We start from the raw sequence: 67,597 nt of genomic DNA on the forward strand, positions 1-67,597 counted from the left end.
AACTCACAGAGATCCGCCCGCCTCTGCCTCCCGAGTGCTGGGATTAAATGTGTGCGCCACCACCGCCCGGCATTTTTTGATCCCGGGACATCTATTTTCAAGAGAAGGAAAAGTGGATCCACATGGGGTCTCTCAGCACCAAACAGAACGGCCCACAGTTCTCGAGCCTCCATTAAGGAGCTGACATGCCCTCCCGACTTCGATACACCCGCTCGCAACGTGTAAGACCCAGGGCCGACCCTAGAAACACAAATAGAACCCACTCGACGTGGCGGCGCCGGCGGGCATAACAACCAGAAAATAAAACCCCAACCTCCGCCCTTCCACCGCTTTCCCGTCCAGAGAGCTTCTCGCGGCCTCTCGCTCTGAGAATCCCGCCTCTGCTGTGGGGGTGGGGAATGCAGACGGTGCTTCATAGTGAATGGTTGAAGCTGCTGTCAATCAAAGCGTCCCGTCTTTCCATTGGCTATCTCTGGTGGGCCTTATCTTTCAATCTCCTGGTCCTTCCCGCTTGCGTCACGGACGCTTTGCTCAGTGCGTGTATTCCGCCGCGTAGGAAGATAGTCCCTGAGGCTTTACCGCGGTTTGATTGATAGATAATATCTCCGCCGGAAGCACTTTAGTATTAGATACTGGTTGATTCTGGGTGTCATGGTAATATTTGTGGGTGTTTTGGCAGTGGACCGTTGTGAGGCGGCGTGTGTTAGTGTCGCCTCAAGAGGTGGTGGAGGGATCCGTGGAGTGCATCCGGTCGGGGCGCGGCTGCGGCGACTTAGGGGAGGTGGCTTTCGGCGGGTGGGGGCGTGGCTTCCCGGGGGCGTGGCTTCCGCGGGCGGCGCGGGGCGGGGTGGGGGGGCGGAACATGTCTCCCGCCGCAGGAAGATGAGGCAGCGCCGGCGGCTGCGGGCGTAGCGGGCCACCGCGGGCCACCGCCGCGCGCCGCCGCCTCTGCTACAGTCCCTTCCCGCGGGGCCTGCTCTGCGAGAAGCTCGAGAGGGGCCAGGCGACGCGAACGCGAGTGGGGAGGAGAGGAGGAAGGACGCGCGCCCCCGGGCCCTGCGCGTTCCCGCCGCCCACGCGCGACCCTCGGGGACGCGCCCGCCACCCTTTTGTCCCCGGGGTCCCCGAGGGCGGTGGGCAGCAGGGAGCCCCGGTGCACCCGGTGCATGCCCCCGCCCAGCAGGTGAGCGCACGCGGAGGGGCCCCCGGGCGCGCGCGTGGAGCGTACGGGGACGCGCGCACGGTGGGGACCCCCCCCCTTCCCTTAGTGCATGGAAAAAAAAAAAGTTGCCTCCGGGTCTCTCTCGGGTCCGCGGCGTGGCTGGGGATGGGGCGAGCCCCCAGGGGAGGGTTGCACGCGTCCCCCTTGCACAGGGCCCCGGGCCCGGCGGCGCATTGTTCTCTGCCTTCAACTTTGCGCGCCTGGAGAGGGGGGCGACGTGGAGGGGACGCGCGCACTTGGGAGCAAACTTTGCCCAGGCCTCTTTTGTGATGGTTCTCTTTGGACGGTCACCCAACTTCATCAGATAGGGGTACTCTAACTCCTGGAGACCTTGGGGAGGTGTTCCCTTACCGCCTACCCTCAATCCTCAGCCTCAGGGAGGGGGCTCCCCATGATCGGAACTGGAGTTTGGAGGGAAGAGAGAGGACCATCTACTCATTTCATCAGCTAAGGGGGCCCCAACTCGTGGGTGTCTTAGGGGAGGTGTCCCCTTACCGCCGACCTCCACCCCTTCACTCGAGGAGGTATCTCCTTGATCCTGGCTGGAGTTTGGAGGGGTGAGGGTCATCCCCGCACTCCACGACCTGGGGTTCCCTAACTCTTGGGGGTTTTGAGGGAGGTGTCCCTTTCCCACCCACCCTCAGCCAGGGAGGCCCCTCCAGCCCTCCGTCCGAGTTGGAGTTTGGAAGGAAGAGTGAGGACAATCTCTTCACTTCATTAGCTAGGGGATCCCCAACTCCTGGGGGTCGGGGGAGACACATCCCCCCCACACACTCAGGAATGGGCCCCCTAATTCAAGCTAGAGTTCGGAGGAAAAAAAGAACAGGTTCTTTTGTCTGTTACAAGAAAGGGACCCCTGGGTACAGGGAAGGTGCGGAGACGTGGGGACCCCAAGATGGGAACATCTGCTCTGTGTTAATGTGGGGCGCGGCACAGCCCTGGGTTTGGGACACGGTGGTGGCCTGCCTTCGAGCCTCAGAGAGCTTCCAGCCTCCCTCCCTCCCTCCCGCACTCGCTGCCGGAGTGGGGGAGGGAGGGAGGGAGGGAGGGTTGTCCCCAATTCTGCTTCCCTCCCAACAATCCAAGAAGTCTCAGGTTGTCCCCCTCCTCCTCCCCCTCCCCAAAGTGGTTGTGGCACCGCTGACCTGCAGTGTTTCGCCTGTCCCCCTGGGGGGGTACCTAGAAAAGTCGGTTTCAAGTACCCCACAAAAAAAGTGTGGTTTTTTACAACTTAGAAGAGAAAAAAAAAAAGTCAGTTTCACACGTCCTCCGAAAAGGATAAAAAGAAAAGAAACCGCGGGGGAGGGGTGCTCTAGGCGGTCTGAGTTGGGGAACAAAAGAGTTGGGGTCCTTGAGCTTCTGGACGTGGGTCCTCCCTCAACCCCAGAACCTCCTTCCCCACCCTGTGGTTTCTCAGGCCTGGCTACCCTTCTCTTCTTTCTGGGGAACCCTGGAAAAAAGTTAAGTTTTTAGTGTCTGGTGGCCGGCTAGGCTTTCCTCTCTTCCCCGGGGTGGGGGGCTGCGGCCTGGCAGGTGGATCCCCTCCCCCGCTGGTGGAGCAGAGCCCCTGGGACCTGAAGGGGAATCCCAGGTCTTGGGGACCCCCCCCAGGGTGATGTTGGTAAAAGGATGTTTTCAAACTTCGCTCCGAATAATTCCCGGATGTATCCTGACAATAAGACAGCCTGCTGGGTTTGGTTTGGTTTTTTAACTTTTCTGCATGAGGTTAGGTTTCGGGGGTGAGAGGGAGACTTTGTGGGTCCAGGCAAAGCTCCAGGCAAAGTTCCACCCGTGAAGTCTTGAAGTTACGAGTTTGTATTGCTTTGAATTTGGGGGTGACCAGGGTTTTGAGTGTTCCGTGACAGATGCTGAGTGGGAAGGTTCCATTAATTTCATTCGGAGGAGGCAGAGCCTGGGCCATGGCTCTCCTGGAAAGGACCCATGGACAGGCCACCCCAGGGGGTTGATAGCGAGTATCCCTAGCCCTCGCCCCCCCAACCCCCAACACCGGTTTAAAATGTGCAACTTGATGCTCTGGTGGTCCTTTGGGAATGGAGAGAGTTCATATGTGTACCCCCTCTCTATTGTTGAAGCTGTTTGCTCTGGAAGGGTCTACCGGGGATCCCCCAAACCCCAGGTTCCCTGCCTCCTCCCTCCAGGGCCCCATGGACCCCAGACCCTTGCCTGTGATATCCGCTTGTTCGTGCACTCAGACCTCTCTGTGTCTCCCCTGTCCCACCACACAGGGCTGTCTCTAGGCCTGGGGACCCCACCCCAGTTCCTACGCCTGCTGCCCTGGCCGGACGATGAACCAGTCTCAGAGGATGGCACCCGTGGGCTCCGACAAAGAGCTGAGTGATCTCCTGGACTTCAGCATGGTGAGCCACCACCCCGGCGCCTGCCCCCCCAGCGCCGCCCCCCCCCCCCCCCCCCCCCCCGGCGCCTGCCCCCTGCTCCCAGGCTGGTGGGTCCTGCCCAAGTGGAGCCCCCAGCTCCCCGGCAGAAGTGGACAAGTCTCAGGAGGGAATGGAGGAATGGAATCCCCCATGGGTATGGTGACACCCGCCAAAGAAGTGGGCCCACCTACTGCTTCCCAGAGAGAGGGAAGGGCTCTTCAGGGCTCCAGCCCCCCTGCTCCGGTGCTCACCGCACAAGCCCCATGTGGCTGTGGGGGGCTGGTGGCCTTGGCTGTCTAGTCAGGAAAGTCATCATCAAAGTTACAGGTGGTGAGAATGAGGTCCCAGGCTGTGCTGACCCATGCTGGGGACCTCAGAGAGGAAAGCCACCACCTCTGGAGCGCCCGTGACTTACCCTCCTCTGTCTGTCACTCCTCCGACTGCTCCCCGTCCACCCCCCACCCCCCTAAGGCTTCCAGCAACCCTGCTCCATTAGCATATCATCCGCCCTGGGTGGGGAGAGGTGGTCAGTTTCCTGCCTGTTCTTCAGCTCTGTAAGTGCCCGAGAGGTTGCTGCGGGACAGGTGAGGGTCTCCTGGTGGGCATCGCCACAGCCTAGGACCCTCAGCTCACCCATCTGTGCAGTGGGCACCCTTGTGGCTATTGGGGGTACCCTGGACCTGTGCTTCAAGAACCAGCATGGTTTTCTAAGCTCTGTGGATTCTTGAAATCTCAGCCCCACCCCCAGAAGTACTACTGAGCCCTGAAACCTCCTAGGGCGACTTCCGGTCTGAATTCCCCTGCTCCGACCCACAAGGCACCCAGGCCACAGAATTCTGCCAAAAACAAGGGTGCCCACACCAAAACAGCACCAGCTCGCCAGCCTGCGGAAATGCAGCCCTGGGGATGGAGCCCCCAAGGCTCCGGAAGGCCCTGTCGGTATTTTTAAGGTCCATCTTATTTTTGCCTCCCTGGCTGAGTAGACAGAGGCCCCAGCCCGCTTGTTTTTTTTTTTTTTGATTTTTTTTTTTTTTTTTGTTATTGTTAAACTGACAGGTCACGGCCTAGTGGCCCGGAACACACAGCTTGGGGGTGCAGCTCAGCCCTCTTGGACCCATGGGAACACCCCAAGCCTCTGGGCCGCCTCCTCTACAGTCCAGAGGCCCAGGATTTCCCCTGATTTAGGCCAGAGAGCATCCCGGGGTACCGAGGGGAGACTGAGGTGGAAGCAGGTAGGGACTCACCTCCCCCGGCGGGACCTTGTGTGGCCAAGTTGGGAGGTGAGTCCTTGGTTAGAGGGTTTTGTTTCTGAGCTAGGGTCTCATGTAGCCCAGGCTGGTCTTGAATTCTTAATCCTCCTGCATCCGAGTGTTGGGAAGACAGGGCCTCCTGTGCCACCTTGTCCAGCGTCCATTCTTCACTTTTTTTGGGGGTGGGGTGGGGGGTGTGTGTGCTCGCGTGTGCACATGCATGTACCATGTTTATGCCCAGTGCCCTAGGAGGTCAGAAAAGGGCATCAGATCCCTTGGAACTAGAGTTCTGGATAATTATGAGCCGCCATGTGGGTGCTGGGAACCGAACCCGGGTTCTCTGGAAGAGCAGCCAGTGTGCTAACCACTGAGCCGTCTCTCCGGCCCTGTGCCTCTTTTCAATTTTTTGAGACGGAGTCTCACTCTGCAGCTTGTGCTGGCCCCAGATGGAGCCATGTGCCCACAGGGGGCAGGGACGGTGGCCCTGCACGCGTCCTGCTGTGGGGCTACACTACCACTGCCTGGTTGTCTGCGGGAGGGTTCAGAGGACAGTGTGGGTGGCGTGGGGCCTTCCACTGCTCTTGTCACTTGGGCCACACAGGTGAAAGCTGGCAGTCTGGTTGGGAGTTGGCTGTGTCTCTGAGCCCTTTAATATGCAGAGACTTAGCACTGTGGACAAGGGAGAGCTGGGAGGGGGTGTGGGTGTGGCAGGGGTCACCCTGTGCGGAAGAGGTTCCCTCTAGGGCCCTCACACACATGCCCAGCTCTGCCACCCAGCACCTCAGTCCCTTCTCCTTTTTGGTTTGAGACAAGGTCTCACGTGGTCTCCCTATGTAGCCAAGGAGGACCTTAGATGACATTATCCTGCCTCCGCTTCCCAAGTGCCAGGATGACAGCCTCAGTTTCCGCTTAGTTGCGGCTGGGCCACACTTGGCAGTGTGTGTCTTCTGGTCCTCCTGTGGTGCCCGTAAATGAGTCACCCAGACAAGGGGGGCCCTCCATGGGGTGGGAATGTTCGGACACACGGGGATGGCCCTCCATGGGGTGGGAATGTTCAGACACACGGGGATGGCCCTCCGTGGGGTGGGAATGTTCAGACACACGGGGATGGCCCTCCGTGGGGTGGGAATGTTCGGACACACGGGGATGGCCTGGCCACCATTGAACAGAAGCGTGTGATAGTCAGGCTGGGGTGGAGGAAACGTCACCTCCAGAGCAGATGGTTTCGGGCACTGTGGCATAGCCCTGTCATCCAGTGCTCCTGAAGCTGAGGCAGGAGGATCATAAATTCAGGGCCAGCCTGGGCAACAGAGAGCCTGTCTCAGAAACAAAACCAAGTGTGGCTCCTGAGAAGTGACCCCTGAGGTTGTTGACACACAAAACAAATTGTGAAGTCATACCCTCTAGCGAGTGGGTCACTGTGTGTGTGTGTGTGTGTGTGTGTGTGTGTGTGTGTATGTGTGTGTGTCCCGTTAACCCAGAGTTCTTTCAGCTGCTGCCGAGTTGAGTGTGCGGTCTCCTTCCGAGCATGTCCTCCGCGGGGTCGCCCTGACCATAGCTCTGTGGTGCACCCAGCCTCAGCAGAGCAAGCCCGCCTCTTGGGGCTTTCTTTAGCGGACGCCCCTTCTACCCCAGCTCTACTGCGACACTCACCGCTCTCCTCTGTCCCCACAGATGTTCCCACTCCCTGTGGCCAACGGGAAGGGCCGGCCTGCCTCCCTGGCTGGGACCCAGTTTGCAGGCTCAGGTAGGGTTGAGGGGCACGGGGGGTGTCTGTGAGGGCCTATTGGAGAGCTCTCTGGTGGCGGTCCCTGTGGACAGTGGCATTGGGAGCCCCACCAGAGTGTGGTCGCTCTAGAGCCCGTTGAGTTGGGCTGACTGGAACCCAGGCCTCTGTGTCTTGTCTGTTCCAACGATGAGGCCCACGGTGTGGCCCGGCCTCCCCCACTGATTACATTTTGAACAGGTGTCAGGTGCTTGGTATATACATGGTCTAGCCTGGTGACAGGGACCGCAGGGGCAGGGGCCTTCCTAGGACCCAGGACTTCCGAGGTCTCGAAGGAGAAAGGTGATCCGAGATGACGTGGATGGGGTTGAAGTTCGCTGGCGTTTGTTAAACAAGGGTCTTTCTGGGCTATGTGGAGGGAACATTTGGGAAGCTGGTGTGGGTGGCTCTTACTTACCCCACCCAAAAGCAAGGCCATCAGTCCCTGTCCTGCTGGTCTTCCCCTCGGCCTGAGGAAGTGGATGGAGGGCCATCTGGGCACTCCTGAGGGCCTGGAAATCCCCACAGGCTCCCATCACCCCGGAAGCAGCCCCCAACCCCCAGTGCGCAGGCTTCCGGCCACGACAGAGGGGTAAGGTCAGGTTGGCAGGCACTGTGAGGGTGGGTGGAGAGGGCTGTCCTGTGGGCAGCACGGCTCTTCAGACCCTCTGCCCCTCATCGACAAGGCCTTGGGGATGGCCCAGCCTCATGGGCTCTTCCTGCAAGCCTGGCCTGGATGGGGCCCTGAGAACATCCCCCACTGGTTTTTACGGTTTCTGTCCGGCTCATCTCACTCTCCAGACCTGCCCTCATTCATGCCCTTGGACCCTCGGGTACCAGGCTCATGTGCGGTCCCTAAGAAGCCTAGTATGTGGCCTTGGAGCTCTGGGACTGTCCTGGAGACACTCTTGGCTGGTCCTCACGGTGGTGTACGTCTAGAGCCCAAAGACCGCAGGGGATAGAGACCACATGGGCCATGTCACCTTTGAGGGGACAGCACTTCTGTCAATCTGGGTTGCAGAGAGGATGTTCATCCTATCTTTGGAGGTCAAGGTGCATGCGGGGTGGGTGTGTGTGTGCATACGGCAGGTCCTCTTAGCGATGCCAGTCCAGGGAGGCTGGGTCTGCCACTCCGGGGCAGTGCCGTGAGAACACAGGACCGAGGAGGGCTGGCACAGTGCTCCGCCATGGGTGGGAGCTAGGGGTCAGAGGTCTGTGAGTCTCACGGTGAGGAGCCTGCTGTGGTTTGAGCCCTCCTGCATTTGATGAAGGTTTTTCTCGATAGTGTTTCATTTTGAAGTTACTCTTCAAGTCTCAGGAACGGGGTGAGAACTCATAAGAGTAGATCCTGAGTGCCAGCCCCCAGTGTGGTGCCCCACATGGCTGTCTACGTAGATCCTGAGTGCCAGCCCCCAGTGTGGTGCCCCACATGGCCGTCTACGTAGATCCTGAGTGCCAGCCCCCAGTGTGGTGCCCCGCATGGCCGTCTACGTAGATCCTGAGTGCCAGCCCCCAGTGTGGTGCCCCACATGGCTGTCTATGTAGATCCTGAGTGCCAGCCCCCAGTGTGGTGCCCCACATGGCTGTCTACGTAGATCCTGAGTGCCAGCCCCCAGTGTGGCGTCCCGCATGGCTGTCTATGTAGATCCTGAGTGCCAGCCCCCAGTGTGGTGCCCCGCATGGCCGTCTACGTAGATCCCGAGTGCCAGCCCCCAGTGTGGCGTCCCGCATGGCCGTCTGTGTTGTGAAACCAGCCCCTACCTCGCACCTTGTGTTGACTGCACTCTCTCTTCACAAAGGAACCTGTGTGATACGTGTTGACTTGCGCTATACATGGGCACTCTATACGTAGGACGGGGCTCTGGTTCTGATCTCTTTCTCGGTCACATCCCTGACCCCCGCTGCTGCTGCATAGATGGAATCCTTGTAGTCTGCCATCTGGTGAGACCTGTGCCTCCAGGAGCCCAGGATGGTCCCTCCGAGACCTGTCCGAGCTGTCTGTCCTGCCGGTGTCTCCTTCCCTTTATCACTGCTGGAACAACTTTCAAATGACATCTCTGGCCAGATGTGGAGGTGCACACTTTTAATCCCAGCACTCAGGAGGCAGAAGCCAGCCTGGTCTACACAGGGAACTCCAGGTTTCCAGGGCAACATAGTAAGGCCCTATCTTAAAAACAAAAACCCACCATGTCTTAAGAACAATTACGACCTCCATTTCTAAAGCCCTGTGTGTTACATGATAACTTTGGGTGACGTTCTTGGAGTTCCAGGTCCTCACAGGAACAGAATGTGGATGCATTGTTTACTCCTGTGGAAATGATCAGGATGCTGAAACTTGGGGTTTCCTTCTAACTGAACAGGGCTGCCCCGTACCCCACCCTACACAGCCCGTGTTGGTTTGTGGTCACACTTTACATAGGAAGGCTTCTCCGGCCTTCCCATCACCGGAGCAGGGGAGGTTGAGTCAGACAACAGAAACAGCGCAGGGGAGTTTCTTGGGTTGTTTGAAACGTCTCCGAGAGATTTCCTTCTCTGAGTGGCTTTCTGGGTTTGTCGGTTTATTTTGCGTGTGTGGGTGTTTTGGCTGCATGTGTATCTGTACCTCACGTGCATGCCCGGTGCCTATGGTGGCCAGAAGAGGGTGTGTCAGATCCCCTGGAGCTGGAGTCACAGGTGGCTGCATGTGGGTGCTGGGAACTGAGCCTGGCGACTCTGCAGGGTCAGCCCGTGCTGGGAACTGCTGAGTCAGCTGTCTGGCAGAGGGGGTCGATTTTATGTTTGTTTTATTTGCCGACTGGGGACTGGATCAGGAGCCTCCAGAATGGAAGGCAAGAATTCAGTTGCTGCCACACAGCAGCTGAGGCAGAGGCCATGGAGGGACGCTGCTTCCTGGCTGGCTGGTTGCTCTCCATGGCTATTCAACCTGCTTTAATCCTAGCACTGGGGAGACAGAGGCAGGGGGATCTCCGAGTTCCAGGTTAGCCAGGGCTACAGAGTGAGACCTTGTCTCAAAACAAACAAAAGCGTTCTCTGCTGAGTCACATACACAGCCTTTACTAGTTTTTAAAATAAGCTCTGAACATAGAAGTATGAGATCGCTGGGACCAGGGTTGTGGCTGAAGGGTGTAGCGGCCACCTTGCACACACAAGGCCCTAGGTTTCATCCCAGGAGCACGTGAACACAGTGGTACCCCGTCACCCCAGCACTGGGTGATGGAGGAGGGGATACTCAGTTCAGGTCATTCTCAGATAGATAACAAATTGGAGGTCAGCATGGGCTTCTGTGTTACATTTTGGGGGGTCCCCGCCTGCCAGCTCCCAAATAATGGCATGGAGACTTCTTACCGCGACAGCTCGGCTGCTGGGTTAGGCTTGTTCCCAAGGAGCCCTTACAACTTAAATTAACCAGTTTCTACCGATGTATGTTCCATCACGTGGCATTACCTCCCTTCCATCTCGTACCTCCTTCTCCTCTGGCCTACAATCCTCATCCTGTCCCGGGAAGTCCCGCCTCTACCTCCTGCCTAGCTATGGACTGGTCGGCTTTTTATGACACCAATCACAGCAGTACATCTTCACACGGTGCACAACTAACCCACCACAGCCTGCCTTCCCAGCTCCTCCCAACTGTGGGGTTGGCTGGTGTTTCCAGAGCCTGCACCCAGGGCAGGTGCCACGGCCTGTGGACAGCGTGGGTTCTGTCCCATGCTGTGTCAGTCCTACGGAAGCCTTTGGATCTGTCTGGATCAAGCTCAGAACTCTTTCAAGCCAGAGTGGGTGACCACGCCTGAATCCCAGCACTCGGGAGGCAGAGGCGGGCAGGTCTCAGTTCAGGCCAGCCTGGGCTACAGAGCGAGATCCAGGACAGCCAGGGCTACACAGAGAAACCCTGTCCGGAACTACAGTGGCTGACCAGTGTCATAGTGAATCTTCTTAGAGAATCCTAGTGTGCTTTCTGTCACTGGGACAGACATGGTCACCAGAACCAGCTTGGAGAGGACAGAGTCTGTCTGGCTTACACAGTCCATCATGAGGGACACTGGGGCAGGAACCTGGAACAGGAGCTGAGGCAGAGGCCATGGAGGGACGCTGCTTCCTGGCTGGCTGGTTGCTCTCCATGGCTATTCAACCTGCTTGCTTTGTTGTTGTTGTTGTTGTTTGTTTTCTTCTTCTTTGAGACTGAGTTTTTCTGTGTAGCTCTGGCTATCCTGGAACTCAGAGATCCTCCTGCCTCTGCCTTGGATTGCTGGGATTAAAGGCGTGCGCTGTCACTGCCCGGCGCCACTGTGTTTTTGAAACAGTGCCTCAACACCTGGTGCTCCCTATCCAGCTAAGCTGGCCGGCCACTGGGTCTCGGGGATCTTCCTGTCCCTGCCTCGCCAGTGCCGGGGTCCCAAGTGTGTGTAGCACTGTGCCTGGCTTTTTAGGTGAGTTCTGGGGCTCAAACTCAGGTCCTCGTGCTTATGTGGTGAGGACGTCCCAGTAAGGCCGTCTCCCTGGCATCTACTGGTAGTTCTGCTTACCCCTGCGCCCCTCAGTTTTTGGCATCCCCTGATCTGATTGGCCAGCCAGACCTACCCTGAGTGTCCTCTCACCCAGACACAGCCCGGTCAGTGTAGCCAGCCAGTCCTTCCAGATCAGCCATTCCCACTCAAAGGCTGTGCCCTGGCCCCCCACTGTGTCATCCCAGCACTCAGAAGAAGTCAGGGAGGGCTATGTGAGCCCCACTCCTCAGAACAGCCGTCTGTGAGGCTGCCTTCCCACCTCCGTCCCTTTGTCCTTGACTCTCCTGGGTCTGTTGTATTGATCTTACCGTGGGATCTTCTTGGAGAAGAATCGATATTTGCCATCAACTCCTTTCCACTTTTATCTTAATTCCTCTTTTAAAAGTTCTTATCTTTCTTTGCTTGAGTTTAGGAGTTTAGAATCCATGTGTTCACTAATACTTTTGATTATTAGTGGGCGTGTGAAGATGGAGTCTAGGGCCTCAAGCATGCTAACCACCTAGTCTGCCCTCAGCCCAAGGCTTGACTGGAGAGTGGGGGCGTGGTCAGGGTGGAGCCCCGCCCAGAATCCGCCAGTGAGGGGCTGGGGGCGTGGTCAGGGCGGGGCTCCGCCCAGAATCCGCCGGTGAGGGGGCTGGGGGCGTGGTCAGGGCGGGGCTCCGCCCAGAATCCGCCGGTGAGGGGCTGGGGGCGTGGTCAGGGTGGGGCTCCGCCCAGAATTCTCAGATATGCTGTTCTGTGCTGAGTTTTCTTCTGTCTTTTTATCGTGACCATCTTAGTCATGCAGCCATATTTGTTTTCTTTTTTGTTTGTTTTGTTTTGTTTACTTTTACTCTTTCAATTATGTGTGATGTGTGTTATCTGTGTGGGAGTATGCATATGGATATGTGAGTGCAATTGCAGTGTTGAGGTACCACGTGGACGCTGGGAATCGAACTCAGGACCTCTGGAAGAGCAGCCAGTGCTCTTAACCTCTGAGCCGTCTCTCCAGCCCTCGTTTTGGTTCTTTTGCTCTCATGCCTTTGTCTTCCGTGTCATCCTGGGTGGAGTTGGTAGTGGGAGGAAGGCAGGTTCTGTTTGAGAGCTTTGTCGGGCTTGCTTGGGACAGTGTCAGCTGACCTTGGGTGGATGTGACCCGGCACTGGCTGGGTTGGCTGATGTTGTCTGTGGACGTGAGGAGAGATGGTTGAGGTTGGTGAGTTGGTCCATGTACCTGATTAGAAGGCTCACGTGGAGCTGGTGCTGTGAGCTGATGTCCCCTGTGGAGATGGTGCTGTGAGCTGATGTCCCCTGTGGAGATGGTGCTGTGAGCTGATGTCCCCCAGCCCCTGTGGAGCTGGTGCTGTGAGCTGATGTCCCCTGTGGAGATGGTGCTGTGAGCTGATGTCCCCCAGCCCCTGTGGAGATGGTGCTGTGAGCTGATGTCCCCTGTGGAGATGGTGCTGTGAGCTGATGTCCCCCAGCCCCTGTGGAGCTGGTGCTGTGAGCTGATGTCCCCTGTGGAGCTGGTGCTGTGAGCTGATGTCCCCCAGCCCCTGTGGAGATGGTGCTGTGAGCTGATGTCCCCTGTGGAGATGGTGCTGTGAGCTGATGTCCCCCAGCCCCTGTGGAGATGGTGCTGTGAGCTGATGTCCCCCAGCCCCTGTGGAGATGGTGCTGTGAGCTGATGTCCCCCAGCCCCTGTGGAGATGGTGCTGTGAGCTGATGTCCCCTGTGGAGATGGTGCTGTGAGCTGATGTCCCCTGTGGAGCTGGTGCTGTGAGCTGATGTCCCCCAGCCCCTGTGGAGATGGTGCTGTGAGCTGATGTCCCCCAGCCCCTGTGGAGATGGTGCTGTGAGCTGATGTCCCCCAGCCCCTGTGGAGATGGTGCTGTGAGCTGATGTCCCCCAGCCCCTGTGGAGATGGTGCTGTGAGCTGATGTCCCCCAGCCCCTGTGGAGATGGTGCTGTGAGCTGATGTCCCCCAGCCCTTGTGGAGATGGTGCTGTGAGCTGATGTCCCCCAGCCCCTGTGGAGATGGTGCTGTGAGCTGATGTCCCCCAGCCCCTGTGGAGATGGTGCTGTGAGCTGATGTCCCCCAGCCCCTGTGGAGATGGTGCTGTGAGCTGATGTCCCCCAGCCCCTGTGGAGCTGGTGCTGTGAGCTGATGTCCCCCAGCCCCTGTGGAGCTGGTGCTGTGAGCTGATGTCTCCCAGCCCCTGTGGAGCTGGTGCTGTGAACTGATGTCCCCCAGCCCCTGTGGAGCTCGTGGGGGCCACGCTGAGTTCCACCATACTGTGGGCTGCTCCTGGTGAGCTGCGCTTCCAAGTTGTCCTCCACACTAGGCCAGGGGATCGTCTCCATGATGGGCCTAAGAATGAATATGTGAACCCTGTCGTGAATACAGCTGTAGACAGCACGTGAACAGGAGAGCCCTGTACCAGTAAAACTTTATTTATAAAAGCAAGTCAGGGGCCAAAGCGCCAACAATGCTCACAGAAGAATAGAACTCTATGGGCCTTCTCCTAAGTTGTCTGGGCTTGATTGAGCCAAGCTCTGGGTGGAGGTGCCTGTTTCCTGGTGCTTCACCTTGAGGGGCATGAGGAAAGATTGTGAAGAGAGAGAGTGAGAGAGAGCGCCTGACACCAACATCTTCTATTAGACCGTTTTAATTAGTATGCAAGTGAAACTGCTGTGAATATTCATGTTGAGGTTATTAAGATGCATAATTTATCAGTGGGGTGATTTTAATAACTGTATTAATGGGGTGGGGGAGGGGCCTCCTGAGTTTTGTCGTTTATAGAATGGAACGAGATAGGGTTTGTGCTGGAAAGTCTTGGGGCATCCTCAACAGTGCCAGGCTCTGGGGGATGGGACACTCTTTGCTGAGTTCAGGGGTCACCCAGGCTGCTCTGGGCTTCCAAGGCGTTCTGTATACCCCTGGGGTTTATGCTGAATGAGGGTTAGTGGGACCACAACAGTAAGGGTGTTGCCTGCCTGCCACACACAGCTAAAAATTTTGGGGTGTAGACACCCACAGACTGCACCTGATGCTGGGGGGGTTCCTGGAGCCCCCAGGGCTTCGTCCCAGCCCCCCACTGCCAACACACTGGAAACAGGAAGGAGTAATCGAGGGGTGAATATTCATGAGGCTGGGAGATTAATATGCATAATTATGTAAATTAGACCACAATTAAACACGATTCTCCAGGGAGCAGTTGATGAACACAAAGGCTCGTAATAAAGTCTCTAGGGTTTGAAAGTTTCTGGTGCGGAGCTGGGTGGCACGGGGTACATGGGGTGCAGAGGGGAGGGTGAGCACAGGAGCCTGCCGTCTGCCCCCGCCCCCCCGTCTAGAAAGTGGACGTGGACGCTTCAGTCCTGCTCCTGCTTGTTGGTGCAGTTTTACAATAGGGAAACTGAGGCACACAGCATGGCCATGTAGCCAGTTTGGGGGAGGAATCAAGGTTGGACCCTGGGGTCCCTGTGTGTAGGGACGGCCCGGGGTGCCAGGAAGGAGCGAATTTGCTGCAGGTGGAGACTGCTCTCAGGGCAGAGGCCGTTAGCTGCCGTGAGGAGTGTTGGGGGAGATAAGGACCCAGCCCTGCTTTACCCCGCCCCTCAGGACAAGGTCCTCTGGTCTCCAGGCTGGTTAACCCCTGTCTTACCATATAAACTGTTGACCTTCCTCTGAGGCTGCAGGAGCCCCAGCCAGGTGTACCTCGGCCCCATCCAACAGTCTGCCTACCCTCTGAGCTGGTCAGCCTCCCCAGTGGAGGCCCCCTTCCAGGGAGACCCTACTTCTGAAGACCCTTCTGAAGTCACCATATCTGACTCAGATGCCCAGTCCTGCAGGATCCGACATAGGCTTAACAAGAGGCCTGGCCATGGGACAGAGCGGGCACAGCAGCAGGGGTTTTGACGGATGAGTAGAAGTCTGCCCTAGACAGCTGGTAGCCACATGACTGAGCTGCAGCGGCCTTTGTAGGAAGAGTCCCGGGCTGTCGATGGAGATGCCTAGCCTTATTGCTGTGGGGCATATCTGGGTGAAGGAGGGATCCTGAAACCTTCTGGGTCCCCTGAAAACTGGGCTAGGCTTCCCTTTGCCTCCTACAGGACTTGAGGACCGACCCAGCTCAGGTTCCTGGGGCAACAGTGATCAGAACAGCTCTTCCTTCGATCCCAGCCGGGTGAGACACCTAGGTCCCTGGGCCTCCTTTCCTGGGCAGGGGGTGAGGAAACGGCCTCGGGGACAGTTCGGCTCAGCCCCTGGTGTCTCCCCCTGCCTGTCTCCCCCAGACGTACAGCGAAGGCGCCCACTTCAGTGAGTCCCACAGCAGTCTGACTTCTTCCGCCTTCCTAGGACCGGGGCTGGGAGGTGAGTGTGGCCAGCAGGGAGCCCAAGAGGGCCTCGGGGCCCAGCGGCGTAGTGGAACCCCAGACAGCACCTCAGTAGCCCTGGCCTCTGCCCCAGAGGCCTGGGAGTCGAGGCAGGCCGTGTGCCGGATGCCACTTCCCACATGTTTGGTGTGAACCTGCTTTGGTGGGGAATGCGGGGACTGACAGGCAGGGTCAGAAGGCCCGAAAAACCGTGAAGGTTGCTATGTTCTAGAGTCCGGAACTGGTCAGCGCTGACCCCGGCTCCTGCCAGCGTGGCCCAGAGTGGCCTCTGCCGTTGTGAGGTGCATGTTCCCTTTTGGGCTTCCTGCTCCGGCACTTTCCCGGGTGTCCTGCCTGACAGGGCCACAGGGCAGTTCCCACAGAGGCCAGCTGTGTCCGGTCCAGCCTCTCCTCTCCCCCCAGCCCAACGCCCTGCTCCTGTTCCCCAGGTGGACCCTGTGAGCTCTGAGGGCTGAAGCAGGACAATTCGGAAGTTAGGGCTAGCCTGGGCTACGTGAGCCCCCGTCTCAAAACAAATCAGGGCTAGAGAGACAACTCAGCAGTTAAGAGCGCTTGTTGCTCTTGCAGAGAATCGGGGTTCAGTCCAGGTAGCCCCGTGGTGGCTCACAGCATCCATAACCCCCATCCCAAAGAATCTGATGCCCGCTTCCAGGCACACACGTGCGCAGGCGTACGTGCAGGCAAAACACTCATGCACATAAAATAACAATTCAGACAAAGAAAAAGTAACAGAAGAGCATGCAGATCATTTGGTCCCACTGTTGGTAGGCTGCCCTTGTCCCCTGTCCTGTATCCAGGGGGCTGAGCAGCTGGGCCTGGCCAGGCAGGACCCTGGCCAGAGGCCTCTGTGACCCCCACCATCTGAGGGGCCCTCCTGGGGTCTCTGGTGACTCCCTTCTGTCCCTTGCAGGCAAGGGCAGTGAGCGGAGCACCTATGCCGCCTTCGGGAGAGACACCAGTGTTGGTACACTGAGTCAGGTAAACTGAGGCAGAAGGGCGGAGGTGGCCCGACCTCCAAGATGACCCTTGGGGCTGAGACTGTACCAGCGGAGCTGCAGTTGTTAAGCCCCAGCTGGGAGCAGGCTGTGCACCAAAGATTGTCACGTTCATGTCACCTCTCAAGTCCCAAGCCGCTCAGTAGCCCCACCCCACGTGAGGAGCAGATCTGGGCAGCATACAGGATATGGTGCTCAAAGCCCTGTCTCTGCTGCTTCCATGGGGCAGGCCCCAGTATGGGCCTCTGGGCCCCAGGGTGAGAGGGTGCATCTTGGGCACTGTGCAACAGTGAGGCTTGGGGGCCTGGCCCAGCCCTGGCGTGCTCTTGTGGCATTGATCTCCACAGCTGGTAGGGTCTCCAGACAGGGATCGGCCTGGATCTAGACATCAGCCCCAGCTTCCTGGTGTCCTCATCCCCCAGGCTGGCTTCCTGCCAGGAGAGCTGGGCCTCAGCAGCCCCGGGCCACTGTCCCCATCGGGTGTCAAGAGCAGCTCCCAGTATTACCCCTCATACTCCGGCAACCCTCGGCGGAGAGCTGCGGATGGTGGCCTGGGTGAGTTGGGGCTGAGGGCGTGGGTGTGGTGAGGGGCAGTTGTGGCAGAGACTGACGCCTGGCCTGGGTGCTGCTGAGCCTCAGTGGCCACAGGGGCACCAGCCCCTGGCATGTGATGAGCTGGGGGCACACCTCACGCTAGGTGCCTAGATCTGCACCTCCAGGGTGTGCCGGCCCTGGGGCTGCTGCACCGGCATTGCTGGGTGTGGTGGCCTGGGAGAGGTCTGCTGGGCTTTCCTGACCCCTGGGTTCCCCTGTGTAGGGGGTTCCCCTGTGTTTTCTTGCATCGCGATCTTGGAGTCCCAGTGGGTGGGACCCTGGGTCTTTAGATTTGTTTTCTGAGACAGGTTTCTCTGTGCAGCCCTGGCTGTCCTGGATCTCACTCTGTAGCCCAGGCTGGCCTCGAGGTCAGAAATTCACCTGCCTCTGCCTCCCGAGTGCCGGGATTAATGGTGTGCGTCACCTCAACCAGGCTGGGAGCCAGGTTTTCGTGGGCGCGTTAATGAGGCCCCTGACTTCAGTAGGGTCCCCATGAGGGTATGTGGAGAGGGCGGTGGGCAGACGACCTTCCTCCCGCTATTGTTCCCAGCAGATACGCAGCCCAAGAAAGTCCGGAAGGTCCCGCCTGGTCTTCCCTCCTCCGTGAGTATGGGTCAGGCCGGAGCCTGCAGTCTCTGGCTTGGTGGGTTTTCCATGCCAGGAGCTGTGGCCACATCCCGTGGGTGACCAGGCTTTGAGGGAACGTGTGTGAACTGAGCATGCCCCTCTTGGTCAGGGAAGTCCTTCCTCAGGTCTGCCTCACTCCCTCTTGCTTTAGGAGTGGGTTTTTGTAGCTGTAACCTCTTAACAGTGGTGGTGGTGGTGGGGTGATGGGCACCCTGGGAGCTGGGGCAGCCAGGTCCCGCCTATTCCCCAGCCACACCCACCTGCCAAGGCTGGAAGTGTCCCCGCCCCGCCCACCGGCTTGGTGTTTGGCTGGTTGCCCACCCTGGCAGATGGTGGCTGGCCCTCGGAGGTTCACGGCGCCATGCGCCTGTGATTTAATCACATTAGGAAAGGCAGTGTGCTGGATTCTCCGGCCTGGCTGCCTCCCCCAGCACTGGGGAGGTAAGGTCACGAGTTCTAGGGTGGCCTGACTACACGGTGCACCTTGCTTCCTCTGTGTCCCCGGAACCCTGCAGTCCTCATTGATGTCAACACTGGTGTGGGCCGTGGTGGAGGGGCATAGACCAAGGCTCCCTAGAAACACACGTACTGGGGAGCAGAGCTGGGATCCGAGACTATGACCAACAAAACCCAGTTAAGCTTAGTGGAAGTTAACCCAGCAGCCAGCTTAGACTTGCTGCCTGCTCCCCTACCAGGGCAGGCCTGAGCAGCCGATCCCCTCCCGAGCCCTGTGCCGGGGCAGGCCTGAGCAGCCGATCCCCTCCCGAGCCCTGTGCCGGGGCAGGCCTGAGCAGCCGATCCCCTCCCGAGCCCTGTGCCGGGGCAGGCCTGAGCAGCCGATCCCCTCCCGAGCCCTGTGCCGGGGCAGGCCTGAGCAGCCGATCCCCTCCCGAGCCCTGTGCCGGGGCAGGCCTGAGCAGCCGATCCCCTCCCGAGCCCTGTGCCGGGGCAGGCCTGAGCAGCCGATCCCCGCCCGAGTCCTGTGCCGGGGCAGGCCTGAGCAGCCGATCCCCTCCCGAGCCCTGTGCCGGGGCAGGCCTGAGCAGCCGATCCCCTCCCGAGCCCTGTGCCGGGGCAGGCATTGGTGGTAGACCCCAACTCTGTTTCTCTAAGCTGTCAGAGTTCCAGCCGGTGCCAGCCGGTCAGGGTCGATGCCGTGGGTGCTCCCTCTGCACCTTCTATGCTGTGGGGGAGCCCGGCCCAGATGCTTGGCTGGGACCCTGCCTCTGTGGCCTAGGATCCTGTCTACCCAGAGGGACAGGGAGATTCCAGCACGCGCAAATGCTAGACAAGGGAAAATCGAGAGCTGAGCATTGGAGATGGGGCTTTGCGCATTCACTAGGAGTTTGCTATATGGAGGCAGGCCACGGTGTTCCCGAGAGGCAGAAGCGGTCTGTAAGAGGCGGTGAAGGGAAGTGAGGTCACCAGTGCCTCAGATTCTCAGGCCTGGGTCGGGCCCACCTGAACACGGGCAGGGAGGCGTTTAGGAGGGTGGGGCTGGGAGGACATGCCCCCACCCTCCTGACTGCTCTCCGGCAGGTGTATCCGCCCAGCTCAGGTGACAGCTACGTCAGGGATGCCGTAGCCTACCCCTCCGCCAAGACCCCCAGCAGCGCCTACCCCTCCCCCTTCTACGTGGCAGGTGCGTGGGGCTCCCTGGACGGGAGGGGGGGCCTCTGCAGAGCCAGATCCCTAGGCTCACCATCCTCCTCCTCACAGACGGCAGCCTGCACCCCTCGGCGGAGCTTTGGAGTCCCCCCGGCCAGGCAGGCTTTGGTCCCATGCTGGGTGACGGCTCGTCCCCTCTGCCCCTTGCACCGGGCAGCAGCTCTGTGGGCAGCGGTGCCTTTGGGGGCCTCCAGCAGCAGGAACGTATGGTAGGTGCTGTGGTGGTGTGGGCGGACCGGGGTGGTGCCAACACCTGCCTGGTCCTGCCTACCCCTCACCCATCGCCCTGGTCCCCTCAGAGCTACCAGCTGCATGGATCCGAGGTCAACGGCACGCTCCCAGCTGTGTCCAGCTTCTCCGCCGCCTCTGGCACTTACGGTGGAACTTCTGGCCACACGCCACCTGTGAGCGGGGCCGACAGCCTCATGGGTGAGCTCACACTCAGGATTCCTGGGTGGGAGCCAAGGGGAGGGCATCGGGGCTCCGTGGAGATGGGACACTTGCTGGGCTGCAGAGCTGGAGGGCGTGGGCTACTCTTGGCCACCCCAGGTTGGCCCTGGAATGTTAGAACAGGCCCCATGAAAAGTGGATCTTCCACTTTACTCTGGGGGAAACTGAGGCAGAGGGAGCCTTGTTCGTCTGGTGAGCAGGTGTCAGTGTTAGGCAAGACTTGGACACTGGTCACTGCTGCCTGTGCTGACCCTGGGGAGGTGGGTGTCATAACGGGGAAGGTCCCATCCAGTTCGCGGGATGGAGGCTCCCAGCGCGGGGCTCACCTGTCTCCCCCAGCAGGTGCCCGAGGGACTACAGCCAGCAGCTCAGGGGATGCTCTTGGGAAGGCACTGGCCTCGGTGAGCAGGGGCCTGGGCTGGTGGCGGCAGAGCGGGGCTCCTGGTAGCCTCGCGGTGGCCCTGACCCCGGCCCTCTGTCCCACACCGCAGATCTACTCCCCAGATCACTCCAGCAATAATTTCTCGCCCAGCCCCTCGACGCCTGTGGGTTCACCCCAGGGCCTGCCAGGTGTGTATGGGACGGGCATGGGAACTGTGAGTGACCTCAGGGCTGTCCCCAGTCGGTAGCCCTGGCCAGGTAGTGCCGTGAGGGTGAGATGGGCTTGAACCTGTCAGACAAACGTTAGACCCCGATGGTTGACCGGGGGCTCGGTGATGGTGAGGCACACCACCCCAGGGTGGGTGGTGGCGGGGCGTCAGCTAGGGCCGGGGGAAGTGGGAGCCGGAAGCCTCTACAAGTCTGGGGAGACGGGGGTCAAGAACAACCTGCTCTGCCGGGTGTGGCACACACCTTGATCCCGTGCTCGGGAGGCAGAGGCAGGGGGATCTCTGAGAGTTCGAGGCCCACCCTTCGCTTGGGTTTGGAGCTGCGGTCCTAGGTGTGGAAGGATGGAGAGGAACTGCCCCTGGGGCCCCTGCTGGCACCCGGAAACTGTTGTGTCAAGGCTGGCTCCTCGGGGAGGTGGGGTTTGAAAATGGAGCAGGACCTGGTGTCTGTGTGGCTGTCGGGCATCTCTGAGGGCATCCAGCTGTGGGTCTCGCTCCTTCCCTGTCCCCACCGCCCATCCTTCCTTCATGCCTTTCCTTCCCCTCCAGGGACATCACAGTGGCCCCGGGCAGGAGCGCCCAGTGCCTTATCTCCCAGCTACGATGGGGGTCTCCATGGCCTGGTGAGTGTCCCTTCCCTGCTGGCCAGGCACCAAGTGCCGGTCAATGGTGGTACCACAGAATCGGAGTACGGAGCCCTTCAGGGAGAGAGGTCGTCTCAGTGTCGGGGGCAGCTTCGAGAGGCGTGGCTGAGCCTTGGGAAGCCCGGGTCTTAAGGAGGGGCGGGGACAGAGGGACCTGCTGCAGGGCCGGGGCACACCGGGCATGTGTGCTCACCGGGCATGTGTGCAGCCCTCGCTGGCACCTCAGATCTTGGATGTGGTATGTCCACCTGTCACCTCTGTACTCAGGAAGTGGAGGCGAGAGGGTTAGGAGGAGTTAAAGCGTCTTCAGGAGTGAGGCAGGGGGATTACAAGTTTGACTTCAGCCTGGGCCACAGAGGGAGACCCTGTGTGCAGTGTGTGTGCGTGCACGTGCACATGTGCACGCTCCCCTCAGCGCCGTCTCTGCCCACACTCACAGCAGAGCAAGATGGAGGATCGCTTGGATGAGGCCATCCATGTCCTTCGCAGCCATGCCGTGGGCACCGCGAGCGATCTCCACGGACTTTTGCCTGGCCACGGGGCACTGGCCACGAGCTTCGCAGGCCCCATGCCACTGGGCGGGCGGCATGCGGGCCTGGTGAGTGTCAGCCTGGGGCAGGGGTGGGTGGCACGCGGCGGCTCTAGCCACCCTGACATGCCTGTCCTCCATAGGTCAGTGGAAGCCACCCTGAGGATGGGCTCCCCAGTGGTGCCAGCCTTTTGCATAACCATGCCAGCCTCCCCAGCCAGCCCAGCTCCCTCCCTGACCTCTCACAGAGGCCGTCCGACTCTTACAGTGGTAAGTCCAGCGGGAGGGGAAGGAAGGACAGGATTACTGTTCCGAGGCCTGAGGAGTGACGCAGCCCGGGTTTAAGCTGCTGAAGCGCGCACACCTGAACTGGATGCACAGTGGTGTGTGTCTGGGCCTCCTGCGCCCGGGAGCTGAACTGGATGCACAGTGGTGTGTGTCTGGGCCTCCTGCGCCCGGGAGCTGAACTGGATGCACAGTGGTGTGTGTCTGGGCCTCCTGTGCCCGGGAGCTGAACTGGATGCACAGTGGTGTGTGTCTGGGCCTCCTGTGCCCGGGAGCTGAACTGGATGCACAGTGGTGTGTGTCTGGGCCTCCTGTGCCCGGGAGCTGCCGTTGGCAAGTCCCGGGTTCCTAAGAACTTGGGCCTCAGAACTAAAAGCCACAGTGTTGGGGACAGACGTTGTTCGGTTGGTGCTTTTCACGTGAGAGCCTGAGTGTGCACCTCGTAAGCCGTCACTGAGGAGCTGGAGGTGGGGGTGGGGGGACACCCAGCTTAGCGGTAAAACAGCGAGCTCTGGGGGCCGGGTTAAGTGACAAGAACAGGGCACTTGGTGGACGTCTTTCTTTGCTCTCTGTACTTACACATGCCCACACGTGCAGACACGCGTACACGCGCGCGCACACACACGGACTGTCACTTGCCACCAAGGGGCCAAGAGCAGTCAGCGGTCTATTATCAAACCCTCACTGTAGCCCGAAAGCTTGGGACCGTTGTGTTCTGATTCAGTCTGGAACACTGAGTCCCACCAGGGCCTGGTGCGGTTCCCACGGTGGCTGTCAGCAGGGTGGTGGGGACAGTTCCCTACAGCAGGTTTAGGGGACATTAGGGACAGTGAGCGGGGTGTAGTTTAGGGCGAGTGTGGAAAGGAAATGGGACGGTGTCTCGGGGTGCCAGTGATGCTGAGTCTGGGAGGTGACAGGAGGAGGCTCCCTCCGGCAGGAAGGTGCAGCCTGTGCAAGGCCCCGGGCCGGCGGAGCCTGAGAGAGCAAGGGGCATGGGGGGGGGGGCTGTGGCAGGCCAGCATGCAGGGACCTGTGGCCTGTGGGAGCATGCGGCCAGTGGAAGACTGAAGTGTCCCACGTGGAATTCACAGGCGCCTTCTGGTAGCCTTAGGGATGTCGTTGGCGGTGTTAAGGGCTGTGTGGACATGGGGTGGGAGACCAGGGGTGCCGTTCCGCAGGAGAGGCCCGGTCCCAAGTGTCAGCTGTGAATGGTCTTTTCCAAGTTCCCCCGGGCGCCCCCCAGCTGGCCCGTTGATCCCCAGGTTGCTTCCGCACCCAGTGTTGTGTGTAGCTGAGATGACCTTCAACTTCCGGTCTCTTTCTGAGGCCTCCCAAGTGCTGGGATGATGGCATGTGCCACCACATCAGCATTAGGGTTTTAGTGAAGACACCCTCTCCATGTAACACAGGGGGTTTGAACTTGTGATCCTTCTGCCCCCACCTCCGCGTGCTGGGGCGATGGGTACACGTTCTCTGGCTCCTCCTGTAGCATTCCACAAACTCATTCCCTGCCCCAGAATTGACAGCAGGGTTTGTCTCCCGGCCTGTCAGAGCCGTGAACTTGCAGTCTTCAAACAGTGCGTGTGTCTGTCTGCAGCCGCCCTGTGCGGAGGCCGGATCCTAGGCCGGCTCGGTGTCGGGCAGGGCAGAGTGCGGAGGCCGGATCCGAGGCCGGCTCGGTGTCGGGCAGGGCAGAGTGCGGAGGCCGGATCCGAGGCCGGCTCGGTGTTGGGCAGGGCAGAGTGCGGAGGCCGGATCCGAGTCCGGCTCGGTGTCCCGCAGGGCAGAGTGCGGAGGCCGGATCCGAGTCCGGCTCGGTGTCCCGCAGGGCAGAGTGCGGAGGCCGGATCCGAGTCCGGCTCGGTGTCCGGCAGGGCAGAGTGTGGAGGCCGGATCCGAGTCCGGCTCGGTGTCTGGCAGGGCAGAGTGCGGAGGCCGGATCCGAGTCCGGCTCGGTGTCGGGCAGGGCAGAGTGCGGAGGCCGGATCCTAGGCCGGAACGCCTCCAGTCGTGGCCTGGGGCGCGGTCCTGGTGGCCTCGTTTCACTTTTCATCTTTGCTTCTCTCCCCCACGGCTGAGGCTGCACCCCGGCCAGGGGCCCCCGGGGCAGCCTGGTGGCCGCTGCCCCCCTCATCCCAGGCTTCTTCCAGGACTCGGGAGGGCGGGTGCCGCGGCAGGCACCAGTGAGATCAAGCGAGAGGAGAAGGACGACGAGGAGAACGCGTCCGTGGCCGACGCCGAGGAGGACAAGAAGGACCTGAAGGCCCCGCGCACGCGCACCAGGTGCCAAACCCCTCCCCTTGGGCCACACACGCACGCACGCACGCACGCAGGCACACACACGTCACACGGCACAGGTGCACACACGTCACACACGTGCACAGACCCCGGCAGGCCCCACAGGCCACCACGCCACCTCACTGTCTCCCTCTGGCCCCCGGCTCCCCTCCCCCGTAGCCCAGACGAGGACGAGGACGACCTTCTCCCCCCAGAGCAGAAGGCCGAGCGGGAGAAGGAGCGCCGGGTGGCCAATAACGCCCGCGAGCGCCTGCGCGTCCGCGACATCAACGAGGCCTTTAAGGAGCTGGGCCGCATGTGCCAGCTCCACCTCAGCAGCGAGAAGCCGCAGACCAAACTGCTCATCCTGCACCAGGCCGTGGCCGTCATCCTCAGCCTGGAGCAGCAGGTGCGAGGTCAGTGGGCGGCCCGCGGCCCGCGCCTCCGCCACCCCCTCCCTGCTGCCCCGCCAGAGCGCAGTGACCCGCCCTCCCCGACCGGCCCCCCACCCCCGGGCCCCCAGACGGCTCCCCGCGCTCGCTCTTCCTGTCTGACTCCCTGAACTGACTGTCCATGCTCGTTCCCACACTGCCGCCGTGGTGACCCGTCCACACGGTGACCCCGTCCACACGGTGACCCCGTCCACACAGTAACCCGTCCACACCGACGGACCCGTCCACACTAACCCTGTCCACACCGACTGACCCCGTCCACACAGTGACCCGTCCACACCGACTGACCCGTCCACACAGTGACCCGTCCACACCGACGGACCCGTCCACACTAACCCTGTCCACACCGACTGACCCCGTCCACACTAACCCTGTCCACACCGACTGACCCTGTCCACACAGTGACCCCGTCCACACAGTGACCTTGCCTCACACCGACAGACCCGTCCACACGGTGACCTCGTCCACACCGACTGACCCCGTCCACACTAACCCTGTCCACACCGACTGACCCCGTCCACACAGTGACCTTGCCTCACACCGACAGACCCGTCCACACGGTGACCCCGTCCACACCGACTGACCCCGTCCACACTAACCCTGTCCACACCGACTGACCCCGTCCACACAGTGACCTTGCCTCACACCGACAGACCCGTCCACACAGTGACCCCGTCCACACCGACTGACCCGTCCACACAGTGACCCCGTCCACACAGTGACCTTGCCTCACACCGACAGACCCGTCCACACAGTGACCCCGTCCACATCGACTGACCCGTCCACACAGTGACCCCGTCCACACCGACTGACTCCGTCCACACAGTGACCTTGCCTCACACCGACAGACCCGTCCACACGGTGACCCCGTCCACACCGACTGACCAGTCCACACAGTGACCTTGCCTCACACCGACCGACCCCGTCGACACCGTGACCCCGTCCACACAGTGACCCCGTCCACATCAACTGACCTGTCCACACCAACCGACCCTGTCCACACTGACCGACCCGTCCACACCATGACCCATCCACACGGTGACCCCATCCACACAGTGACCCGTTCACAGTGACCTCGCCTCGCACCGACCGACCCCGTCTACACCGTGACCCCATCCACACCGACCAACCCCGTCCACACAGTGACCCCGTCCACACCGACTGATCCCATCCACACTAACCCTGTCCACACCGCCTGACCCTGTCCACACCACCTGACCCCGTCCACACCGCCTGACTCCATGCTGGCGATCCCGACTTGCCCACTGACGTCACAGTTCTTCCTCACCAGCTGCTCCCTACACTGACTGGCGTCCACACTGACCGATCCCACACACCGACTCCCTCACACCTCGGCTGTCTCACGCCAGCTCTTCCCTCACGGGCTCTTTCCCGCGCTGATCTCCCCGACGATGGCCATTCGTCCTTATTGTCGCACACCAGCCGCCCCTGCACGGACTCCCCTCCACGGGGAGTTCCCCTCTGCCGGTCATCCATCCGGGCGACTGTCCCCACCCTGACTGCCCGTCCCTGGAGGGACGGTCCCCTTTGACTGACGACTTCCCACCTTGCTGGCCCTGAGGACCACCTCTGACAGGCCCGGACTCTGCACCCGGGCTCCACTGCCTGAGGACTTCAGCCCAGACTGCCCCGTCCCCAGGCTCTTGCTAGCCTGTCCTTATCCCGGAGCCTGGCTGCTAGGGGCCAGTGCCCCCACCCCAGGAACCAGAGGTGCCAGCCGGTGTGCGAACCACCATCACCGTTGACCCTGTCAGGGCCCCAACCTGCCCTCTGAGAGCGTCTTCCCTGACTCAGTTTCCCCATCCCAGATGGTGTTAATCCACCTGCCCAGGGCCGGTGAGGGAGGACTAGAGCTTGGACCCACCCCGCTGCTTCCTTCACCTGCACCCGCCCTGGCCCGCCTGCCCGCCCGCCCGCCCGCCCGCCCGCTGTTAACCCTTCTCTCCTGCAGCATGGTGGCCTCTGCCCAGCCGTCCACTGTCTCCTTGGCTCCAGGGTCTCTATGGCTGTGGCGGCAGAATGCGCGGCCCACCCTGTGCCCACGAGTCCGCCTCATCTGCTCTCTGTCTTTCATGCTGTGCTCTACCCTGGCTGTCCCCTGCTTGCCACACGCCGCCCCTCACCTCGCACCTGCCGCCCCGTGGACAGGGCTGGCCGCACTGCCACCTAGGGGCCTTTTGTCCCGTCAGGCCCTACGTGGTCTCAAGGGAGGAAAAGGGTCCACTGGGCACACAGCCTCTGGTGCCCACATGCAGTTTGGTCTGTGCGCTTGTCCTGAGGTCTGGGGCCACTGCCGCCACCCAGAGGGCTCCGGTCCGTCCGAGGGCAGCAGGGACATGTGTGGCAAAGGCCACGGGCTGGGCCCTCACAGCCTAGGTGCCAGCGTTTCGACTGCCACCTGCTCTCCCCAGGAGGAGACTGAGGCACAGGTTCAGCACAGGGTGAGGGGGGCTGTGCCAGTGTGTGCTTCCTATCGGGAAGCCTCAGGCCAGAGGCAGGGACGGTCTCGGCGTCCGTCAATGGAGGAGACAGTCGCCCGGCCTGGGAGTCAACGCTCCGGGCTCAGCTAGGGTGGCTGTGGCTCTGGGGCACGGGGCTCAGGCCTGAGTGCCGTTTGCTCTCGTGAGCCCTGGCTCGGTCCAGGCCTCAGCCTCTGCCTTGCAGGGCAGCCCAGCCCTGAATCCTGTCACCCAGAGCCACGAGCAGGGGCAGGGACAGCTAAGAACCCACTGCCCTGTGAGGTTCCACCTCCCCCACATGTGTTAGGGGACAGTGAGGCCTCTGTCCTTCCCAGAGTGACCACCCGGCCTCCCGGAGACATGGGTCTAAGGACACACAGACAGACAGATGCCCTTAGGGGGTGTCGCCTGCACAGGGCACCGGTCACCCTGAAGAGCGTCCATCATGCACATCTCCCCCAACACTGGCTGCCACCCACGTTGTCAACTCACACATTAGCACATAGCACGCAACGGCCCGGCCCCCCCTGACGGAGGCTCGGTGCTGTGACCCAGCAGTACGGACGAGGTGCTGTCCCTGGAGGAGAAGGACCTGAGGGACCGGGAGAGACGCATGGCCAATAATGCACGAGAGCGGGTGCGCGTGCGGGACATTAACGAGGCCTTCCGGGAGCTGGGCCGCATGTGCCAGCTGCACCTCAAGTCGGATAAGGCGCAGACCAAGCTGCTGATTCTGCAGCAGGCCGTGCAGGTTATCCTGGGCCTGGAGCAGCAGGTGCGAGGTAGGCCGCGCCCGCCCCATCCTGCTCTGCCCTGGCCTGTTGCTGGCCAGGGGTAGCCACAGCACAGTCCCAACCCTCCCTGTCCCCACCTGGGGACCGTCTCCCACCGCGCTCTCCTCCCCCACTCCCCCCAGAACGTAACCTGAACCCCAAAGCGGCCTGCTTGAAACGGCGAGAGGAGGAGAAGGTGTCCGGCGTGGTCGGAGATCCCCAGCTGGCGCTGTCGGCTGCCCACCCTGGCCTGGGTGAGGCCCACAACCCGCCCGGGCACCTGTGAGCCGTCCCATGGGTCTCCGTGGGACCAGGGACCACTGCACTCTGCCCAGGGTGCACCAGAACGGTCCTGGATGAGGCGGGTCTCCAGGAGGCGTGGAAGAGACTCAGGCTCATCATGGTGGCGGCAAGGCTCCAGGAACGCTTCGGGGCCTCGGGGCTCCGGGGCAGCCCTGTGTCCTGGCCCCGGTAACAAGCTGAGGGGGGCTCCCCCCTCGATTACCCGAAACTGGAAACAAAGCAGCATGCTCACTTTTCAGAAGAGAAAAAAGATGCCTTAACTGTGGAAGAGTCGGGCCGTACCCTGGCGAGGGGCGGCCGGGGACTGGCTTCTGGTTCAGAGCCACCAGCACATCGTGCCTAAGCGTATTTTTTTTAAGGAGAATAAAAGAACATTAGTTATCAGATTTTTTTTTTTTTAATGTAGACAAAACTTAGCAAGAACGAGGCCTTCTGTGTCTTATTGTTATTTTTTTTAGCTTTCTTTTGAGTATGTTTTGTAAGCAACAAATTTTTGTATAAAAGTCTCCTGTCTGTTGCTGTTTCTAGAGCTCGGTGTCATATTTCGTGGTCTACGAGGTTATTAAAGTAGCATTCAAAAGACCCAGTGTTGATCGAAGGGTCACCCTGCCTAGTGCCTGGCACAGAGTCTGGATGTCCGCTGTGCCCTCCCTGTTCCCACGAGCCCAGAGCCTGCTTGTGCCCCACGTGTGCCAACAGCCCAAACGCAGTCTGCCTCTCGAAAGGTGACTAGTTGTCCCCGTGGGGCTTGGACTCGATGCTCCTTTTTTCTCACTGTCCTGAATGCTTGGGTAACAAGTTGCACGGGTCTCTAAAGTGGCAGAATTGATGGAGCGAATATATATAGGTACATAATTACGTATGTGGGTTGCAGTATTAGCGTGGCTTAAGGACTGTAATCTGGGTAGTCCCTAGTCCAGCAGTTGCTCAGTCCACAAGCGGGTCTCAGCAGTCCCAGTCCAGCGCTGGAGTCCTGGAGGATTCCTGGGGAACTGCTGGTCTCAGTCTGCACTGGAATCCGGGGAAGTGGGCTCTAACACCCGTGAAGGAAGCCTCAGCCGCAGGGTAGATGAGCCTGCCAGCCAGAGCGGGCAAGCAGGCGGAGAGCAAATGCGTCCTCCTCGTGTGGGCTGCCGCCGGAAGGTGTGGCCCAGGTGAGGGTCCCGTCAGGAGAGCCCCCACAGGTGTACCCAGCTGCTTGGGTCAGTTGTTCCAGATGTGAAGCTGACTGTACTTAGGCACCGTTCACACAGCCGCAGCTGGTTCTTCAGTAGATGGTTCTGGCTTTGGCTTCCCTCGCTCTGTCAAGGGTCCATGAGTCCCCTTCCAAGTATCTTCACCCATTTTTCAGATCCCTGTGGCATCATTTCTTCCCACCTTAGACCCTGGGGAGGATGTTGGTGGGACTACCAAGGACTCCCCACAGCACTCTGTTCTTACCTATTCCATGCTGACCTCTGTCCCCACAAGCTACTCTCCCTTTGGAAACCCCAAAAATCTCCAGTGAGGAGATTTTGTTGGGAACCATGGTAACACCTTGTTACGACAGATAGTATTCACCGCTTTGGCTCAGGGACTCAGCGCCTCTGGAAGCCTGTGGGAGGAACAGCTGGATTGGAGGGAACACAAGATTGCCATACCACATCCCTGCTCCCGTGGCTAGTTCTCAAGGTTCTCAAGGCCGGCCATGGGGGCTCCTCCAGATTCCCTGCCTGCTGGGTTATCCAGAAGCAATCGATCTGCCCTCGGCCTGAGCGTCCATGAGTCCCTGTGTCCCAGGGGGATCCACAGACGCCCTGCACACGGCTGCCCAGCTGCAGGACCACAGAGGGTGGACTGAGGTTGTGGCTCAGTTGGTAGAGTTCCGCCCACATGTGTGCTTGAAGCCCTGGGTTCCCAGACCAGTTGTGTCCCTCTCTGCCTCCCTGGAGTTAGAGGGTTGTCACCGGACCTCTTTACGTAGGTGCTGAGTATTGGAAGTCGGGGGGGGGGGGGGGTTGAACCTGGTTTCTCTGTGTAACAGCCCAGGCTGTCCTGGAACTCACTCTGTAGCCCAGGCTGGCCTCGAGCTCACAGAGATCCGCCTGCCTCTGCCTCCGAGTGCTGGGATTAAAGGAGTGCACCACCACCACCACCTGGCTGGTTTGTTTTGTTTTGTTTTGTTTTGTTTTTTTAGAAAAACATTGCACTGCGGATGTCTGTTTGGCCTGGACCTTGCTATGTAGTGGAGGAGAGCCTTGAACTCAGCTCCAGATTCATGTTTCCCAAGTGCTAGGATTAGAGGCATGGTGACCCAACTTTATTTGTATTTTTAAGTTTTAAGTATATGGGTATTTTGGGTGTGCATCTATGTATGTGCGCACCATGTGTGTGCACTGTGACAGCCAAAAGAGGGTATCGTATGCCCCAGAATTGGAGTTACAAGCGGTTGTGAGCAGCCATGTGGGTCCTCTGCAAGAGCAGCCGGTGTTCTTAAGCATGGAGCCTCCTCTCCTGCCCCCACCGTCGTTTGTGGGATGAGGTCTTTGCCTGAACCCGGAGCTTAACTAACCTCTTAGGCCGGAGTAGCTCAGCGCTGAGCCTGTCCCTCCTGTGGTAGCAAGGCCCCCCGCTGAGATCCCAGCACTGTGGTCTCCCTTGGTTCTTGGCCAAGGACGGTGGCACAATGGAACCTGCGGTCCCCAGGGAGGACCCCGGGAACTGTGGGGTCCAGGAGGGAGTCCAGCGCTGAGCAGATACCGCATGCCAGTCTAAACACTAGACACACTTCAAAAGTGGGGCCCGAGGGACAAAGGACGGAGCTTCCTGTGGGCTTTTGTGCCCCTGCATCCAGGTGGGGCAGCCCCGAGTGCTTGCTGGGGGATGTGGATCTGGGGGTGTTCCTACCTACCTGCTGCTGGTCTTCTCATTCTGGGAGGGCAGACCAGACAGGGGCTTCAGCGGGAAGGTTGACCAAGGAGGGCCTGCCCGTGTGCCAACCCAGGGAACCCAAGGTGTCCCGTAAGGAAGATCCGAGCAAGTGGAGGGTACCTCCAGCCCCAGCCTCCCGCTCGGGGCCCTGCACAGGCCCCGTGTTTAAACGGATCGGGGCAGGCCTGTGGCCCAGCGGGTAGCCTGCTCCTCCAGCTTGCACAAAGCCCTGGGTTCCACCCCGGCGCTGCCTGCCTATGCCAGGCCTGGAGGTGCAGGCCCAGGGCTTAGGAGGTGGAGGCACCTTCTCAAGAACAACGGAGCGTGTGGGTTTTGTTTTGTTTGTTGACGGTGTTCGGTTTTCTGAGACAGGGTTTCTCGGTGCAGCCCTGGCTGTGCTGGAACTCCCTCTGTAGCCCAGGCTGGCCTCGAACCCGGAGATCTCCCGCCTCTGCCTCCCGAGGGCTGGGATTAGAGACGTGCGCCCCACCAGTGTGTATTGTTAGTCATCACGTTAGTGCCCCGGCCCGAAGTCCCTGTCAGGCCGCCGCCTGGAGACAGCACCAGGATGCGCTGCCACCACAGGCCCTGGCCTGGGAGCGGCCGGCAGGCTAGACGCCCCGCCCACAGGGGCGGGGCCCAGCGTGTCTGTCAGCCCTCCCCGGAAGTAAGATGTCAATGTCTTCGGAACCGGCGAGCACGGCCGCCGGAAGCGGGTGGTGCGTCTCCCTTCGCGCATGCGCCGTAGGTCCGCACATGCGCAGTGCTCCAGGGCAACGGGAACGGGGTGACCCAGAGTGCCGAGACCCTGCCGCGATGTTGGGCAAGTTTCTGGGCCCGCGCTACCGGGAGTTGGCCAAGAACTGGTGAGGAGCCCGCCCACCATCCCACCCGTGTGCCCTGGGAACATGGGGGAAACTGAGGCTGGGGCAGCTGAAGTACTCCCGGACACAGTGCAGGTAGAGGATCCAAGGTCAGTCTGAGCTGCCCCGAGCCTCAGTTTCCCCAGCCCGACCTGGGGATCCCTGTGCGGTACGGGTGGGTAGCCTGGGCTTACGGCTCGGGACTCCGACTTTCAGCCCGGCGCCTTGCAGCTTTTGGCTCCGATTTTGCCGCCTTTACTTTTTTTTTTTTTGAAACAGTGTTTCTGTAACCCAGGTTGGCCTCAAACTCCCGGCAGTCCCCCTGCGTCACACTCCTTGAATACCGAAACCGTAGGCACCCACCATGAGTGTTCTGTTTGCATGCATGTTTGTGTACCGTGTAGCCTGGTAGCCGCGTAGGCAAAGAGGGCATCGGATCCCCTGAACCCGGAGCTAGAGATGGTTGTGAGCACCATGTGGGTGCTGGGAATTGAACCTGGATCCTCCGGAGGAAGAGGCATCTCTCCAGCCCCTTTTGCCCCTTTTTAAATTTTAGTTTATTTCCACTTACATGTATATGTGTGCGTTTGTGCTCACGAGAGTGCGTGTGCCCGAAGGGTCCAGAAGGCGTTGGATCCCCTGGAGCTGGAGACGTAGATCTTCTGCAAGAGCAGTGAGCTCTCCCAACCACTGAGCCATCTCTCCCGCCCCCACCTCCCGGCTTTTCAGTTTTTTTTAATTTAATTTTAATTATTGCTTTTTGCAACGGTGGCGGTGAGATTCAGACCCTAGACCCGTTGTCAAGCTCACACCTCTAAGTGACAGCCCCAGCCCTCCAAAACGGTTGTCATCCAGGTGTGCAAATCTGCAGCTGTGGCCCAGTGGGCGGATCCCTTGTCCAGCTCTGTGTGCCAGTCCTCAGCACTGCACATGGGCTTAGCAGGGTGAGACAGGGCCAGCACTTAGGAGACAGGGCAGGAGGATGAGGAATTCAAGGCCAGCCTTGGAGACAAAGGACCCACCTCTACAACAGCAACAACGTGTTTGTGTTATAAAAGTTACCACATTAATACTGCCGTCCCAAAGTCACCCTTCCAATCTCCTCACGCAGTTCTGAGGTCTTAGGGGCCATCCCCGGTACCACGGGCCTGTCATGGGCCTGTCATCCCAGCACTGGGGATCTGCAGGCAGGAGAATCAGGAATTCATGCCTGTCCTCTGATGCATCGTGAATTCCAGGCCAGAGTGGAACACATGGAACCTTGTCTCAATAAACAGATGATGGGTAGATGGTAGATACATAGATAGATGATAGATTATAGATAGATAGATTATAGAGTAGATAGATGATAGATAATACATGATAGATAGATAGATAGATAGATAGATAGATAGATAGATAGGGAGATAGATAGGGAGATAGGGAGATAGATAGGGAGATAAGTGCATCAATGCCAACAGCTGTACCTTGCCTGACCCCACAGGATAAGCTGTATAGTATTGGTGACCTCAGTGGTCAGCAGCATGGATTTGTGATTGCTACAGGCAGAGGTCACCTGCTGGGAGGCCAGGACGTGGGGCTCACTGGTGGGAGGTACTGTTTGTATCTGAAGCTTGGAGGTGCCAGCCTGTGTGTCTTGGTAGGAGACAGGGAAGCTTAGGTTCTAGCAGTGTAGCTGGGTGGCTGGTATCTTGGTGATCTGCATAGTTGAAGTTCACAGGCTCTGTCTTCCAAACTCCACATGGTCCCACTGGCCATGACCAACTGAACCCAGCAGCCTGGGACTGTCACCCAAAAGGGAAGGGCCTTACAGTGAACCAACCCCGAGTCCTGAGCTGACCCAGACGAAGGTTTCGTGGCCGTCCAGTGCTTAGAATCCAAGTTCTTTTTTTGTTCATTTGTTTTTTCGAGAAGGTTTCTCTGTGTAGCCCTGGCTGTCCTAGAACTCTGTAGACCAGGCTGGCCTCGAATTCAGAGATCCACCTGCTTCTGCCTCCTGAGTCCTGGGATTAAAGGTGTGCGCCCTCAGGCCCAGCCTTTTAAGCTGGTTGTGAACCAAAAGCAGCCTTCCTGCCTCAGCCTCCCATGCGCCCTGTGGTCCGGCACTGGGAGGGCTCTGGACTGTCATCATGGGATGTCGTGGGAGAAGATTCTCAAAGGCTAAGTCACCAGCAGCTTCTAACTGCCTCTGTCCCCCCCAGGGTCCCCACAGCCAGCATGTGGGGTGCCGTGGGTGCCATGGGGCTCGTGTGGGCCACAGACTGGCGGCTGATTCTGGACTGGGTGCCTTACATCAATGGCAAGTTTAAGAAGGATGATTAGGCAACCCCTCGCCACACACAGGACCTCCCTGGTGAGTCTGAGTGTTGGGCCTGACTGCTGTGGGTTGGGGGTTCTGGAGTGGTTCTGGAGGGGATCCCTGAGACGTCCCAATACCCCAGGATTTTGGATCCTGGTCACAACCTCAGCTGCTAGGCTGGTTAACAGCCTAGCTCACAGAGCTGGTGCCCAAGTCTGGTGGGATGCAGACACTCCATTGTACAGATGGAAGAGCTGAGGCTGTCCCTTGCCCCGGGCCTCTTGGGATATGCTGAGGGCATGCAACACCGTGTGTCTTCAAGCCACACCAAACTGCTGTTTGGTTATGTTGGTAGCTTGTTGCCCACAATACAGTCCTGTGTAGACCACTCATGCCCCAATTTGTGCGTGCGTGCGTGCGTGCGTGCGTGTGTGTGTGTGTGTGTGTGTGTGTGTATGCATGTATGCACGTGCGTAGGCATGGAAGCCAGGGATTGGGGTGGGTGATTTCCACTATCTGTCTCTACCTTACTGCCTTGAAACAAAATCTCACTGAACCTGAAATCTGCCTCTGGCTAGGCCATCTGGCCAACCAGCAACTTCGTGGGGTCTTCCCGTCTCTTGCCGCCTCCCTCCCTAGAGCTGGGGCTGCGAGCATGCATAGCAGAGCCTGACTGATGTGGTGCCAGAGCGTGGGTCCTCATTCTTACACAGCAGGCTCTCACTCACTGCGCCTGCTCTCCAGCCCCTGCACGCATGCACGCACGCACACCTACACCCCTGCAGTGACCACAGAGGCCAGAAGAGGGCACCAGAGCCCCCTGGACCTGGAGTCACTGGTGGTTATGATCTGCTGTGTGGTTCTGGGAACTAAATCCTGGTCCTCTCCAGAGCGGCTGGTGTTCATCACTTGCTGAGCCGTCTCCAGTGCCAACCACACAGGCCTCTGAACCTGGAGCTCATGCACTGGCTGACGGGACAGCCACCACCTTCTTGTCTGCCTGTCTTTGGGGCATGGAACTTGGGTCCTGTGTTTCTGTGGCAGGCACTTTGTCTATTAATTACTCTCCCAGCCCTCTTTCCCATCCTCCAGACAAGGGCCTGTAGCTCATGTGACACTGTTGGCATCATTCACAGGGCTCGGGGCCCTGGGCTGGTTCCTTGTGTGCTGAGCTCACCCTGTGCTGTCCCCTCCTAGGTGCCACATCCTGCTGCCTCAGGAACAGCTTAGCCCAGTGGAGGATGCTGAGGAAGCCGGACACTGAGGACGCCCGCATCGTCCTGGGGGAGCCTCTGCATTGATGGACACTTGGGCTTCCTTCATGGGTTTAGCATTAAACCTTGTTCTTACACCTCCGACGCCTGGGTCTCCTCATGCTCCACCTGGCTCCCTCCTCCTCATCCTCCTCAAGGCTCCCCCAGCTCAGGGGTCCTTTCAGCACCCAACGTTTGGACGTCTGGAAAAGTTCAATGGCAAGCAGAAATCCTTGCCACACTGAAGTGTTTTCTGGATAGAAACGGCACTGTGTGTTCCCTGGGGCTGACTTGTTAGTCACTCTCAACTTTAATGGCTCATAAATAGTGTCCAGAGTCCCTGCAGCCTCTGAAGCCACACAGCAGCCTTCTTCCTTCCTGGTTTAGTTTGTGTTGAGACAGGGTCTTAGGTAGCCTAGCCTGGCCTCAAACTCAATATGTAACCAAGGCTGCCTTAAACTTCTTACGCATGCCTCTGCCTCCCGAGTGCTAGGACAAACAGGTGTGCTCCGCCATGCCTGTGTTTGTGGGGCTGAGAGGCTCCCCGGGGCTTCCTGTGTGGTAAGTGAGAGCCGTACTGAGCTACAGCCACAGCCCTAGAAAGTGCTGCTTTGGTTATAAAAAAAATGCTGCCATCCATCCTGGCACAACACACACTTTTTCATCTGAGTTCCACACAGTGTGGGCCATGTAGTGACTTCGTCTCAGAAAGCCCTGGGTACAGTGGCACCCACCTAGCCTGTCAGCTCTCTGGACATTGAGTCAAGAGGATCAAGAGTTCAGGGTCGGGGCTGGAGAGATGGCTCAGAGGTTAAGAGCACTGCTTGCTCTTCCAAAGGTCCTGAGTTCAATTCCCAGCAACCACATGGTGGCTCACAACCATCTGTAATGAGATCTGGTGCCCTCTTCTGGCTTGCAGGGATATGTGCAAACAGAACACTGTATAAAAAAAGTGAGGGGTTGAGGAGAGAGCTGAGTATGTGAAAAAAAATAAACTTAAAAAAAAAAAAAAAAAAAAAAAAAAAAAAAAAGAGTTCAGGGTCATCCTCTGATACTTGGAGAGGCCAGCCTGGGCTACATGGAACCTGGTCTCCAAAAAGGGGATTGTGGGGACAAAAAAAAAAAAAAAGACTTTGGAGACGGCTCTGTGGTAAAGAGCCCTTGTTCTTGCAGAGGACCCAGGTTCTAGTCCCAGCACCTACATAGCGGCTCCAGTCTTGGGATCCATACCCTGTTCTGGCCTCAGTGAGCTCCAGAAACACATGATGCACAGACAGACGTGTAGACAAAACATTCATACACATAAATCTTTAATAACAAGACCAGGGCCCGGAATGTAGGCCCATAGTCCCAGCTACTCCGGATGCCGAAGCAGGGGGATTGGGAAGTTAAGGCCAGCTTGAGAGATTCAGTGAAGCTTTTGACTTGAGTGCTCCAGCAGGGTCCTCCCACACTTGGAAGGCTGAGGCAGGATGGGACAGTGACAGCCGGGGCTGTCCCAAACCAAGCTAAAAGGGAGGCTGGGGTGGCTCCATCAGACCTGAGCACCCGAGTTAAGCCTCTGGGTTATTCAGGCGTGTGATTCAGGAAGATGGTACAGGTCAGAAACCGGGCTGGGGATGTAGCTCCTTCGCATGTGCGAGCCTCCATCCCCTGCACCACATAACAGTGCTAGTGCCCACCTGTCATCCCCGAACTGTGCAGGTAGAGGAGAGAGGATCAGTACGGGCATCCCCAGCTATATAGAAGGCTGGGAACACCTCCTATTAGTCTAATAAAAAAAAACAGCGGGGGGTGATAGTTCAGTAACCTGCTTGCCAAGCTAACGGGAACATGAGCCCTTTCCCCAACACCCACAGAAGAGCCCAGCAGGGCACATGCCTGTAACCATGGTGCAGGTACGTCCTGGCCCGCCTGTCTAGGCAAAACAGTGAGCTACAGGTTGAGAGACCGTGCCTGGGAAAATTCGATGGTTCTGGATGGGAAAATGTACAATTTTTGTTTTTAAATTATCTTTCCAAGACAGTGTTTCTCTGTGTAGCCGTGGCTACCCTGGAACTCACTCTGTAGACCAGGCTGGCTTCGAACTCACAGAGACCCGCCCGCCTCTGCCTCCCGAGGGCTGGGATCAAAGTTGTGCTCACCACTGCCCGACAAGAATAAACTTAAAAAACACTTCTGGGTGAAGCCGAGTGGTGCACGTCTGTCCACCCAACAGTGTGGATGCAGAGGCAGGAGGACTGCGGGATGGGATTGGAGCTACACTAGATCCCTGTCGCGATAGGCCAGTACGTCGAGTCCCTGCCAGACGCACACTGCGCAGGTGCAGCCGATCCCAACCCCAGGACAGACGCCTGCAAGCGGAAACGATTCCAGCATGCTAAGGAGCAGGTGCGGAACGCTCGCCGCTTGAGGAGTCCAGAGCGCAAGCGCGGGTGGTGTCCCGCCCCACCACGCTGATTGGCTGTCTCTTTCTCGAGGCGGGCCATACAAGTGAACGGAGACATCCTGGGCACTCTGATTGGTCGGAGTGCCACGCGGCGTGTCCTGCCAATGAGCCTGGGCGGGGCCCGCGAGGTACTTTGGAGCGGAGGAGCGCAGACGGATCCGATTGGCCTCCCCGCCGTGGGGCGGGCCTTGCGAGCGAATAGGGGCGGGGCCGCGTCTGCGGCTGCGCAGAGAGCCTCGAGGGCCGTCAGACGGGTCCCACGAGCTGGGAGGGGCGGGGCCAGACTCGGCGACTGCGCAGACGGGCCCCGCGCGCGGGCGGGTGGGCGGAGCGGCCCCCCTAGCGGGGGCTGTGAAGCGCGGGGAGGGGGCCGAGCGGGTGGCAAAGCCGGCGCGCGCCCGGCTGGGGGCGGAGGGCGGAGGCCCGCGGGTCGGAACAGCCGCGGCGAGTGGCGGCGGCGGCGGCGGGAACCGAGGCGGCGACGAGCTTGGGGGTCGCGACTGGCGGCGGCGGCGGCGGCGGCATCGGCGGGCCCGGAGGCGGGCGGAGAGCCGGGGCGCAATGGAGCGGAAGAGGTGGGAGTGCCCGGCGCTCCCGCAGGGCTGGGAGAGGGAAGAAGTGCCCAGGAGGTCGGGGCTGTCGGCCGGCCACAGGGATGTCTTTTACTATAGGTGAATGAGCGCGCCGGCCGCGCAGGGCCCCAACGGGCGCCTCCCAGCGGCCTCTGCGGCGGCCTGGGCGCCCCGACTGCGGGCCGCGGTCTGGGCCGGCGACGTGCGTGCGAGCGAGCGAGCGTGCGTCCTACGTGCCGGCCGTGGCCGCTGCGCACGCGCCGGCCGCGGCTCCTCGCCCAGCGCGCGTGCGCCCCGCTCCGCGCTGCTGTCACCCAGCGCGCGTGCGCCACGCGGGGCTTTCGCTGGCCCAGTACGCGTGCGCGCCGCCCGCCGCGGCAGCCTCGTGGCTCGGCGCCCGTCCGTGGCGCGAGCTTTTGTCCTCTGCGGCATCAGGGACCGTGCGCGCCAGGCGAGGGGCGCCCGGCCGTGGCCAGACGCCGCTGGGAAGCGGGGTGGGGGGCGGGGATGACCCTGGGGCCCTCGTGGGGAGTTCGCGGGGGCCATCCCGAGGTTCCGGGGAGCAGGGCGAACTGCCCGGGTGGCTTGATCCCCCAGCTGCACATTCTGCCTTTTCGCCCACCCCCACCACCCCCCCCAATGCCTCCGTTTCTGCGGATCTCCCACGGCACTTGCTCTTCAGTCGTGCCCCGAGAAGTCACGTCTGCCATAGCGGCTTCTGATCACTGTGAACATTCAGCCTTTTGTTTTTGTGTCCAAGACTTGTTTTTAATTTTGATGCGGTGTCTAGGCAGTCGTCTACGTAAACCGGGCTGGCTTGCAGCCTCTCGGGCAGGGTAAGGACAGCTGTCCGAACTGCAGCCCGCACCTGCTGCTGTCTTCCCTCGGCTTTTGTGCGGTGTGGTGGGCACAGCACCCTGGGCCTTGTGCGTGCCGGGCCGGCACCCTGTCGCTGTACTACATTCCCAGGCGCCCTTTCCTCATGCAGCCAGAATTGCATGGCGGCTTTGTGGGGAAGTTCTGCGGGCCCCTTGGTTTGTGGAGTCTCAGGTTCCTTTAGGTCTGAAAAGAGGGGCGGGGCTGTTGGTTCCTAAAGGACTGAGGGGTTTTCCCAGTAGGGCTGCTAATGGTGTCTCTGGGTCCCATGTGCATGCGGCCCCACCCCCTTCTTCCTGACTTGTCCAGCCTTGCTGGAGCTTTTTAAAGCTTGTTAACCGCGGTGTTCTGTCCTCTAGAGTCCAAGGACATGATGCCAGCTCTGCCACCTTTTCCCCGGGCACCTCAAGCCTCCGCAGCTCTCCAGCCTGCTGCTGTCCTCACCTCTGTCTAAAGCACAAAGTGTGAGAAACACCTGTGCCTGGTGGGGGCTGTGGCCCGGACAATGGGCCCTCCTCCTTTGGGAGTTGGTCCAAAGCCACCTTGTCCCCAGGCTGTAGTTACCCCACTTATCTTGTCCTGCATATCCATGCCCCAGAACAGCTGCAGATGCCACCCAACTCATTTGTACATGACATCCTGTCAGTCAAAAGATCCTTCGGTGAGCTTCCTCACTAAGAACCCTCCCACACGTGGCCGGACACCATGTGCACTCTTTGGCCTGGGAACTTTGTCCCCAGGGTTACTGCAGGTCTATGCCCTGCCTGCTGAGGGCGAGCTCGAGCTGCCCAGCTCGGGGTGCATTGCATGGCCTTGTGTGTGGGTCTGCAGCAGTGAAAGCACCCTGCACTGTTTGCCACACACCACATCCCAAGGCACCCCACCCCAGCTGCCACAGCCTTTCTGACTTGGGTGTGTTTTGTTTTTGAGACACGGTCTTGCTATGTAGCCCAGGTTGGCCTGGAACTTGGGGCCCTCCTTCCTCAGCCTCAGCTGAGAGGCATGTGCCACCATGCCTGGTTTTGTGGTTTTGTTTTCTAAATTAATACAGCTTTGTTGAGATGATTCAACCTATATGCCAAATTCACTCACTAGAGGGCAGTGGGCTTGTGGCGTGTTCACAAAGGTGGGATCCCCATCAAATATGACTTTGGAGCATTTGCCATTTTAAAATGAGGCCCCAGGGGCTAAGGCCAGAGCTCAGTTAGTAACTTCCGCCTGGGGCATGGTTGGCTCCGGTTGGTCCCCATACCAACCACAAAAACCAGATTCACTGCCCGTCATCACCACATTCAGAAGGTGGAGACAAGGGGACCAAGGTTTCAGTGTGGCAAAGCCTTTGCCTTACACTACCCCATGCTCCCTCCCACCCCCTAAGCAGCTGCCAATCAAAGGCCTGTGCCTGGCTGGGGTCCAGCTGATCTGAAGCTTGGGGCACATGTGGGCTCAGGGCCAGCCCAGTGGTTTTGGGATCCCAGGCCCTGGCAGGCAGTGTGGGCTGGGGTGCCTTATTTCTGTGTGGTTCTCACACTGGGGGATCTCTTCTGACAGGGTGGGTTCTGAGGGTACTCTGGGATCCTGGTGTGCGTGGGGCATTATCTGTCTGGGCAGGACAGTCACATACAAAGGTTCCCAGCAGACACCACCACCTCAGCTGTCAAGAGGGACAGTGATTGCCAGCAAGATGTAACGTCAGCCCGACTGCCAGAGCTCCCCTGCGCTGAGACTAGGATGGAACCCAGCGCTAGCTCACCGCTGGGCCACACCCAGCCTGCCACCACTTGTGACTTTACTGAGAACAGAGATCTTGCAACTATAAAACCAATCCCAGAATATCTCACTCAGCCCTGACAGATCTGCTGCTGGTCCTGGAACACTCTCTATCCTACCCCATGGATAGTACGATGTCCTCAGGGCTCCTCCATACTGTAATATGTCAGAGCTCTGCTCCTTTTTGTGGCTGAGTAATACTCATAGTGGATCACACAGGCTGCCCTATCTTTTGCTCTGAGTGTTCATCACAGTTGTGATCCAGTTTCCAGAAGTCCTAGAGTTTGGCTGGGGCAGTTAGGGGTTGTCAAACCTATGCCTGTCCTGTGTGCACGGGCCTAAGAGAACACGCTGGTACACATGTGCCAGCCCACACTCAGGAGTTAAGGAAGCACCGACTATATGGCAAGTTAAGGCTAGCCTGGGGTACACAAGACCCTGTCTCAAAACCAATCAAAGGAAGCTGAGGACTGTGTAGCAGTCCTGAAGCCATGGGTCCTACCTCTAGCAACGCTTGAATCCAGGCAGTGGCCACTCAGGAGCTGGAAGCCGCAGGATCAGGAATTCCTTTGTTTTAAGTTTATTTTATTTTATTTCTTTTCTGGAGCTGAGGACCAAACCCAGGGCCTTGCGCTTGCTAGGCAAGCACTCTACCACTGAGCTAAATCCCCAACCCTTTTTTTGGTTTTGTGAGACAGGGTTTCTCTGTGTAGTTTTGGTTCCTGTCCTGAATCTCACTCTGTAGCCCAGGCTGGCCTCGAACTCACAGAGATCCGCCTAGCTCTGCCTCCCGAGTGCTGGGACTAAGGTGTGTACCACCACCGCCCAGCAGGACCAGGAATTCTTGGTTACATAGTGAGTTTTGAGACCAGCCTGGGCTACATGAGACCTGTACCCCTACAGATAGGTGATTTCTGGGGAGCGGGGGCTGGTTTCTGGCCCAGGCACCCGAGGGGTGCAGGTCCCAAGCCCCGGCTCCCTAGGGCTGCTCTTCCCGCTCGCTTTCCCTATGAGACCCTGAGGCGCGGAGAGCACCCCCCTTCCAAGAGTGGTGGGCCGGGGTGACCTGCTCGGGCTGACCAGCCTCCCGCCCGCAGCCCCAGCGGGAAGAAGTTCCGCAGCAAGCCACAGCTGGCGCGTTACCTGGGCGGCTCCATGGACCTCAGCACCTTCGATTTCCGCACGGGGAAAATGCTGATGAACAAGATGAATAAGAGCCGCCAGCGCGTGCGCTATGACTCCTCCAACCAGGTCAAGGTGAGGGCGGTGACGTCAGGGCAGGGGGCGGGCCCTGCGGGTTAGCCACCATCGCCATCGAGTCAGTACCTCAGCTGGCGGAAGCATGGCGCGCATTTGGTTTGGTGGGTGGGAGATCTGCCCGCCTGATCGCCCGCCCAACACCATTCAGGCTCTGGCTAAACGCCTCCCTGGCCCCTCCAACCCTCCGTGGATCCCGGTCGGAGCGGCCCGCTGCAGAGTCTTCTCCCCCCAGGGCAAGCCTGACCTGAACACCGCGCTGCCTGTACGGCAGACCGCATCCATCTTCAAGCAGCCGGTGACCAAGATCACCAACCACCCCAGCAACAAGGTCAAGAGCGACCCGCAGAAGGCGGTGGACCAGCCGAGGCAGGTGAGCCCCCGCGCAGTTTCCAGGCGTCCTGAGGCCTTGTCCTAAAGGTCGTCCTTCTGGGTGCAAGGAGCCAGTGCCTTGAACGAGATAGGCGGGCTCCCTTGCCCAGAGCTGCATCCCCGGCCTCTGTGTCTTTGCTTGTGAAGTAGTTACTCTTCAGAAAGAATGCCCTGAGCTGGGTGGCTCGCCCTTAGCCCAACGCTGCTCAGCAAGAAACCTCCGCTTTAAAAAAAAAAAATCAACATAACAAAAGCCAAGGCTCCTTTGTGTTTTTCAGGCCTATTTGTAAACACCCCCTGGCTCCTGGGGGCTGGGATGGATGGATTGGTCACATCCCTCCCACCTCTGCTTCCTGTAACCTTGCCTCTCTCACCCTAAAGCTGTTCTGGGAGAAGAAGCTGAGCGGCCTGAGTGCCTTCGACATCGCTGAGGAGCTGGTCAGAACCATGGACCTGCCCAAGGGCCTGCAGGGTGAGCTGGGGCGGGGGGATGCTGCCCTCTGGACTTCAGTGAGGCGGGTGGTGCCCTGGTGGTGAGGCCTCTTCTTTTTTTAAAGATGTGTTTATTTGTGTGTGTGTGTGTGTGTGTGTGTGTGTGTGCGCGCGCGTGCGCGCACGCGAGTTTCTTTGTACTGCTTGTGTACTGGTTCCCGTGGAGGCGGAGGGCGACAGATAGCCTGCAGCTGGAGTGACAGGTGGTGGGAGCCCTCTGGTGGGTGCTGGGAAGCATTCCCAGGTCCTGGACGAGATTAGTAAGCACTCTGCTAGCCATCTCCCGGGACTTACTGTGGAACCCTGGCCGGCCTCGGGCGCACGGATCGCCTGTCTTCTGCCTTTGCCTGGGGTTACAGGCTGGGGCCACCACGCCAGGCTTTGGTGAGGTCTCTGGACGGACTCCTTGTCTTCTGACAGACTAGCCTAGGGTGAGGTCATGGCTTCCCAGGTGGCAGCCTAGGCCCGTGGGGCGTGGAGCAGCCTGTGCTGGCCGGGCCTGCCCACACTGTCCTCCCCCACAGGGGTGGGCCCAGGCTGCACAGACGAGACGCTGCTGTCGGCCATCGCCAGTGCGCTGCACACCAGCACCCTGCCCATCACGGGCCAGCTCTCGGCAGCCGTGGAGAAGAACCCTGGCGTGTGGCTAAACACGGCACAGCCGCTGTGCAAAGCCTTCATGGTGACCGACGATGACATCAGGTACCTGACGTGCCCACCGATCTCCACAGTTAGTCATGGCAGGATGCAGGGCAGGCCGGCAACCGCCTGGCTTCTCAGTATGTTCTAGAGTGGCTGGGGTCAGGTGGGGCGGGGGTAACACAGACTATGAGGTTCAGTCTTGGCTCAGTAACCATGACTACCACAGGCCTGGGAGAATTGGGAAACTGAAGAAGCTGGGTGGGGCTGGACCTGAGGGACAGCCCTCAGGAAGGGTCCAGGCCTGGTCGGAGTGGCCAGGGAAGGAGAGGACCTGGGTGGCTCTGGGTGGCCCTGCGCTTCTGTGTGGACAGGGCTGCTGAGCGCTGAGACAAGGCTCCTCAGGGGGAGGCCCTGGACCCTGAGGGGCTGGCCTGGGTTTCCTGTCGCACACCAGTGTGTCAGGCCAGACAGGGACAAGAGCAGGACCTGGTGGAACTAGATTCAGGGCCCATCGTGGCCCTCAGCCGGCTGTCATCTGTGGTTCCCACGTATCTGGGACCTGAAAAGTTGAAAATGTTAGACCAGCGGTCGGGGAAGCCGTCGGAGTTCCTGGAAGGGATGGGTGGTGGCGTACCTGTGGACCGGTCACTGGGTTCCTTGAGGCCCTGAGGTGAGGGTGCCCAGCCCGCGTGCCCTGTCAGAGTGTGTCCTTCCAGGAAGCAGGAGGAGCTGGTGCAGCAGGTGCGCAAGCGTCTGGAGGAGGCGCTGATGGCCGACATGCTGGCACACGTGGAGGAGCTGGCCCGGGATGGGGAGGCGCCACTGGACAAGGCCTGTGCTGAGGACGAGGAGGACGAGGATGAGGAAGACGACGAGCCTGAGCCTGAGCGGGTCTAGCACAGGTGCTGCAGGCCGGCCAGGGTGACGGGGGCGCTCCCACCCAGTCAGGCTGCTGATGGCTTCCCTCTGCCTCTTCCAGATGCCCTGCCACATCTGGGTTGCCGACTTCCCTCAGCCTTGCCTGGACCAGGTGGGGGCCAGGCCAGCAGGAGGCAGGCCTCCTCCAGCTCCCGGGCCTCGGTGCAGGGAGCCCCCGTGGGCCTCGGACTCAACTTGCCCCTGCACTCGTGACAAGAAGCCCCACGTTGAAAACTGAAGGTGGGGTGCAGCTAGGAGGCAGCCTTCACCGTGGTCACCTTCCTGCCTCCTCACCATAAGAAGCAGCCCTGCTCGGCACCAAGGAGCTACAAGCTTTGTTGGGCCGCTGGAGGAAGGTTCTGGAAACACACCTGGCCGTTCCTGTCTTTCAGCGTCACAGGCCAGGGTCTGGACTGCTACCAGGGTCTCGGGGTCGCCAGCCTCGCTGAGCTAGGGCCAGCAGCCAGCCAGGAACTTGCTTTCCTTCAATAAACCGATGGTAGGAACTTCTCAGCCTCTGACTTCTCGCTCCGTGTGAGCCACAGCTCGGAGGGTGCCTGGAGAACCCGCAGGGCCCGCTGCCCAGCCTGCGGGACCCACCTGCTTCTGGGCCTCAGGGAGCCTTGGGGAGGGGTCAGTGGTTCTACAGTGAGTGCGCCTGGCCGTCCTCAGTCCCAGCAGGGTCTCCTCCAGGCTGGACAGCACCCAAGGCTAGAGCCGGCACCCCCAGCCTGCCGGCACCCACAAGGACCACCCTTCTCACCGGATCGTACCAGGGCAGCCCCCTCCAACAGAGATGCCACTCTCGTCTGGGTTCTCTCTAGGGCTGACCATAGTGACCTGTGCCACCCTAGAGGACCCAGGGTTTGTAAGTTCCCTCCAGGACAGGGACTGGTGACCCCAGCATCCATGGGCAGAACGATAAAGGTTTGGCATGGGAGACTTCCAGCGAATGAGGCTCCGTCCTGTATAGCACACTAACCTGCGAATACCGGAGCAGCTCTGGGATGCCACCATCACCCCTGGTGTCCACTACCAAAGAGGGCACTGCTTTCCCTGTTCTCTCACTGGCCCCCTCTACTGTAAGACACTTCTTGGACAGGTCTGCATCCATCAGAGAGGACCTGGTCCTGCCCTGCAGACTTCTGCAGGACTTTTCACACAGCCTGCCCAACATAAGCCTCCCCTGTGTCCAGGCTCTAAGTCACTGGTGGCCCCAGCAGGCCCAGGGGAGTACAGCCTGTGGTGGGGCACCCTGCCGTGGGTGCTGGGCCTACTCCGGAAGGTGGGGATGGGTCCTCTGCACCCAAGGGTGCACAGGGCTCCCTACAGTCCTTCCACAAGCCCTGCATTTTCTGAAAGCCTCCTGCCACACTTAACATCCAGCCCACAGACCCCAGCAACCCCATGGCCCTCCCACAGGACCACGTGCCCTGCTGTCCATGTTTCTGCCCATGGGCCACCATGAGAAAAGATGGTGGTAACGTAGATAAAGCTTCCCTGGATGGGGCCATCCACTGCCAGAGTGTTAGCCGGCCATGGGCAGGAAGGCTCTGACACAGGCCACAGCCAGGGAGAGGCCGGAGAAGGCTCACAGTCACAGTGGGGGCTGGGGCGGTGGCCCACGCCTTTACTCCTGGCAGTAGGGGGCAGATGGCTGTGAGTTCAAGGCCAGCCTGGTCTACAGAGCCTGTTCCAGGACAGCTAGGGTTACAGAGAGACTTTCAAAAAAGAAACAAAAAGCTCACGGTGCGGTTGGAAAATCAGGGACAGTGAGGAGTGCTCAGAGCTGGGGAGGACTCAGGCTCGGGAGGATCGCCTCTTGGGATGATGGAATGTTCTGCAACTACGTGAAGGTAGCTCAGTATTTGGGTGCTGGGGGTGGGATCCAGGGCACCGGGTCAACCGGGGAGAGGTCCTGGACACCGATCACGGCAGCTGTTTTCAAATGAACCGAAGGACTCCAGATTTAGCTTTATTATTAGTATGTGAAGCCTGACCTGCCCAGAATCCTCACATGCTCAGAGACTTGTGTGCCAAGGCTGGCGTCAGCACGGCCACCAGGACACCCTGCCTTCCAGAGTGTCCTGCAAACTGCACACACCTTTAACCCCGTGGCACTGGGACGAAGGTCAGAGGACACGGCCCGCAATCGATCGCAAGTTGTCATGCTTGGGAAGCAAGCGCCTTTCCACGCTTTCATCTACTCCGTGTGTGTGGGTGCTGTGCCTCCGAGGCTGCACCATGGGTGCCGTGCACACAGAAGCCAGAAGACAGCGTCGGAACCCTGGGACTGGAGTTAAGATGGTTGTGAGCCACCATGTGGGTGCTGGGACTTGAACCTGAGTCTACTAGGAAAGCAGTCAGTGCTCTAACCACTGAGCCATCATCCCTCCAGCCCTCATTTTTTCTTTTTTTAAGATTTATTTATTTATTATGTATATAGTGTTCTGCCTACATGTGTCCCTGCAGGCCAGAAGAGGAACCAGACCTCATCACAGACGGTTGTGAGCCACCATGTGGGTGCTGGGAATTGAACTCAGGACCTCTGGAAGAGCAGCCAGTGCTCTAACCGTTGAGCCATCTCTCCAGGCCCCCATATTTAGTTCTTAATTTGGTGATGGGGCATGAACCTAGGGCGGGGTGCATGCTGGGATGTGCTCTGCTGCTGAGACACCACACCCCTGCTGAAGTGTCCAGTTGGTTTTGTGGTATTTTACTTCACAGGGTTGTTTGTAGGTTGTTCATGCTTGTGTGTGTGTGTGTGTGTGTGTGCGTGCGCGTGTGCGCGCGTGCGTGCGTGCGTGCGTGCGTGTGCGTGTTGTGCACGTGCAGGCGGCTGTCGGAGGAGCGTGCTGGTGTCGTTCCGTCAGATCACTCTCAGGGTTGGCCCCACCACACCAGGCTTTGACGTGCCTGTGACATGGGGCGGTCACCCCCTCAAGTACCTCACCGGGTGCGTGCTGCCGGCACCCCGGGGTCCCACTCTCACGGCCCCTCTGGACAAATGCCCCTCCCCCACGCTGTCCCTAGACCCGGCTTCTCCCCAGTGCTGGGGTGACAGACAGGCTTGAGCCAGGGCTCCCTGAGTCCCAGGCAAGAGCAAGGCTGGTGAGTTAAGGCCTTGTTTTGTTGTGATATTTGCAGACACAATCTCGCTCTGTAGCCCAGGCTGGGCTCGAACTCACAGAGAACCACCTGCCTCTGCCTCCCGAGCGCTGGGACTAAGGTGTGCGCCACCACGCTCGGTTCACTTTTCAGTTTTTTAACTTAAAAAGTGTGTGTGAGGGCTGGAGAGATGGCTCAGGGGTTTAGAGCACTGGCTGCTCTTCCAGAGGTCCTGAGTTCAATTCCCAGCACCGACATGGCAGCTCACAACCAATGCATGTAAAATTAAGTTCAATTATTCTTTAAAAAAAAACTATGTGAAATGCCTGAGTTCATGTCTTTGCACCACATGCACATAGGAGCCCACAGAGGTCCAATGGGGGTCCAGCGAGAGCACTGGATCCCCTGGAAATGGAAGTGCAAGCGGTTGTCAGCTGCTCCGTGGGTGCTGGAAACGGAACCCGACTTCTGCAAGAGCAGTGAGCAGCTAGCAGCCTCTCCAGGCCTCACGGCCTGGGCTCGGGCTCAACCGGAGCTCAGCGTTTAGGCTAGGGCTGCTGACCGGATCCGCCGGGGTTCTGGGATCACGCGCATACTGCTGTCATGAGAATTTGGGTCTCCTCAGCCCCCCCATCTCCTGGACTGAGGCGTCCCCAGAACAATTATGAATCCTGACTCTTCAGAGGCTCTCCCGCCTCTCCCCTTCTGTTCCCTGCTTTATCTCTCTCTCTCCATCAGCCCACCAGCCCCAGATTCAAAGACCCAGGGTCAGGCAGGGCAGAGGTGGCCGGCTTGACGGTGTGCATCCGACACAGCCTCTGGCTTAGAGTACCTGCCAAAGCTGTGGAAGTTTCTGCCCAGTGAAGGGCAAGGCCTGTAGCCGAGCCCAGGGAGGGGCTGGACATCAGGTGTTAGGGAAAAATTAGTTACCCCCCCCCCCCACAAGGCAAGGTTTCCCTGTGCAGCCCTGGCTATTGTGGATCTCGCTCTGTAGCCCAGGCTGGCCTCGAACTCACAGAGATCTGCCTGCCTCTGCCTCCCGAGTACTGGGATTAAAGGCGTATGCCACCACCGCCTGGCTTCCACTTTTTTTTTTTTGGATGTGAGGATTGAACCCAGGGCCTTATGCTTGCTAGGCAAGTGCTCTACCACTGAGCTAAATCCCTAACCCCTGGACTTCTTAATATTGTTTTTAGATAGGCTGTCACTCAGTCCTGGCTGGCCTGGCACTTAAAGGTGTGAGTGACAAGACCCTACCAGCTCTTGACCTTTTAATTAGTAAGGGTGGCTTCTGGGCAGGGGACCCAACACACCGGAGGAATGAGGACGCGCCTCGGGGCTGCGGACTGTACTCGTGTCCATGATTATAAAAGTGACCAAAAGCCACACACACACACACAACCACACACACACACACAACCACACACGGAGCGGGGGAGCAGGGCGGCCTGTGCCCACAGACCCCCACACAACTGGCCTGAGGTTGCAATCAGCCATAGGCAGGGACCCAGGACCATCTTGTTCAGCGGCGCTGGGGACAGGGTGGCCATGGCGAGGGACAGAGCCCGTGGACAGGGTTCTCTTCCTCCAGAGCCCGGGCACCGCGGGTGAGGGTGGGTCTCAATGACTGTGGGCAGTGGCTGGTAGGAAGCTACGCACCCCAAAAGCCCCATCCAGGGGATGATGTCTAGGTTTGGGGGTACACAATCCCCTCCACCTCCATCCCCAAGGGGGACAGGAGGCTTGACTTGGGGAAAGGAACCTCAGAGGCTGCCCAGGCACCATGCCAAGAGGTATCGGACCAGGGGACTGCGCTAGCAGGATGCCAAAATGCAGGGTCATCACAAGGGTTCCCCGGGTCATTAGATGCGCTCGGAGTGGGGGCCCTGGCTGAAGGACGACGGCAGCAGCCGGGAGAAGACAGGCACGGGAGCGGGACGCCACCCTGTACTCGGAGAAAGGTTCCACGCCTGGGGCGGGGGGGTGAGATGGGGCCGGGAAGCACTGGTACCCGAAACCAGAGGGTCCCCAGATGCACAAAGGTACAAGTCCCCGGCTTCTGGGGGGCAGAGACAAGCTGGGGCAAGCCAGGCCCGGAGGAAGGGCCATGGCTGCGCCTTTGGGATGAGATGGAGTGAGAAAACACCCGGTGTCTGCGAGGTGATCACTGCCAGGGGGTCCCCGGGGTCCCCAGGGGGAGGAGTTCTCTGCCTTCGAAGGGCGGGGACTGACTTGGGGCGACGGACGCGGGAGGGGACACCACACTTTTGCATGCAGATGAGAGTCCGTGTGTTAGAGTGGGATGGCGAGGGGAAACAGCGTGACCGCGAGGTGATCCCCGACCGAGGTCCCGCGGGTCCCCGGGAGCGCACGGGGAGGCCGGGGACGGCCGGGGGTGATGGGAAGGGCCTCTGGCGCGCACGCCCACCCCGCTCCCCGGTCCCCCCGGACGCGAAGACCAGGCCCGGAGGGCTCCCCGCCCCGGCGACCCACCTGCGGCGCCTCCCGCACGTGTGAGCGCGCTGGGAGTGGGGGGGAGGGGGGGGAGGGCCGGACACGTGACCGCCGGCCCGGCCCGCGCGTGCGCAGCGGCGGTGCCCATTGTTGGCCGCGGTGACGTCGCGGGGCGGGGCCGGGGCGGGGCGGCGGGAGGGCGGAGGGAGGGAGGGCACGAGCGTCCCGTGCCACCGCCGCCCTCGCCGCCGCCGCCGCAGCCGCCGCCGCCGCCGCCGCCTCGGCCGCCCAGGAGCCGCCGCCAGCCCCGCCACAGCGCCACCGCCCCGCAGCCCCGCGTCCCCGCAGCATCCCCGCGCCGCCGTCCCCGCCCCGCCGCTGGATGCCGGCGGCCGGCGGCCGAGCTCGCAGACGCGGAGGGCGGCGCGGGCGGCGGCGGCGGCGCGGGCCCGAGCGCTAAAGCCATGCCGGGCTCCAGCGGGCAGCCCGACGCGGGCGGCGCGGGAACCGGGACCACGGCCGGCGACCCCGGGCACCCGCGCCCCGTCCTCGCGGGAGCCGAGGATGCCGCGCCCCGGCCGCCACCCGAGCCCGACGACGCGGCCGCTGCGCTGCGCCTGGCGCTGGACCAGCTGTCCGCGCTCGGGCTGGGGGGCGCGCGCCCCGGAGATGAGGAGGGGACGGCGGCGCGCGGCGCGGACGGGGCGGCGGAGCGCGGGGAGGACGGGCCCGCGCCCCCCGACGAGCTCGAGACGGCCGTGGCGCCCCCGGTGACTGGCGCGCCCTCGATGGGCGTGGGACCCTCGGTGATGACCGGTGCACCCTCGATGGCCCTGGCACCCTCGGTGATGACCGGTGCACCCTCGATGGCCGTGGGACCCTCGGTGACCGTGGCACCCTCGATGGCCGTGGGACCCTCGGTGACCTGTGCGCCCTGCATGGCCGTGGCACCCTCGGTGACCGTGGCACCCTCGATGGCCCTGACACCCTCGGTGACCGTGGCACCCTCAGTGACTGTGGGACACTCGGTGACCCTGGCACCCGCGATGGCCGTGGCTTCCTCGGTAGCCCCCGGCGGGCTGCCTCTTCTGGACCCCGACGTGAGCCCCCGGCCGTCTCCCCCAGACGTGTTCGCCAGCTTCGCCCCGCACCCGGCCGCCCTGGGTCCCTCGACGCTGCTGGCCGAGCAGCTGAACGTGATCGGCAGTCGCAAGAAGAGCGTGAACATGACCGAGTGTGTGCCGGTGCCCAGCTCGGAGCATGTGGCGGAGATCGTGGGTCGTCAGGGTGAGTGGCTGCCGTCGGGGGGGCTGCAGGGCCACTGCTTATACTCGTGGGCGATGTCAGGGGGGTGTGTTTGGGGGGGAAGGAACAGGCCCCGGCTCCTGCTGACCCTGTGTGGATGGGACCAGGAGACCCCGGGACACGCCCCGCGTGGGCTCTGGGCCCCGGCGGATTCCTTGGCGCCTTTGTTCAAAGCTGCCGGCTGCTGTAGAAGTTGGGCGCAGCCCCGGCTGCGGCCACTGCCGCCGCCTTTGTCTGGGTTCCTGGGGACAACCACAGCCCATGTGCCAGTAGCCGGGGACCCCCTCGGACACGGACAGGCCCCTCAGAAGCGGCAGCCGGGGCTCAGCGGGGGGTGCTCCCCATCACCAACATAGACGCGGGGCGGGGCCGGCCCGGATTCGGTAGCCCGGGGAGGATGGCCGGAGGGTGGGGAGGGAAGTGTAGTCGCTTAGGAGGTGCCTCCCTCGGCCCCTGGGGTGCAGACGAGGGTGCTGCCGTCTGAGAAAAGGACTCTAGCCCTAGGCCGTGCCCTGAGCTTGAGAATCGGGGATTTATAAGGACCCGCCCGGCTGCGGCGCTCCAGTGGGGTGCACACCCCCCAGCCCAGCCCGTCTTGACATGCTGACCCCGGGCAGGCCTAGGGTGCAGGGCTCCAAGCTGCCCGGGGTCCGGGGGTCCCTGCCGCAGCGCCCCGGAGCTGGGGAGTGCCTCTGTCGCCTTCCCCATTGTTCTCTTTGTTCGAAAGCCAGGCTGAGATTCGCACGGTGACATCAGGCCAGCCGCTGCTCATTGGCCCTTGAGCTGCTGGGGCGGGCAGGAGGGTGGTGGGCAGTGCCTGGCCGTCCTCACACCCCCACGGGGCCGGGTAGCAGTGGTCCCCAACTTTGCCCTGCCTGCCTTCCGCACCCACAGGTGCCTGCCCCGGGCACCCCCTCCCGGTGAGGGGCGATCCGCCTTGTGAGAACTCTAGGGCGGGGCTCGGGTGGCACCCCCAGACCCTCCTCCGTGTAACCCGTGGGGGATGCTGGTGGTTTGAACTGCAAGGTCGGCCGTCACGGGCGGGGACACTCAGGGCCACCTCCCCCGGCCCCAGGTGGGTGGGGGCAGAGCCCGTGTCTCCGGACTCTGTCCGTGGACCTGGTCCACGCCTGCTGGGAATGAATGGACCGTGCCGGGCCCGGGGGCGCGTGGCCAGGGCGAGCCATGGAGTGAGGCAGCCGCCTCTTTGTGTGGGCAGCCTCTGCCACCCGGGCCGGCTTCCCACAGAGTCCCCCTCCCGGCGCCCCCCCCCCCAACTACAGGGACCAGTTCACCAGATCTGGTCAGTCTGTGGACAAGTGCAGAAGCCAGGCCTGTGGTCTTTTGTCCCAGACCCGCCCCTTCCCGGAGGTGGGAATGTACAGCCCAGCCCTCTGTGGTGGTGGAGACTCGGATCCGGGGCGCCGGGCTCAGTGCGCACCTGCTGTGTGACTGGGTCCCGGGATGTCACTGGGGGCCCGCAGCGAGGCTGGCCCCGAGTTCACTTCCTGCTGGGGTGTCCCCCCCCCACACACACACACATACGCGCACGCACACACACATGCATGCACACACACACACACACACGCGCGCGCTCACACACACACATGCATACACACACACACGCACACACACACATACACACACGCGCACACACACATACACACACGCGCACACACACACATGCATACACACACGCGCGCGCACACACACGCACACACAGCAAGTGCTCTCCAGCCCTGCTTCAGTGGGATGCACGCGTGTGTGCTGTGTAAACGGGCTCCGGCGCCCAGGGAGGGCACCCGAGCGTGGAGACGTGGCGTCAGCCTCACTCCCACCTAAAGCAGCCCGACAGGAAAAGGTCTATTTTACCCTTCCAGCCGCCGCGCACCACTGGGAGAAGTCGGGGCAGGACCTGGCGCAGCGGCCATGGGTGCCCTGGACTGGCCTGCTGTCTTAGAGCACCCAGGACCAGCACCCTGAGGGGGCCCCGCCCACCGTGCCCTGGGCCCTCCCCGTCAATCATTAATCACGAACAGGCCGCACAAACCGTACCCCGGCCAGGCTGGTGTCCGGGAGTCCCTCTTCCCGGGCGTGCCAGGGTCCAGTCCTGCCCGCCCGTCCCTGCGCTCACCCGCCCCGTCCTCCCCAAGGCCGCGTCCCTGAAATGCTCGAGCTCACCAATCGAAACCCAGGTCGTGTACACCCTCTCCCTGGGGCACAAAAGATGTTCCCGGACATGGCTTCCGCACCTGACCTGAGCAACAGGGAACCCAGCCCCGCTTGGCCCCTGGCGTCATGCTGCGCCGAGCCTCAGTCTTGGCAGATGTGGAATGGGTAGGAGGGTATTTTGGGCCACGCCCCCAGCCCCTCACTGGGGGATTCTAGGCGGGGCTCCACCTGACCACGCCCCCAGCCCCTCACCGGGGATTCTAGGCGGGGCTCCACCCTGACCACGCCCCCAGCCCCTCACTGGGGGATTCTGGGCGGGGCCTCATCCTGACCACGCCCCCAGACCCCTGTTCATCACTGACCTGCCGCCCAGCTCTGTGTTTTTGTTGGTAGCCCAGGCTGACCTCCCTGGGGCAGTGAGAGCTGAGGTGATGGGTGTGTGCCAGTGTGTCCGGCTCCTTGCAGCCCCTTGGTCCTCAGGGCCATACCCAAGGCTGCCATCTGGGCCAAGGCATGTGGGCACAGCCAAGGGGCAGCTGCTGGCTGGAGCGTGGGGGGTCCTTTCCTCACCCCTCCCCTCTGGGCTCACATGCCTGCCCCTAGCGTCCGCCGCTGCGTCCCAGCTCTGCGTCAGCCCCCAGGCCCTTGTCCTGTAAGCCCCGTGTAGGAGCTGAAGGGTGGACAGAGACCCCATCTGTGGGGCTCGCTTCCTGGCTTCCTGTGCCTAGGAGTGGAAGAAGCCAGGGCAGCCAGATGAGGGCAGCCTGGGCAACTGTGAGGGCGTCAGAACTTTGGGTACCAGCTTCTTATTGGGGTCCCATGGCAGAAGACACACAGCCAGGTAGGGGCAGGCCCTCAACCCCGGCCCAGGAGATGGCAGGAAACTGGCCTCACTTGGGCTGTGACAGAGGTGTGACTTCCATAGTTGGAGCACCGCTGAGTCCCGGAGGCCCCGGTTCTGGTGGGCATGGCGCCCGCCCACCCGGGCCTGCTCGGCGTCAGGTCTGCTGTCCCCACTGCTCTCCTGCTTGGCTGGGGACGGGACCATCACTGAGGCCCTCTGCCACCCTCTGCGCTCTGGGTAGTGCTGACAGTGTGCTCCTGCCCCGCCTCCCAGGCGCCCCCGCCCCCGGGGCTGGAGGGTTTGGGATTGGAAAGACACCCCCCCCCACCTGAGCGCTCCGGAGTGTCCCGGAGTTATGGCCCAGGAGTCCTGGGCGGCAGGCCTGCCGGCCTGGCAGGGCAGGGTGAAGAGCATGGCAGGCCTCCCGTCCCCTGCGCCTCAGCTCCCGCCCCGCACACCGCTGTCAGGGGGTCGAGGACCGGATGGGGCTGTCATGTTAGCTCAGGCTGGCCTCGAACTCACTGTAGCTGAGCGTGACTTTAGACTCCTGTCCTCCTGCCTTGCGTCACCAATGCTAGAGAGGAGACTGGGTGTCACCAGGTAGCCCGAGCTGGCCTTGAACTCTCGGCTGTCCTCCTGCCTCAGCATCCCAGGTGCTGGGACGGCCGAAGTGCGCACCACGCTGCCAGGAAGGGTGAGCCAGCCCATTGAGGGTGGTGGCAGGCTCCTGACTTCCTGTTACCCTGGTTATTGCGTTCCCGCTAGGGCTGGGGAGGGGACACAGTCAAGCCACAGCTGGTGGGTGTGAATTCTGAGGAGGCTGCACCAGGTTTCCTTCATTTCAAAATTTCACTCGTTCATTCATTCATTCCTGGAGTGGGGGGCGGGGCAGACTCGAGACTGCGGCAGTCAGAGGCCGGATGGTGGGACTTGGTTCTCTCCACCGCGTTGGTCTTGGTGACTGGAGCTCCTGTTATCAGGCCGCGCAGCAGCAAACCCTCTAGTCTGAGCCGCGAGCCAGCTCGCCTCCCCTGCTGCGGCGCGCGCGCGCGCTCTTCTGACCACTCCTTTGCACCCGGAGATGGAAATGAGGCTCAGGGCAGGAGGTCCATGTGGTGCCTGGGGACGGACTGCGGAAGTGTATCCAGCTTGGGTGCCCTGGGTCACGTGTCTCCCGTCTTCCTAGGGTGCAAGATCAAGGCTTTGCGCGCCAAGACCAATACGTACATCAAGACGCCGGTGCGCGGCGAGGAGCCGGTCTTCATCGTGACGGGGCGCAAGGAGGATGTGGAGATGGCCAAGCGCGAGATCCTGTCGGCCGCCGAGCACTTCTCGCTCATCCGCGCCACGCGCAGCAAGGCAGGCGGGCTGTCGGGGGCTGCCCCGGGCCCCCCTAACCTGCCCGGCCAGACCACCATCCAGGTGCGCGTGCCCTACCGCGTGGTGGGGCTGGTGGTGGGGCCCAAGGGCGCCACCATCAAACGGATCCAGCAAAGGACGCACACGTACATCGTGACCCCGGGCCGCGACAAGGAGCCGGTGTTCGCGGTGACCGGGATGCCCGAGAACGTGGACCGCGCGCGGGAGGAGATCGAGGCGCACATCACGCTGCGCACCGGGGCCTTCACCGACGCGGGGCCCGACAGTGACTTCCACGCCAACGGCACCGACGTGTGCCTGGACCTGCTGGGGGCCGCGGCCAGCCTCTGGGCCAAGGCCCCCCACCCGGCACGGAGGCCCCCCGCCGCCGCCGCCAGCGGCCTGCGTGGGGACAGCGCCCTGGGCGCCGCCAGCACCCCTGAGCCCTTCTACGTGGGCAGCCGCGGGGGGCCGCCCCTGCCGGACCCGAGTCCCGGCAGCCCCTACGGGGGCTCGGGCAACGGGGGCTTCACCTTCGGCGGGGACGGGCCCGGGGCCCCCGCGGGGACGGCCACCTCCGAGGACTGTGACTTTGGTTTTGACTTCCTGGCGCTGGACCTGACCGTGCCCGCCACGGCCACCATCTGGGCGCCCTTCGAGCGCGCCGCGCCCCTGCCGGCCTTCGGCGCCTGCCCCGCCGCTGCCGCCGCGGTGAACGGGGCGCCCCCGCAGCCCGGCACTGGCGCGCGGCGCAGCAGCGGAGGAGGCGGCGGGGGCGGCGGGGCCGCCACCACCCCGCGCCACTCGCCCACGCTGCCCGAGCCCGGGGGCCTCGGCCTGGAGCTGCCGCTGGCGCGCCGGGGCGTCCCGGACCCCGTGGGTGCTGTGCCTTGGCGACCCCCGCAGAGCGCGCTGCCGCCCTTCTCCGGGGGCGGCGCCGCCTTCTCCAGCGGCCCCTCGCTGCCCAGCCCCGCGCAGGCGTCCTCCACCCTGGACGCCGCCGCCGCTGTCGCCTCCGAGGGCAACCACAAGCCATCCACCACCGCGGTGTCGTCGGCGAACTCCTCCGCGCCCGCCGCGGCCCCGGGGCCCCCCGCCGCAGCCTTGGCGCGCGAGTGCGTGGTGTGCGCGGAAGGCGAGGCCATGGCCGCCCTGGTCCCCTGCGGCCACAACCTCTTCTGCATGGACTGCGCCGTCCGCATCTGCGGGAAGAGCGAGCCCGAGTGCCCCGCCTGCCGCACGCCGGCCACCCAAGCCATTCATATCTTTTCCTAGTGCGCCCCCCGGCTCGGCGGGGCGGCCCCGGGGGGTGGCGTGGGAGGGGCGGGAGGCAGAGGGGCCCACGCGTGTCGCAAACAGCTTTAACTCCTGCAGCAGGCGTCGAGGCCATCGGCGTGCGGCCCAGCGGCAGCGCCTCCGTCCTTGACAAGTGACAGTATTGAGTGAGCCGGTGATAATAAAGCCGGAGAATTCTCTGTTTGCACTTTTTATTAAGACACCCTGTCCCGTTTCCGGGGTGATCTTAGAACAAACGAAAAAAAAATAACACGATATTTACAACTCTCACTGGATTTAACAGTGTGGATTCTTGTAGAAACTTCCAGAAAGAGGCAGGTGGCTTTGTCCCCCCCACACACACACATACACACTCCCTTTTTTTGGGGCAAATATACCATTTTGTACATCCGCCGCGGGGTGGCCAGAGGAGGGGAAGGGGAGGGTGTCGAGGGGCGTCCCATCAACAGATTTATAACTTTCGTTTTACTGTGGTTTTTTGTTTTTGTTTTTTTAAATTAAGACTCAGTGTTGCAGTTTTTCTGTTGTTTTTTAAAAAGGTTTTTAAAGTTTTTTTTAATTGTTATTTTTACTTCATACTTCCTGTGTATATGTAGGGAATTTATATTAGATATATGTACTTTACGGAATAAATTTTAAGAACTAAAATATATTTTATTTTAAATAAAGCAACGGACCTTTAATCTTTGACAGCTAAATCACTGATTATATATTTGCTGAACTGATTTAAGGGTTTAAAAAAATTGTATCAAGAGTTTTATTTTTGGACTTGACAGCCTTCTTAATAAAGTTGTTTTCCTATATGTCAGCACTGGCGTCCACGTGGTGTGGGAGGACCGAGGCCCTGAGGATAGGCGTCCCCATGGAGCTTGGCCCCATTGCCCTCCAGCCCTGAGATCCAGGCTCCTCCCCCTGACGGTCCGGAATAAAGAGATGGGGTTGGCCGGGCGGTGGTGGCGCAGGCCTGTTTAGTCCCAGCACTCGGGAGGCAGAGGCAAGCCTGGTCTGGAGAGTGAGTTCCAGGATAGCCTGGGCTACACAGAGAAACCCTGTCTGGGGAAAACAAAAAACTGGGTATTGAGATACAGCCAGCCCTGGTGCGGGCCTGGTTGTGTGGTCCCCCACCATAATAACTCCCTTTATTGTATGGGAAGGCAGCTGCCCCTGGGGCTGTCTGCCTGGTGAGCATGTTGGGGACCCACCATCCACCCCTGAGGTCTGCAGATACGGTGAGTCAGCCCCTCGCACCCCAGGAACTACCCTCACCCACCAAGACAGGATGAGGAGGGAGTGCCCAGAGTTGGACGGTTGCTAGTCAGTGGACGCCACACACTTATGTACAAAGAACCTGGGATCTGTGACTTGCGGGGTGGGTGTCGTGCTGTTCGGACATCCGGCAACGGGCGGGGGGGGGGGGGGGGGCTGTAGGCGGGGGACACGGCACACCTCTACTCGCCCGGCAAGTGAGGACGCCACCGAAGTGCAGCTTGGTGAGCCAGTGGGTTTTCTTGGGGTCACAGGAGTGTGGTGAGGAGGGGTCACTCACGGGAACAGAAGACTCAAAGGGCCACCTCACTAAGGCCACCCCAGCATGGCTGACCGCTCCCAAGGCTGGGAACTGGAGCGCACACACAGCCTGCAGGCGGCCCACAGTGAGTCCTCTGTGTCTGGTCCGGTCAGACACGCCTCCCCCGAACTTTCCGCCTTTGGGACCCGAGTGTACCAACTTCCACCTCCTTCCTGACCGCATTCCATCTCCCAGGAACTAATACACAGCAGGAGGCGGGCCCACGGGAAAGCTAGGCATGCGGAGGGCTTCTTGGAGGAGGTGACAGGCACTCAGAAGGAAGAGGTGGGACGCCGTACGTGGCATCGCCCCTCATAAGAAAGGGGGTCACTCAGGGCCTGCATCCTACCCTGGGAGCTGGGGGACTGAGGTGTTTGAAGGATGGCTTCCCTTACCTCCACCACACACACGAAGATAAATCCCAAAAACCTCCGGCCAGGACTCTGTCCGAAGGGCGCTCTCCAGACGCGATGAAGGACCTGGAGTTCCCCGGGTGGGCGTGACAACACACGCCTTTAACCCCAGTCCTCAGGAGGCAGAACCAGGCAGATCTCTAGTTCGAGGCCAGCCTGGGCTACAGAGCGGGTTCTGGACAGACGCCAAAACTACACAGAGAAACCCGGTCTGGAAAATTAAAAAAGAACCTGGAGATGATCCTGGCTTAGATCCTGTGGCAGGTGTCCAGGAGAGATGGGGCCTGCTTATATCACCCACCAGGGACCCTCAGGAGGCTGAGGCTGGAGGCTGCTGAGTTCCAGGTCAGCCTGGGCTCCTGAGAACTTGTCTCAGAAACTAAAAAAAAAAGAAACGGATGGGCTGGGGACGGATGGGCTGGGGCTGGGGCTCCGTGGAGTGCTTACCCAGCATGCACGGGGGCTGTCATCCCCACACTCAGGAGGCTGAGACAGGAGGAATCGGGGCCAGCAGTGGGAGCCAGATGGACACAGGAGGCAAAGCCTGAAGGGACAGGCATGGGGGTGCAGCCCGCGGACACCCAGTCCTCGGCCTTCAAGATAACGGAGTCAGCCCGGCCTCCCTCCCTCCCGGTCTCGGTGACGCCACCCAGGCTCTTTGTCTCTCAGCCCTGACACACCGAAGGCCACGGAGGCGGGTGGTAGGTCAGCAGGGGAGTGTGGCCATGGCCGCAGGGTCACCCGGGGGCACAGGACGAGTAGCCTCGATAAACTGCAGAAGGGGGTGCGGGAGGGGGTGCGGATGACAGCGTCGAGAACCGCCACAGTTTGGAAACCAAGGTAAGGTGACCCACAAGAGGCCGAGGACTTAGAGGACAGGGCACGTGGGCGCCCAGGGAGAGTTCCAGATGGCACCGTGACCCTGTGGCACCCCGCCGTAAGGGGTCTGGGTGTTGGGGGGCTCCACCTTCTCTTCACTGAAGTTTGCAGTTTGGCGTATTTTGATTTTTAGGCTCCTGGGTGTGTGGCTGAGTGTATATTGGTGGGGTGGGCATGCCACAGCGCTCCTGCGGAGGTCAGAGGTCAGCCCGAGGCAACAATGCACTGAACTGCCGAGCCGTCTCACTGACACTTTAGTCGGCTGTATTTCTTGACTTCTTTATAAGGAATTATTTTATTGTTTTATGTGTGTGTTTACCTGCATGCCTGGGCACCATGTGTGTGCAGTGTCTGCAGAGGCCAGAAGGGGGTGCTGGGTCCCCAGGACTGGAGTCACGGATGTGTGAGCCCCGGGTGGGTCCTCTGCAGGGGCAGCCAGTGCGCTAACCTGTGAGCCGTCTTCCAGTCCCTCTTTCCTTCTTTCTTTCTTTCTTTCTTTCTTTCTTTCTTTCTTTCTTTCTTTCTTTCTTTCTTTCTTTCTTCTTCTGTTTTTTTAAAGATTTATTTATTTATTTGTTTGTTTGTTTGTTTGTTTATTTATTTATTTATTATGTATACAGTGTTCTGTCTGCATGTATGTCTACACGCCAGAAGAGGGCACCAGATCTCATTACAGTTGTGAGCCACCATGTGGTTGCTGGGAATTGAACTCAGGTCCTCTGGAAGAGCAGCCAGTGCTCTAACCTCTGAGTCATCTCTCCAGCCCTCTTCTTCTTTTTTTAAGATAGATTCTCACCATGTGACTCTAGTTCAAACTCACTATGACCTGGCTGTCCTGGATCTCACTCTGTAGCCCAGGCTGGCCTCCAACTCACAGATCCGCCTGCCTCTGCCTCCCCAGGGCTGGGATTAAAGGCGTGCACCACCACCCCTGACTTCTTGGTTTAAAAGATTCATCTTGAACAGTTGGAGAGTTGGCTCGAGGTTAAGAGTAGGTCTTACTCTCGCTGAGGACCCTGTTTGCTTCCCAGCACACGCCGGGTAGTTCACAACCACCTGTGATTCCACGATGCTCCCGTCTGGCCTTGGGCACACAGTCGGCATACAGTCACACAAAGGACACACAAATAAATTAACATAATTTTTAAAATCTTTTATTGTTTTTTATGCTAGGCAGTGGTGGCACACTCCTTTCATCCCTGTGCTCAGGAGGCAGAGGCAGGAGGATCTCTGTGAGTTTGAGGTCAGCCTGGGTTACAGAGTGAGATCCAGGACAGCCAGGGTTACACAGAGAAACCTTGTCTCGAAAAAAGCAAAAAAAAAAAACTTTAAAAACTCTTCTTTTAAGCCGGGCGGTGGTGGCGCACGCCTTTAATCCCAGCACTCGGGAGGCAGAGCCAGGCGGATCTCTGTGAGTTCGAGGCCAGCCTGGGCTACCAAGTGAGTTCCAGGAAAGGCGCAAAGCTACACAGAGAATCCCTGTCTCAAAAAACCAAAAAAAAAAAAAAAAAAAAAAAAAAAACTCTTCTTTTAAATGTGTTTTCTCGCCGGACGGTGGAGTCGCACACCTTTAACCCCAGCACTCGGGAGGCAGAGGCAGGCCGATCTCTGTGAGTTCGAGGCCAGCCTGGTCTACAGAGTGAGATCCAGTAAAGGCACAAAGCTACACGGAGAAACCCTGTCTCGAAAAACAAAACAAACCAAAAAATGTGTTTCTCGGTGCAGTGCTGGCAGAGTCCAGAGGAGGATCTCCTGGAGCTGGAATAACAGACCGTTGTGAGCCACTTAACGCAGGTGCTGAGACTGGAACTCGGGTCCTCTGCAGGAGCGTGAGTGTTCTCAGCCACCGGGCGTCTCTCCGGCCCATGTCAGTTACTTGATGTGCGTGCCCGTGGAGGTCAGAGGACAATGGACAGGAGTCCACGCTCAGGAATCGAACTCCAGTCAGCAGACTTGGCAGCAAGCTCCTGTACGGCTGAGCCATCCTGCTGGCTCTTTTCACTGTTTATTCATTTATTTATTTTTAATTTTCCGAGACAGGGTTTCTCTGTGTATCCCAGGCTGTCCTGAAACTCGCTCTGTAGACCAGGCTGGCCTCGAACTCAGAGATCTGCCTGCCTCTGCCTGAGGTTAAAGACGTGTGCCACCACGCCTGGCTGCTTTCTTTTCACTTTGCAACAAAACCTTTGTGTGTGAGCGCGTGAATGCCACCGCGTGAGTGTCACCGCGTGCGTGCGTGCGTGCATGCGTGCAGAGGTCACAGCTCAGCTGCCGTCCTGTTTGCTCCCCCTCAGGAGTTCCGTCTCCACCGGTCCTCTCCTGTAGGACGCTGACTGTGACACACTGCTCTGCCCAGCGTCGTGAATTCCAGGCGCATGGCAGAATCTTTTCCCCCGTCTCTTTGGTCTTCCTTTGACTCTGAGACGGGACGTCCCTGAGGTCCCTAGCCGCCTCCTGAGTGCTGGGGTCACAGGCCTGCACACCTTGCGCCACTTCCAATGTCTTTGACATCCAGGTGTGGGCACTGTGCCTGCTGCACACACAGCTCATCCAGAATCCAAGAGCAGGCCTGGGGAGATGGCCCAGTGGTTAGAGCACTGGCTGCTCTTGCCAGAGGACCAGGGTTCAATCCCCCAGCACCGTCTGTAACTCCAATTCCAGGGGATCTGACACCCTCTTCTGATCTCAGTGGGCACCAGGCATGCACGTAAGCAAAAGAGCATACACGTTAAATAAAATAAATAAATCTTAACCCCAGCACTTGGGAAGCAAGTGGCTCTTTGTGCATTCCAGGCTAGTCAGGGTGACATACTGACACCCTATAAGACAGACAGACAGACAGACAGGGCCAAGAAGAGGCTCGGTGGGTGAGGGCGCTTGATACCAAGTCTGAGGACCCATACGGTAGAGGGAACAACTTCTACAGATTTGTCTCTGTGATCTGCAGCTGTCACGGTACCTGTCCCGCCGCCCCCCACACACACACACACAGCAAAGTAACAGCTTCAGACGTGTCCCCAGGGACCTGAGGACATGTCACCTAAATAGAGACAAGGGCACACTGCATGGGCTCATCCTGACCACAGGGGAGCAGGACCCCCACATGGAATTGCTCACAGTGGCTAAGTTATAATAAAGCCGGGAAGCCACCCTGGACAGTCACAGGGTCCAGCCAGCCTCCCCATCCAGACACTCGGGAGGTGGAGGATCAGGAGTTCCAGTCCAGCCTCCTTACGTAAGGAGTTGGAAGGTCGGCTTGGGCCCCGGTGTCATGAAATGGAGGTACGGGGGGATGAGAATATTTGAATCTACCCACTAATCCTTGCGCCAGCAACAAGAACTTATTTTTTCCTTATTGCTTTCTTTCTCCCTTTCCTTTCTCTTGAGACAGGGTTTCTCTGTGTAGTCCAGGCCGTCCTGGATCTCACTCTGTAGCCCAGGCTGGCCTTGAACTCAGAGATCCACCTGCCTCTGTCTCCAGAGTGCTGGGACTAAAGGTGTGCACCACCACCGCCTATTTTAATTTATTTTTTCATATGTGCATGTATTTGTAATTTGAATCTAGTAAAACTGTTCTTGGTGTAGTTCCCAAATGTCACGTGCAATATCCTTAAACCCACCAAGGCTGCCCCGTCCACTAGGAGTTCAAATGGAATGCGGGAAACCTTTTACTTGCTAAATACAATGATTTCATGATGAATGGGGGAGGGGTGCAGCCTTGGGTTATACAAATATCTCTCCTGGGCCTGTGAGACGGCTCAGCCGTGCAACCTGAGTTCAATCCCCAGGACGCGCGTGGCGACCCACAGGATGGAGAGGGACGGTGACTCCACCGGTTCGTTCCTGACCTCCCCACGGCTCCCGTGCCTGTACGCGTACACAAGGCAAATAAGTACTGACGTTTTTATTTATTTAAGAATTCTATGTTAAAAAGTTCGCCCGCCCCGAGGCCAGCCTGGTCTACAGAGCAAGTTGTAGGACAGCCAGGGCTACACAGAGAAACCCGGTCCCTGGCCCGGCGGGCGGCGCGTCTTCTGTCGCCCCCGTGTGGCCAGAGCTGCACATAACACCCTGCCCACAGTCGCTGCTTGCACTTCCAACACGTGCCGCGAGGTGGCGCCGTCAACCCGCCGGGCCTGGTCCCAGCCAGCAGCTGGCCAGGTCCTCCCGTGCCACGTCCCAGGACCCCAGGGGTTCTCTTGCCCCGACTCTGACTGCTGTAACATGGATGGGTTTTTAAATCTCAATGGAAAACTGTCTTCAGACAGCACCCCACTATGTACCCCTGGCTGCCCTGGAACTCGCTCTGTAGCCCAGGCTGTCCTCGAACCCGCAGACATCCACCCGCCTCTGCCTCCCGAGGGCTGGGATTGGAGACGTGTGACACTATGTCTGATTTCAGCCGTCGTTTTCAGTAGAAAAACCTGTGGATTTGTGTGACGGTGTATCGTGTGCGGAGTCCAGGCTCTGAGCGCTGTGATGGTGACCTCGCATCCTGGCACTCAGGAGGCTGAGGCAGGAGGATCTCCGGCAACTCCAGACCAGCTTCTGCTCCCTGGTCTAAAAACAAACACGTAAAGAAGATGGTCCGTCTTGGCGGCTCAGGGGGCTCCTGAGTTAGGTTCCCACCAAGGTGATGCACCTGGGGCACCGTCCCCTACACCTCAGGAAAAACAGTGATTTTTGTAATTGCCAAAAGGGCCAGGGCTGGAGCTCGGCGGTGGAGCACTTGCCTAGCATGTGCGGAGAAGCCTTGCTTCCAACCCCGGCACCACGTGAACTGTGTGGGGGGGGTGAATTGTGTGGGCGGCACGGGCCTGTTGTCCCTGTACCGGAGGGACTCTGGGAATCACTGACCTCGATTTACAGAGGGGAAGACTGAGGCTTCTAATCCACCCTCTGCGTGTGTGTGTGTGTGTGTGTGTGTGTGTGTGTGTGTGTGTGTGTGCATGCGCGCGCGTGTGCGTGTGTGGTTTTTCGAGACAGGGTTTCTCGGTGTAGTTTTGGTTCCTTTCCTGGATCTCGCTCTGTAGACCAGGCTGGTCTCGAACTCACAGAGATCCTCCTGCCTCTGCCTCCCGAGTGCTGGGATTAAAGGTGTGTACCGCCACCGCCCGGCAAATCTAACAGTTTTTAAATCTCCCATACCAAAGAATCAACTTGCCTCGGCCATTTACAGTTTTATACATTTAGTTTGATTTTACACGCGTGAGTGCCGTCCACACACGTGTGTCTGTGCACTACCTGCATGCGGTACCTGCAGAGGCCAGGAGGAGGCATCAGACCGCCCGGGACCTGGAGTTACAGTTGTGAGTCCTGTGGGTGACGAGAACCCCGGTCCTAACCTCTGAGCCACCTCACCACCCCCACCCCACGTCAGGCACTCCACCTGTGTGCAGGTCTGTCCCCACAGTCCCCAGGCGGACATTTATGCAGAAGGGACGTTCTTGACCTGTGGTTTGAGTGTTGAGCGCCTGGGTTGGTCGAGGTCTCCGTGGGCACTGTAAACACTATTTCAGGTCATTCCTGGGCCCTAACGGCGCTGAGTAGGAGGAGCCCTGGTCCTTCACCCTAGGCCAGGCGATTCCCAGTGTGACAGTCACAGCTGACCCCAGAGGGCACAGTGACCCCCCAGCGATACCCCTGTGCCCCGAGGTCTGTGGATGCTGTCTGTGTGGAAACCCCATACTGCATGAGGTCACAAGCGGGGAGCAGCTGGGGTCACCTGGGAAACATCTCCCTGGCTTTGGGGTCTAATGTGGTAGGACAAAGATCCATTCTCTTCAAATACGTTTCTTTTTGTTTTGTTTTCCAAGACAGGGTTTCTCTGTGTAGATTTTGGAGCCTGTTCTGGATCTCGCTCTGTAGCCCAGGCTGTGTGCCATCCTCGTCTGGATTGTTTCTTCTCTTTTTAAAGATTTATTTATTGCCGGGCGGTGGTGGCTCACGCCTTTAATCCCAGCACTCGGGAGACAGAGGCAGGAGGATCGCTGTGAGTTCGAGGTCAGCCTGGTCTACAGAGCGGGATCTAAGACAGGTACCAACACTACACACAGAGAAACCCCGTCTCAAAAAACAAAACACAAAAAGAAAGAAAAAATAGGGAGCGAGCACACACACCTTGCAGACATGGTGGGCGGTGGTCAGGGCAGGTGGGAGCCGCAGGAGAGACACATCATGAGACGCCACTCACGTGGAAAGTTTTATTATTAAAGGAGGAAGGGGGAGGGAAGGGCGGGAAGGAGAGAGAGGGAGATGCACGGCGGGGGAACAGAGGGGAGGAGTTTTCTCTTAAAGGGGACTTGAACGGCCAGGGGCGGGTCTGAGTGCTAGCAGCGTGCACGGTGGTCCCTGGGGTGGTCCCTGGGGAGGCCAGAAGGGGGAGCTGGGTCCTCTGGGGTTACACGTGGTTGTGAGCCTCCATGTGGGCGCTGGGAGTCGAACCCGGGTCCTCTGGAAGAGCGGCCAGCGCCCTTCATGCAGTGATCTCAAGCCAGGCCCTGGTTTCTCAGAGCGTGCGCTGCACGGGCTGCCTCCCCCTCGGAGCCGAGGCTCGCCCGGATCCCAGCGTTGTCTCAGCCCCGGGTGGACCGCTCACTGCAGACACGGTCCAGCTGGGCTCTCGGCGGGGAGGACCCACGGGGAGGAGCCCCCGGGCAGCGGAGGCAGCTTCCGGGGCCACCCGTGCGCAATGCCGGAACCCAAGGCCTGGCGCACATCAGGCCAGCGCTCTCCCCACTCAGCCACACCCCCAGCTCCCTTTCCCCTTAATTTCTGAGCCAGGGTCTGGCTAGGTACCCCAGCCTGGAAGGAGTGATCCTCCGGCCTCAGCGGGATGACGGCTGAGCCCACACACACTGAGCTTGGCTGCTGACCCGCTGGGGCGGGTCTCAGCGTACGGACCCCGAGCCCCGTGGCTGACCGCGGCAGCAATGGTTCCATCCATCTGCAAGGCCGGGCAGAGGGTGTCGCTCAGCTGGAGCAGCACCAGGTCCGACCCGTTTGGGTCAAAACGTCCCTCCGTCCCCGTGTCCTCCACACCCACGCCGGTTCCATCCTGCGAGACAGAAAATTCCTTCTGGCTTATTAAGATATACTTATATAAGACAGACTTACGACGCCGCTGCGGCTGTTCGCGACCCGAAGGGGACGTTAGAGCGGCCTGCAGACGGCAACTGCAGTCTCACCCCGCCCCTACCGGGGTTCTGGGCGGGGCCACACCCCGACCACGCCCCCAGCCCCTCACGGGGGGATTCTGGGCGGGGCTCCACCCTGACCACGCCCCCAGCCCCTCTTGGGGGATTCTGGGCGGGGCTCCACCCTG

General features: G+C 60.0%; 4 protein-coding genes across 19 annotated transcripts; all 4 read left to right on the forward strand.

Annotated features, from left to right (window-relative positions):
- Positions 1-861: 861 nt before the first annotated feature.
- Tcf3 (transcription factor 3) lies at positions 862-28,732 on the forward strand. 15 transcript variants are annotated; one of them, XM_059251798.1, is made up of 19 exons: positions 862-1,183; positions 3,469-3,600; positions 6,543-6,615; positions 15,234-15,307; positions 15,417-15,495; positions 16,429-16,496; positions 16,936-17,068; positions 17,658-17,710; positions 19,274-19,376; positions 19,454-19,611; positions 19,702-19,831; positions 20,192-20,253; positions 20,344-20,422; positions 21,010-21,083; positions 21,544-21,702; positions 21,777-21,903; positions 24,069-24,201; positions 24,376-24,611; positions 28,044-28,732. In XM_059251798.1, the coding sequence occupies exons 2-19, from the start codon at positions 3,529-3,531 to the stop codon at positions 28,184-28,186; spliced, it is 1,956 nt and encodes a 651-aa protein (XP_059107781.1). In that variant the 5' UTR covers positions 862-1,183; positions 3,469-3,528; the 3' UTR covers positions 28,187-28,732. The 15 variants fall into 15 exon arrangements, with proteins under 15 accessions (XP_059107781.1, XP_059107788.1, XP_059107790.1 ...); XM_059251805.1 differs by lacking the exon at positions 24,376-24,611 and adding an exon at positions 27,683-27,909; XM_059251807.1 differs by lacking the exon at positions 24,376-24,611 and adding an exon at positions 27,686-27,909.
- A 3,122-nt stretch (positions 28,733-31,854) lies between these two features.
- Positions 31,855-35,633, forward strand: LOC131900623 (cytochrome b-c1 complex subunit 10). Its single transcript, XM_059251924.1, has 3 exons — positions 31,855-31,979; positions 34,178-34,329; positions 35,473-35,633. The coding sequence occupies exons 1-2, from the start codon at positions 31,870-31,872 to the stop codon at positions 34,296-34,298; spliced, it is 231 nt and encodes a 76-aa protein (XP_059107907.1). The 5' UTR covers positions 31,855-31,869; the 3' UTR covers positions 34,299-34,329; positions 35,473-35,633.
- A 2,788-nt stretch (positions 35,634-38,421) lies between these two features.
- Mbd3 (methyl-CpG binding domain protein 3) lies at positions 38,422-45,389 on the forward strand. 2 transcript variants are annotated; one of them, XM_059251670.1, is made up of 7 exons: positions 38,422-38,552; positions 42,293-42,452; positions 42,688-42,825; positions 43,206-43,296; positions 43,841-44,018; positions 44,675-44,860; positions 44,938-45,389. In XM_059251670.1, the coding sequence occupies exons 1-6, from the start codon at positions 38,539-38,541 to the stop codon at positions 44,853-44,855; spliced, it is 762 nt and encodes a 253-aa protein (XP_059107653.1). In that variant the 5' UTR covers positions 38,422-38,538; the 3' UTR covers positions 44,856-44,860; positions 44,938-45,389. The 2 variants fall into 2 exon arrangements, with proteins under 2 accessions (XP_059107653.1, XP_059107652.1); XM_059251669.1 differs by having other exon boundaries at positions 38,520-38,648.
- A 5,503-nt stretch (positions 45,390-50,892) lies between these two features.
- On the forward strand, positions 50,893-57,681 carry Mex3d (mex-3 RNA binding family member D). Its single transcript, XM_059251668.1, has 2 exons — positions 50,893-51,725; positions 55,946-57,681. The coding sequence occupies exons 1-2, from the start codon at positions 50,903-50,905 to the stop codon at positions 57,391-57,393; spliced, it is 2,271 nt and encodes a 756-aa protein (XP_059107651.1). The 5' UTR covers positions 50,893-50,902; the 3' UTR covers positions 57,394-57,681.
- The last annotated feature ends 9,916 nt before the right edge of the window (positions 57,682-67,597 follow it).

This window comes from Peromyscus eremicus, unplaced genomic scaffold (genome assembly GCF_949786415.1).
Source record: "Peromyscus eremicus unplaced genomic scaffold, PerEre_H2_v1 PerEre#2#chr22_unloc_1, whole genome shotgun sequence".
NCBI classification, from domain to species: domain Eukaryota; kingdom Metazoa; phylum Chordata; class Mammalia; order Rodentia; family Cricetidae; genus Peromyscus; species Peromyscus eremicus.

Coding starts and splice junctions, on each gene's coding strand:
- Tcf3 (XM_059251798.1), top strand. CDS start 3,529: ATGAACCAGTCTCAGAGGATGGCACCCGTGGGCTCCGACAAAGAGCTG. Junction 15,496..16,428: donor CCTAGGACCGGGGCTGGGAG/GTGAGTGTGGCC, acceptor TGTCCCTTGCAG/GCAAGGGCAGTGAGCGGAGC. Junction 16,497..16,935: donor GTGTTGGTACACTGAGTCAG/GTAAACTGAGGC, acceptor CTCATCCCCCAG/GCTGGCTTCCTGCCAGGAGA.
- LOC131900623 (XM_059251924.1), top strand. CDS start 31,870: ATGCGCAGTGCTCCAGGGCAACGGGAACGGGGTGACCCAGAGTGCCGA. Junction 31,980..34,177: donor CGGGAGTTGGCCAAGAACTG/GTGAGGAGCCCG, acceptor TGTCCCCCCCAG/GGTCCCCACAGCCAGCATGT.
- Mbd3 (XM_059251669.1), top strand. CDS start 38,539: ATGGAGCGGAAGAGGTGGGAGTGCCCGGCGCTCCCGCAGGGCTGGGAG. Junction 42,453..42,687: donor ACTCCTCCAACCAGGTCAAG/GTGAGGGCGGTG, acceptor TTCTCCCCCCAG/GGCAAGCCTGACCTGAACAC. Junction 42,826..43,205: donor CGGTGGACCAGCCGAGGCAG/GTGAGCCCCCGC, acceptor CTCACCCTAAAG/CTGTTCTGGGAGAAGAAGCT.
- Mex3d (XM_059251668.1), top strand. CDS start 50,903: ATGCCGGGCTCCAGCGGGCAGCCCGACGCGGGCGGCGCGGGAACCGGG. Junction 51,726..55,945: donor GGAGATCGTGGGTCGTCAGG/GTGAGTGGCTGC, acceptor CCGTCTTCCTAG/GGTGCAAGATCAAGGCTTTG.